Source organism: Pleurodeles waltl, chromosome 3_1, assembly GCF_031143425.1.
Source record: "Pleurodeles waltl isolate 20211129_DDA chromosome 3_1, aPleWal1.hap1.20221129, whole genome shotgun sequence".
In the NCBI taxonomy this organism is placed as follows: Eukaryota; Metazoa; Chordata; class Amphibia; order Caudata; family Salamandridae; genus Pleurodeles; species Pleurodeles waltl.
The window spans coordinates 1,507,574,506-1,507,646,594 of record NC_090440.1 but is presented as its reverse complement, the minus strand read 5'-3'; positions in this window follow the sequence as shown (position 1 = coordinate 1,507,646,594).

Below are 72,089 nucleotides of genomic sequence, written 5' to 3'. Positions count from 1 at the left end.
ATGGACAGTATAGTGGAAAACAAAGTGAAAGAATGTATTGAGTGTGCTATGAGTGATAAAACTAAGGGCCATATTTATACTTTTTGATGCACAACTGCGCCAACAAAAATTATACCGCCAGCTAACGCCAGTCCAACACGCCATGCGGAAGCCTTATTTAAGGAATGATGTTAGCCGGTGCTGCGGACTGGTCTGAGTAAAAAAAAATGAATCACACCAGGCAGCGCCGGCTTAGGGGAAAATGGGGGTTGTGCGTCCAAAAATGGTGCAAGTGAGGTCTGAGGCAAAAATCATGCCTTAAACTGGACTTGTGACATTTTTTGACGCACAAGCCCCATTGCAATGACTCCTTTCTTAGCAAAGACAGGAGTCATGCCCCCTTGCCCAATCGTCATGCCCAGGGGACTTCTGTCTCCTGTGCATGGACATTGGGCACAGTGGCATGTAGGGGGAGCAAATTAGCCCCCCCGTGGCACTTAAAAAAAAGAAAGATATACTTACCTTAACTTACCTGCACTTACATGGGATGGGTCCCCCCATCCATGGGTGTCCTCCAGGGGTGGGTGGGGGTGGCAGGGGGTGTCCCTGGGAGGGCCCCTCTGGACTCCTTCCAAGCCCACAGGTCCCTTAACGCCTGCCCTGACCCAGGCAGAAAAAAATGGCGCACATCAGGCTGTGTGCCGTTTTTTAAGGCCCACCCCCTCCTGTGCGTCAAAATGAAGCTGGGGTGTAAATAAGGTGCACAGGCCTTAAAGTCATTTTTTGGAAGGGAATGCCTACCTTGCATATCATTAACGCAAGGCAGTTTCCCGCATCCAAAAAATGATGGCACAGTGGAATTTTGAAGTCCGCGGGGTCGGGCATCAGAGTTGAAATATGGGGCAAGGTTTGCACCGAATGTACGTAAAAAGTTTTGACGTACATTCGGCGCAAACAGAGTATAAATATGCCCCTAAGTATACACACAACATCCCATTGTCTTCAGTGGAGGTACCACTCAAACTGTGGGACAAATTGGGGTTAGACATCCTAGGTCCTTCAAACCACTCTGCCTGGGAGGGGAAATACATGTTTGTATTAGCTGATTACCATTCCTACTGGGACCAAGTTAGTAAATCATGTGACCACACATGATCTTATTAAGTTTTTGTCAGACACCTTCATAACAGAAGGTGCTCCAAGCATTTTGGTAACAGATAATGGGGTGCAGTTCACTTCAGACACCATGAAGGACTACCTGTTGAAAATTGCTATCCAACATCATAGAACTGTCCTATATTGCCCCAGGGCCAATGATCTGGTGAAAAGGGCGAATAGGATGATTAAGGAATGTCTACAATTAGCCTCAATCTCTGAAAAGTCAGGAGATAAAGCTATTAAGAGTATGCTGTGATCATACTCTATGACTCCCAATGCAGTTGCATGTATTTCTCCTTTCCTGTCTTTGAAAGGGAGACTTCCTGGCACCAAAATAAACCCTTATTGGTTAGGGAGTGGGTGAATCCAGATGGGTACATAGAGACAAAGCATATGAGAAAGTACACCATTATCAAATGAAACACAAGAACAGGTATGATTAGAAACAGAGAACCGAGGGGCATATTTATGAGCTCCTTATGCCACTGGAGCATCTCTTTATGTGATGCTCCAGTGAAGCTAACCTATGCTCCATATTTACAAGGAGGTGTAATGCCACATTTCGTGGCATTACGCCTCCTTGTAAATATGGGCCCCCTCCGACTGAGTTATCTGCGTCTGAGGGGCATGCAGTGGGTGTTGTTGTGGGCGTGCCACAGCAACACCCATTGCATTTTGACGCTGTCTCAGATTTACAAGATTTGGTAAACCACTGGCAGTGCCAAAATCTAACACCTCCCCCGTTAGCAAGGTGTAATGAGGAGGAATACTTTTATTCCTCCTTGTTATTTGCTTTTTTGTATGCATGGGTGCATTCTGCAGCACAGATAGAAAGAGACAAAATGCCAGAAATGATTGCTTATGTGTGGAAAGGTGTCCCTTCCTACACATAAATAATCATTTGAAAATGATGCTTTGGCACTTCTGCAGCACACACAGAAGGGCAAAGCACCATTAGTGATTGTTTATGTGCAGAAAGAGACATCTTTCCTCACATAAACAATCACACTCCTCAGTGTAGACATTTCTCCTGAGTTGCCAGCTAAATTTAGGCCGATATTTATACATTTTTAGCGCTGCATTTGCGTCGTTTTTTTACACAAAATCGGTGCAAACTTACAAAATACAATTGTACAATTGTATTTTGTAAGTTTGCACCAATTTTGCGTCAAAAAATGATGCAAATGCGGCGCTAAAAAGTATAAATATGGGCCTTAGAGTCAGCGCAGGGGACAACACAGGGCTGCACGGTATTCACTTAAATATGCTGCATCCCTGCATTGTGAAAATGACAGAGCGTGGCGCTGCCAATTTTGGTGCTGCATTGCACTCCATCATTTTCCCATAAATATGGGCCCAAATGTCATCTGTGGAAGGTAAGTCAATGAGTTGTTGTTAAACGTCCTGGTTTACCTACAGATAAAAACAAAAGGATGATGGACGGAGTGCTGAACAATGCAAACACTCATCCCTAGTCACAGATCTGGGTTTAATCTATCCTTATGATCACCATGCCACCCCAGTTTGGACGCAGCCATATGCAAATCAGTCTTGGCCCTGTTCCTCATGGGAACAGTCCAGCCCGAACTGCCAAGCAGTTCCCATGGGGAACAGGGTCAAGACTGATTTGCATATGGCTGGGTCGAAACTGGAATGGCATGGGCAGCAAAAAAACTATGGATTTAGGCTCAGATTTCTGTACTGGGGGTGAATGTTTGACATTGTTCAGCATTCTGTCCATCACTTGTTCTTTTTTTTGCATTGGTCGCCCTAAGTAGGAAGGGTATGCCCAGACGTGGGTCCAGTGCTTCCCATGCCATTAGATTGAAGTTAGCTGGGCTGATGAAGGGTGAACCCCCAAAACTGGTCTCAGGATGCTTGTTTCCAGTCCAGGGAAGACCTGGCCTGACAGTTCGGACTGGACTGTTTCCATGGGGAACATGATCAAGACTGATTTGCTTATGGCTGGGTCTGAACTGGAATGGCATGGGCAGCAAAAAAACGATGGATTTAGGCCCAGATCTTTGTACTGGGGGTGACTGTTTGACATTATTCAGCATTCTGACCATCACTTGTTCTTTTTGCATTTGTTGCTGTAAGTGGGAAGGGTATGTCCAGATTTGGGTCCCGTGCTTCCCATGCTACTGGATTCAAGCTAGCCTGGTTGATGAGGGGTGAAACCCTGAAACTGGTCCCAGGATGCTTGTTTCTAGTCCAGGGAAGACCTGGACTGACAGTTCGGGCTGGACTGTTCCTAGGGGGAAGAGGGTCAAGACTGATTTGTATTTGGCTGGGTCCAAACTGGAATGGCATGGGCAGCAAAAAAACGAGGGATTTAGGCCCAAATTTCTGTATTGGGGTGAATGTTTGACATTGTTCAGCATTCCGTCCATTACTTGTTCTTTTTGCACTACATCAAGATAAAGGCAGTTGTTTTCCAAAGCATTAAAAATAGGAAAAGTTCATTGGAATGTGGTGAAGTTAAAAGATGGACGAGTAGGATTTCCAAATGTGAATCATTCACTTCACTTAAATCTAAAGTCTTACGTAAAGATCCATATGCCATAGTGGAGCAGGAAAAAGTTCCTCCTTCCATGAGGAACAAGGCAGGCCACCCTAGCACATCTTTCATTAATTGTGGATGGGAGATGTATTATAAATACTATATAATAAAACTACATAACAAACTGAGTAAAGAAGATATAATAAATGTGTAATTAATGTAATATATACAACCATCCACTAATCAGTTTCCTTAACCATTACAGGAACATATTATTGTCATAAATGGATAATGATATATCCCTCCATCCATTCTCCACTTTTCTCCCATCTCTCGACAATGGAATGTTCTGAAGCTAAAGTTAGAATGTTGGGGAGATTGCGTATGAAGATAGCAACCAAACAGCTGTGAGGTGGCTTTGAGGAGGCTCATTTTTGTACCAATAAAAGAGGTTAAACTTCCTTCCTTTTGAGTGATTTTTACAGAGTCCTTGTGTTTGAGTATGGGCAACAGTTTGGTGCGTGTGACTGCCGGTGGACGTGGCTGGTCCTTGTTAGACTTGGCACCCTTGGCATGGGCTCTGCTAACGTTTTGCCTCTGCTTCCCAGATTGTTGATGTGTGCTGGGCTCTGTTTTTGCTGTTTATGATGCTCTGGGCACTATACCACTGCTAACTAGTGCTAAAGTGTAAGTGCTACTGTGCTACATAGTGCTACTATGTAAAATGTATGTGTAAATTGGCTTATCCATGGTTGGCATATTTGATTTACTAGTAAGTCCCTAGTAAAGTACACTAGAGGTGACCAGGGCCTGTAAATCAAATGCTACTAGTAGGCCTGCAGCACTGGTTATGCCACCCACACTAGTAGCCCTGTAAACATGGCTTAGACCTGCCATTGCAGTGTCTATGTGTGCAGTTTTAAACTTCCAGTTCAACATGGCTGGTTTACCCACTTGCCAGGCCTAAACCTTCCCTTTTCATAGATTTAAGGCATCCCTAAGGTAGGCCCAAGGTAGCCCCATGGGCAGGGTACAGTGTTTGTTAAAGGTATACTGCTGTGTGTTACATGTCCTAACAGTGAACTATTGCTAAATTCATTCTTCACTGTTGCAAGGCCTATCTCTTCCATAGGTTAACATGGAGGCTGCCCATTGAAAGCAGATAGAAATATGGAATTTAGGGTCTCTGAACTCACAATTTAAAAATACATTTTTAGTGAAGTTGTTTTTTAGATTGTTATTTTAAAACTGCCACTTTTTGAAAGGAGGCATTTTCTTGCTTAAACAATTCTGTGACTTTGCCTGTTTGTGGATTCCCTGGTTTGTGTCAGGGGCCTGGCTTGGGCAAGGCAGCATCTTGGGAACAACAGAGACTTTCCTTTTAAGTAGGCCTACTTCAAAGGCAGGAAGGGGTTTAAGTATTGGACCCAAAACCCCTGAAAATTAGATTACTTCTGGAACCAAGAGGGACCTCTGCGAAGGAGAAGAGCTGAGGAGAAATGCTGCCCCTGCCTGTGACTGTGCTTTGTTGGACTATCCTGCAGTTGCTGCTTCTGTCTGTGAAAGGAGACAAAGACTGGACCTCATGGTATATTCCTGCTTGTAAAGAATCTCCAAGGACTTGAACTGAGCTTGCCTCCTGTTTTGAAGTATCAGGGCCATCAAAGACTTCCTCTGCTAACATCTGGACTCTCTGCTAGGACTTTTGCCCTGCCAAGTGGTGTCCTATCCAGTCCCTTGGCCCTTAAATTGTGAAGTTGGCAGACAGCTGAAAATCCCTGCACCGAACGCTGCGCTGGGACATTTTCAACACATCATCTGCAACGCGGCTTATAAACGACGTGCTGCCGGCTTCGCTGCTACAATCAAAGCTCCACCTGCATCGCGGCAGGGAGATCGATGCATCGCGGTTGGAGAAACGACGCGCAATACCCGCTTGAGCTGCTGATAACAACGCAAATCCCACACAAAGTGGTTTTCTGACACAGTGTGACAGGAATTTCCACGCATCTTCCCTGGGGGTCAAAGTCAACCTGACTGCGCGGATCTGAGGTGCCCCATCCGGAAATCAACGCATTGCTGTCTTGTGAGGTAGAGAAGCAACGTAATAATAAACTCGACAGAAGAAGAAACAAAACACAGGCTTTCTTGCGAGGCGAAATTAACGCATTGCTGTCTTTTCCAATGCTCGCTCGCCTGTGCTGCTTCATCTTTGACGCTAACCAGGTACTTTGTCCAAAATCATTGTTTCCATTGTTTTGTATGGAGTAAGACTCTTATGCTTTCAAAAATTCATTTTCTAACTTCTGTATGTTAGATTTTTGTCATTTTGGTCTTGTTTGATTTAGATAAATATTACCTATTTTTCTAAGCTGGTGTGGTGTCCCTTTTGTAGTGGTTTCACTACTTTACTGTGTGTGTTGGTACAAATACTTTACACATTGCTTCTGAGATAAGCCTGACTGCTTGTGCCAAGCTACCAAGGGGGCAAGCAGGGGTTATCTAAGTATGTTTCTCCATTACTGTGACTAGAGTGATGGTCTTTCCTTGGACAGGGGGCAACCTGACTGCCTACCAAATACCCCATTTCTAACAGTCCTGCTCCTGCAGACCCACCCTTGTCTGCACGCCGAGCCTTGCTGATGGCAGGCATTTCCAGTGTTGAGACACCGTGTGGGAATGTCCTCCAGGCCCCCGATGCCTCCTCCTTTCAAAGGTCTTTCCCATCTTCCTAAATGCCTTGTGCACTTCATGGATATGCATGTAATGAACCTCCCTTATCTGGTGTTGCTTCTTTTGGGCTGGGGTCATGTTCCCTGTGTAATCAAAAAGAAAACATGTCATATAAAGGTTAACTTGGTAAATGGTCATCACTCATGATACATAAATGCTATCTTCAAACATCACATGTTGCACTTTTCATATCCCAAATATATCTTCAAGGTCAAAGGTAAAAGTGATCATACACTTGCACAACATTTATCATCTCCAAAATTGCTATACTCAAAGTACCAAAGCTAAGCATATGTTGTATAATAGTAATGCACCATCTTGAAACGTCTAGGTATGACCATGTCAGCATTGAGTATGCTTAGGAACAATGCTGTTTTGCGACCATGGTATAGCACCCACTTCTTGTTGTATTGATCATCAGTGGCCCTTCTGCATCATGCAGTGCCCTTGATTTCATTATCATTAGCCAAACTAAGATGAGCAAGGACTGCACATTCATGTATTGTGTCACAACATTGGGGGCCTCATATGGCACGGACACATATGTGGACACCTTCCTACATGCTACATAGAAATTACATGTGCCAGGTATCATATTTGAGAATAGAGGGTGGATAGCTCCCTCATATCACACAGAGATGTATGAAATAACTCCTATATGAACTCCTGTTAGTACATGGTGGGCCGTGTCATGACTACCTACATACTTCCACTACTCCCACTTCCCATTGCCTGTACATATGTGTCAGATATTCAAGTCACCTTGCTGCACACCTGCACTCATTACAACCATTTGATGGGTGTGTGCATGCATGCCATACATCTCTTCTGCAAAGGGATCTTGGGATGGCAATGGCTAATGCAGTTCATAGTATGATCCTGTTTTGGGTACATTTTGGAGACCATTATGCCCATCACTGTCAGAAGATGGATTGGGTATTGGCATGTCATATGACTGTGCTGTACAGACATTCCTCTGGACCAACACACATAGCCATATCTGTGAAAATGATAGGGGATAGCAATGTTGATCCATCCAACACAGAGTATGGGGCACCACGAAACATGACTAGAGACTTCACATGCATTCTGAAGTGTTGAATATTGATATCTGTCCCGCTACACTTAGGACCTTATTCACAAGTCCCTCTGTCCCAGAATACCATAATTATTTGTGATGGTCCTGTGGCACACACAGTGGGAACATAATTTGAAAACTACATGATTTCACTCTGCTTGGCTTGTTGGGACCCCGTAATTCTGGCCTATAGCCTTACTATCATTACTGTGTTGCAAATCATCCCCTGCGTGGACTAGCCATAGACATCAGATATAGATTGCATTGTTGCACTGTAAGCAACAATAGCATATCTGTGCCTCTGAAATGAATTTTCTAGGTATACCATCTCCTGCCATGTTCACCTATGGATCCGCTACCACATATGTTCACAGATCCTGGCACGGTGGTCATTGCTCTATGGTCATAACAGCAAACATGTGGCCTCTCAGTGATAGCAATCAGATTCTCCTTGACATTAGTCAGAGACAACTGTATCCAGGACACAACCTCTACCTTCTTGTTCATATATATATATATATATATATATGTGTGTGTGTGTGTGTGTGTGTGTGTGTGTGTGTTTGCGTGCGAGTCTGTGTGTGTGTGCATATATATATATATTTATATATGTATATATATATATATATATGCACACACGCACACACACACACATATATATATATATATATATATATATATATATATATATATATATATATATATATATATATATATATATATATATGTTTCATGCCACCCTGTATGTTTAGTGGGTAGTACAAGGATTGTGTGTGATGATGAACAATGACAGTTTCAATGTGCATCTATTCCAAATCATATGGAGTTTGATTTGGAATAGATGCACATTGAAACTGTCATTGTTCAAAGCATTCAACTTCACACACAATCTTTGTACTACCCATTAAACATACAGGGTGGCTGTCACTGGTAGCATCAGTGTTACTGAAGCTCTCAACCTCTCCAGCGGTGTAAGGCTCTGGTCCATCTGCAAGGCATAACATGAGACATTGCACTGGGATTGTTGAACACAAACACTGTAGTCACATATTGAACATTACACATGAATAGCAACTGGCCATAGAACTCTTCTGATTGTAACAACTTAAATGGCTTATTTGTCATGTCTCAATGATATACATTGGTAGTGCAGGCTAACGTACACACACATATGATGAAAAATAAATACATCTGTTGGTCACTTTTCAAACAATTTCAAATGACTCACTACAACATTATTTCACAAAGATAGCAGAGGTTCTTGGCACTCTGTACTTAAATGGCTCACATACCACTATCAGCCAGGACTAGCAACACCTGTGCTTTACTCTTTTCTTCACTTGCACCTGACTATGCTGTATACATTGTAAGCTATCCATCCCTGTTCCCTCATCTAACTGATATTGGTATCTGTTAGTACTGAATAGTCATAGACATCGAACATCCATGTCTTGTGCATTCCCAAAGCTCAGTATCTGAAAAATTGACACACACTATATTACTGTGTGTGTTGGTACAAATACCTTACACATTGCTTCTGAGATAAACCTGACTGCTTGTGCCAAGCTACCAAGGGGGCAAGCAGGGGTTATCTAAGTGTGTTTCTCCATTACTGTGACTAGAGTGAGGGTCTTTACTTGGACAGGGGGCAACCTGACTGCCAACCAAAGACCGCATTTCTAACAGTCCTGCTCCTGCAGACCCACCCTTGTCTGCACCCCGAGCCTTGCTGATGGTAGGCATTTCCAGTGTTGAGACACCAGGTGGGAATGTCCTCCATGCCCCCGATGCCTCCTCCTTTTCAAAGGTCTTTCCCATCTTCCTAAATGTCTTGTGCACTTCATGGATATGCATGTAATTCAGTATTCTGAAGCCTTTGTGTCATACTTTGCCCATAAAATAAATGTTTTGTGAGTTGTGGCATTTGTGCGCTAATATATATGACTCACTGACACTATGGGCCTCAGTTACATGCCCTAGTGGCACACTGCGCCCCCAGAGCATCATTTCATAGATGTTTTAGTGGCACAGTGTGCCAGCCCATATTCACAAGGCTGGGAATGCATCAGATTCCTATGCCATCTCAGGGGTAGAATCACAGTGGCACAATGATTAGAAATTACATTATTTTCTCAATTTTCCTCTTCCTATGTGTGCTGCATTCTACAGCACACTTAGACAAAGGAAAATACCATTAATGATCGGACAGTGAAGGTGTCCCTTCCTGCACATAAGCAATCATACCTGCAAATCAGGCACCCTTGCACCATGGTGCAAGGGTGCCTGCATTTGCGTTCAGCAGCAATTTGTGCAACAGTGCAGGGGACAAGAACAGGAATGCACCATGTCTTATCAACACAGCTCATTCCTGGCCTTTTATTTAGATGGAGGGCAGTGCAGCAACAAGACTTGTGGCCCTGCTCTGCCCTAAGGCCACCAAACATCTATATGCAAGTGCGATCTAAAGATTAATTCACAAAGCATGTGCACTTACCAACGGTTCCACCAAGTTCTATTCTGAGGTAGTCCACAAGGTCACATTCCCTGCTGATCAACTCTGCCCAGTGATGCTTCAGTTTGTGGCTTGTCTGCTTCACCTTGAATAGCTACTGCACCTGGGAGTGGACCTTCACCCTCTGTAGGTTGCATGCCTTCATCTTGTACCCCTGTAGTTCTCACTTTCCCATAACCACCATTTGGACAGTTAGTGAATCAACAGTCAAAGGAACCCTCCAAACTGCTGGGCAGTCATGGTCTTTGTACTTCCCTTCCCTGATATGTCCTACCCCAAACACACTATGCACAACTTACAAAAAAAGCCCCAAACTACCCCCAGCTACCCCTTACACCTATAATACCCCAGACGTACACCCGACAAAAGGCAGTACAATGCAAAGCAAAATACAAATAGAAAGGAAATTTAAGATGTGAGAGACACAACAGGAACAGCAGGTAGCACAACAAACTCCAGCACCAGCACTCTTCTATCCAACAACACCATAACACAACCTCTCCCAAGCACAGACAAAAGGACTGTGAGTTGAAGAGCGAGTAAAATCAACTTCACAGTTCGTGGATGCAGCATGGCAGATCCATTAAATCACTTCCTAGGCAGATGCAGCACATTTTCAGCTGTTGTCTCGTTTTTTTTGATGCTTGAAACCAATGCGTATTTTTTTATACAAGCCTGACAAAGCACCATGTGAGGATTCAGATACCTTGGATAGGATGCGTTATTTTTGGCTGACACGATAGCTGAAAAAACACGTGTTGTGCTTATGTGTCTATTTTTTTACTCAAAGAGGAAAATATATGGTTTTATGTAAGGTGTGATGTGGAATGCATGTAAAAGTTACAGGGATTGTTGTGTTGCCTGTGTATTGTTGGGTATACTTAATTCCTTTCTTTCTATGTGGCCAATGTGATCGTTCGGAGTGTACATATGTGAAAGTGCATGCATTACTAGGATCAGACTATGCATAGGATACATCCCGTATGTTTGTGTAATGGTACACCTTTGACTAGTTTCCCAATGTGCCATCTATGTATTGGCACCTTATTACATTGCTTGAGATACCCGCAGGGATGCCTCATACTTGCCCTGGAATGGGGTCAGAACATCCACATCTAAGACAGCTCAGACATCTGCCAATCTGTGCCATGTCCCAAGGTGCAAACAGCAGGCTGTCAGGCCACTTGGGGGAGTTACAGTCTCCCATGCAGGCAAATGCTGGGATAGCCTTGATGCACATGTACAGGAACGTATGAATGGAGCCATTTGTCCTGATTTCCCCCTTCAGGGGATTCCCATCAGGGAATACACTGCCAGTTCACCTACGGAGATTGACTTTGCCTCTAGCCTCACATGCAGTGTACAGTACGAATCTGAGTAGGGTTCATGTTGGCCTGTCCCCACATATCCCTGCACAAGAGGGTGCACCCACTGTTGATGCCACAGCCAGTGTAAGTCTACCTACGCCACAGCTTTGTCATGAACTTCAGCACATACATGTGCAGCATCTTCAGGCATTTCCATGGACCCCAGGGAACCACAAATTGTGTGCAAAGGGCCATTGTGCACTGAAGGTGCCATTTCCAAATAAAGTAGCGTGTGAAGGTGCCCTCACTAGTGCATTTCACATAATTTAATCTGAACATAATTTTCACTCATGCTGATGATGCAGTGGTAGACCTCTGACACACTAAGAACAGCAAGTCAGTGTACATCACACCCTAACTACACTTTGCATCAAGGTGGTGTTATTTGTGCATAGCAGTGGATATACACATGCAATACCCATGTGGGTTGACACTGTGACAGGTAATGAGACTCACGTGGACCAGGCTTGGTCCCAAACGTGCCAGGCATCCCCAGTAGATCCTAAACAAAGATGTATCAATTGATGTGACCTTGGCCCATCTGCTTCCATGTGTTCTGCCTTCTGTTGCTCATATTGGTCATGTCGAACTGTGGCATGGATAGCTCATGTGCATGAAGGTGTTGAGTGAACTTTGATGCAAATTATCAGTGGATTGAGTGGATATTTTTGCCTTTTCTGCAGCCCTATGTTGGCATCCAAATGTTTACTTTGATCATCCAGATTATCCATGTTGGTTGTCCAGCACTAACGCATCAACAAGGTACCTGCAATACACTGAGTAATACTTGTGAGCTTTTTGGGGTGTGTTCAGTTACTCCATAGCTATGGGTCCGGGATGATCCACACAGCTGGACTTTGCATGGACTCATGGATATTATTGAGAGGCTTGTATCTCCAGGTGGGCCATGATGGGGGTGACACCATAGTCATCAGCCTGTAGTACCTAGGCTCATATCTGTATAACTAGTCATCGTAGGATGCCATGTGGTTGTAGTATACCCAATCAGGCAGTACCTGACCTTGTGTGTTGCAAACGCTCTACAATGTAATTGGCATGCAGTTGACAAAATGGCTCCCTACATATGCAATGTATGTGTGGTGGCATTATTGACCCATGGTGATGTGTGCAAACCAACGGTAACCTGTGAGCCTTCAGAAACCCACAACATAACATGTTGTACTAAACACACATCAACTGTGTGGACTTGTGTTCTGGAGGATATGTGTTGCACTTTCATATGACAACAGCTCCTTCTCTTTTCCCACAGGCTTACTCTTGAATTTGTGTATCACAAAGACAGCTTTTCTAGCCACAACTAGTCTGGCGTAGTCCAATCATCTATGTGTTTGCCATTTGCACCCATCACAGTATGTGTCTGGAATTTGTGATTACTTGAAGTTGGGTGATGGGTATGCATTCAGACGTGATGTTCACCTGTGAAGTGTCAGCCACATCCAAACAACATTTCTTGGGATGCATCAGTGCCTGGCAACTTGGGTCGATGTACCTTGCCATTTGTTGTTTGTAATGGGCAATTGTTTCATGATCAAATTCTTGGTGTTGTGTCTTCACATTTGCCCTAAGACTGTAATCATGGGAGTGCAGCCATCATTTGCACCTGAGTGCAACATGGCAACATGGTATGCTACATCCCAGCTTTTTCCACTGGCACAGTGGTCTAGCAGGGCAAATGTGGGCACACTGTTGCTGGGTAAACACTTTTGCACTAGGAAAGTTTAATTTTTAGCCTTTGTATGTGTGATATGACTTCTAATAAGTTTGATGGGTGGTTGCAGATTTGAGAGTTGCATAGTTAGACTGTAGGTGTTGGTCTGTGTTCCATTACACATACTATGTGGCTCACTTCTCAGTCATCATACAATGATTTGACTTTACTTTCCTCCACAAGTATGAGGCCATACAAACCATTAGCTGTACAAGAGACACGCAGTAATTTCACACTATCGAGATTGGCACACCAAGTTCATTGTGTCTGACAATGGTGCAGGGATTAGTAAAGGTTTTTGCCATGCATGTTATTCTAGTTGTACAAGATGTTTTACGGCCGTTTGTCACTCATAGCTACATTAGGTATCTGTGTGGCAAGTATGAGCAGATGTAATGCGAGTGTTACAATGTTAACTGTGACTATGCAGGTTACTTGCCTACACACTGTTTGTGCTTATAGATGTTGTTTTTTACATTGGTACACAAATTAATTTAGTCATAATCGTGTGACATTGTGAAAGTCATTCACACGTGCCAAACCAAATTTCTAGTAAATAGTACATCAGTCATATTTCTGCTAATGTTAGTACATTTTGGGCTTGCTCCTCTTCTTCCTCATCCTCATCATCCAGTTCTTCCTGCCTCTCATTGTCACCGTGCCATGGGACATTTGTCCATGCACAAATATTCTGCAATATGCAACACAATAGTATTAATTAGGTGGTGAGTAGAGTAACTGAGCCCAAAAAATATCCTGACTCGTGAAGTAGCACTTGGGTACTCTGAAAGTCCTGTCCATGATGTACCAGGTCCTCTTTAGAACATGAATGTACCGCTGCTAGGCTTCCGTAGGGGTGTGTTCATGATGGTTGCTCACCCCAGGTGCAGACTATGGATGTCATTACGACTCTGGCTGTGGGTGATAAAGTGGCGGTACTACCGCCAACAGGCTGGCGGTAAGTACTGCCAAATTATGACCATGGCGGTGATATTTCCGATAGTCAGCCAATGTATCACACTGACCGCCAGGGTGGAAACAACAATCACCACGGTGGTGACCACCTACAGCCAGGCGGAAGACAAAGTACTGCCCACCATTTTAAGACACATCACTCTGCCACATTTTACGGGGTGGTACCAATGCCATCAAAAGCCTGGCGGAAACACATCACAGAAGAGAAAGGACTCACCTTTGGAGACACAGGGAAGAACCACACCGCCATGAAACCCAAAATTCAAGTTTTCCCAATGATCTTCTACGTCATGCTTCACCTGGAACACCAAAGCCGGCAAAGACGACGACGGTGAGTACAGATGCCTCGCACACAAGGGAGGGTCGGAGTAAAACGAGAGTGACACACACACACACGCACAACACACAACCGACACTCACACACCATACACACAACCAGTTGCATTACAAAAACAATTTGACCACGAAAATCTGCAGAATAGTGCAAAGGCAACAGGAATTTAGGTAATTGATTGTAATCAGTCCAACAATAAGATAAACAATCAGATTTACACATTAAACAGATCTGTTCATGTGTATGAAAAAGGGACACTACCCAGTCCACAGTTCACAGGTCCCACATGGCCACAGTGAAAAGTCCAAGGGCCCACTCGAATCCTGCCCCATCCCAGAGAGGACACTGAAGGGGCATCAGTTGGCAAATAGGCAGGCACCTCGGGGGGGCACCTCTGCCGGATTTGGAAACAAGGCCACTGGTTCTGGAGGGGGCAACATGCACTGTGCTTGGTTCTGGGGAGTGCAAGGACACAGTCTCTGGAGTAGGTGACTTGCCTACTGGTTCTGGAGGGGAAACATGGCCTGTGATTGGTCCTGTGAAGTGCAAGGCCACAGTCTCAGGAGTGGGTGACTTGCCCACTGGTTCTGGAGGGGTTAGGCCTCACAGCAGCCCTTGGAGGCTGGACTATATGGCGTCCGCTGGCGGTGATGGCTGCACTGTGGTAGTGGTTGTAGGAGGCTCCTGTTGAGCCCCTGCACTCTCTGATGGCTGAACAACCACGGCTGGCGGTGGGGGCTCTGTGACAGCTGGTGGTGGTGGTGGTGTTTGGCTGACAGCTTCTGCTGGCGTAGATTGCCTCCTCTTCTCCTGCTCATGGGTTGGGGGTCCCCTACCCTTCCTGGCACTGGTGGATGGGCACTTCCCCCCTCTGTCTGCTGGTGCAGGCTCCTTCCCCTTCTTTGCAGCTGGTGCAGGCTCCTTCCCCTTCTTTGCAGCTGGTGTAGGCTCCTTCCCCTTCTTTGCAGCTGGTGCAGGCTCCTTCCCCTTATTTGCAGCTGGTGCAGGCTCCTTCCCCTTCAGTATTGTTGGCTTGAAATCCTTTCCACCACGAGTAGATGGTGCTACCACTGGGCCTGTGGAATGTTTGGCTGAGGTGCTTGGCTGGGTCCTTGTTACAGTGCCCATACGTGCAGGACGGAGGTGGAGAGGTAGAGAAGAGGTCAATCTGGGAAAGAAAAAGCTTTTTAGGGATGTTAGGGCGGGAAAAGGGAGGAGTAATTGGAGTGAAGGATGAGGGGATTGGTTGTTGGAGGTGTTTGTCTACTAGATTTGGGTGCAGGCGCATGGGCTGTATGCTGTAGTGAGGTGAATGGCTGTTGGGTGTCTGAGTGCTTGCGTTTGTGTACTTTAGGAGGGGGATAGACACGCTGGGAGAGGACACAGGGGATGTATGCATGGATGTTGTGGAGGTGTCTGCCAGTGAGATGTGTGTTCTGCTTGGTGTGGTGATGATGCTGGTAGTGAAATTGATGTAGTGCATGCAGGTGTGAGTGTGGACTTAACTGCATGGGAGGTGGAGGAGGAGGGGGAGACAATGGAGATAGTGGATGTTGTTGTGTTTGCAACCGAATGGTGTTTGTGTGAGTGCCTGTGGGATGAAGTATGGTGTTTGTGTTTGCCTATGACACTCTTGGGTGTTGTCTTGTGTGCATGCTTCTCTGGCTGTGTGCTTGGGACGGGCTGGGGTTGAGGAGAATGGGACTGGGAAGAGGAAGTTGGAGCGGGGACTTTTGAAACAGGGACAATGGCTGCCATCAGAGAGGGGGACAAAGCCTGAATCGATCTCTGTTGGGCCACCAATCCACCGTGAATGCCCTCCAGGAATGCATTAGATTGCTGCATCTGGGCTGCCAGCCCCTGGATGGCATTCACAATGGTTGTTTGCCCTACACAGATGGATCTCAGGAGGTCAATAGCCTCCTCACTCAAGGCACCAGGGCTAACTGGGGCCGTGCCTGAGGTGCCTGGGGCAAAGGAGATGCCCACCCTCCTGGGTGAGCAGGCACGGGCAACTCGCTGAGGGGCTACTGGGAGGGCGGTGCTGGTACGGAGGATGGCAGCTGTACCTGAAGCTGGGGTGGTCACAGAGGTGTCCTCCACCACCAGGGAGCTCCCATCAGAGGAGGTATTAGAGTCTGAATTGTCTCTGCCGTGGTGCTCCCCTCGCCCTATGTCCCACTAGTGGCCTCAGCGTCGGTTGGCTCTGCCTCCATGGTCATGTGGTATGCAGCTCCCTTTGTCGCTGATGCCTCTGCTCCTCAGCCAGATGATGCTAAAGCACATAAGGACAGGATGACAAAACAAGAAAGGGGGGAGAGAGACAAAGGATACACTGGGTCAATTACTGAGCCAACATCACCGTTGGCGTACACAGCACCCTCACACACAGGGAACAGGCCTACGCACTATGCATGGCACTACCTTGGAAATGGCTCCTCAATGAGGAATGAGGAGGGGTACACACTGCCAACTGCAGAACACCTGGGACCCACCCAGCCCTGAACAGTAGTGAATACTAACAAGCTATGTGAGCAGTATTTCAAAATCAAACCCTCAGCCACAAGGGACCTATCCTGCTATGTCTGGCCTGGCATAGGGGCACCCACTGACACACAACCACCACCCGGATACCACCCCTCTAGCCGTGAGTTTCAATGTTAGTCACTGTACTCACCCCCTTGTGGCTGCTGTGATGCCCTCAAGCGCCCATCCAGCTCGGGGTAAGCCACCACCAGTATGCGGGCCATCAGGAGGGTCAGGGCCCGACGGGCACTCCTTCCTCATTGGGAGGCCATCCCCAACTTGGCCTCTGCGGTCTTTTGTGCCCAGTGTCTCACGTCCTCCCACCGTTTGCCACATTGGGTGGTCCACCTGCCAGAGACCCCCAGGGTCCGCACATCCTTGGCGATGGCACGCCATATTCCCTTCTTTTGATGGGCGCGGGCCTGCAGAGGCAATACAGACAGGAGAATACCATTAGACAAACAGTCCAGCCATTCACACACAAACGGCCCACCATACCCATTTCCATCACCATTGGCACACACATAGCCCAGCACACAATGTGTACACCGCCAAGAGAACATCCACCCACCCCCCTTTCACGTGGCCATCACACACAACTCCATGCATACATGCCACAGGACCCTATCCACCAGTCACTCCAACTCCTCAGAGGTGAAGGCTGGGCCCTTTCCTCAGTCACACAGGCCATGGTAGGTTCGAGATACAGGTCACAGCAGTGTAGGTCCTCTCCTATGGAAGGTCAGGAAACAAGTGAGGAATCGGATACAAAATGGCAGTCATATCCACGGTGGTGCATGTCATCACCACCGGCATTGATCACCATTGGCCACTGTACCCCTTAGGTCTCAATTATAACCAATGAGGGATTGCACGGCGGTTCACTACCGCCTACAGCCACTGCAAACAACGTCAGCGGTATTACCTCACTTCCACCTGTCCCTCCACACAGGACAGGCGGACGCCATTTCTAGGGGGGGTGAACAGGCCTAAGGATTAATACTGCATCACAGGACAAATAGGCACATACTTCAGAAATTACACTGTCTCATAACATGTTTGCACATTGTGGACTGCTGTTGTGGCTCCATTGTTCAGTTTGTGGCAGCCTACTCACTCTTTTGTCCCTTAGATACCTACCTCTGCGGATGAATAGGAGATGGAGACATACCCCCATCTACAGACCCCTGGTGGACTTGGCTACACTGGATGGCAGGCACATAATACTCACCTATAGACTGTACAGGGCCACAATCACAGAGCTCTGTGCCCAGTTGGAGCCTGACCGGATATCTGCTATCCGTCACCCCACTGGGATCACCCCTCTTGCGCAAGTGCTATCAGTTCTGCATTTCCTGGCAAATGGTACTTTCCAAGTGACAGTGGTCTTGGCAGCAGGAATATCACAGCCAAATGTGCTAACAAGAGTAATGTCTGCCGTGATAAAACACATGCATTCCCACTGGTTGGAGATTTAGCCACTGTAATGGCTGGATTCTATGCAATGGGACATATCCCCAATATAATTGGTGCAATTGACAGAACACATATAGCATTTGTGCCCCGATGCCAGAATTAACAGGTGTTCAGGGTCAGTGCATGATGGCTTTGTCCTGAGGAATAGCAGCATCCCAAATGTGATGGCCCAACTACAGAGGAACAGGGTATGGCTAATAGGTAAGCCATGCTTCCTACCCAGTATATATTGGTCTATGCCTATGATGTGGGCCATATAGGATAGTGTGTGGCTAAATGTTGTCCCTCAATATTTGCAGATGACTCTGGTTGCCCAAACATATCATGGCTGCTGACCTCTGTGAGGAATGCCAAAGCAAGGGCAAAATGAGGCGCATGGGTGAACAAGAAGGATCATAGAAAGGACCTTTGGCCTCCTGAAGGCCGGGTTCTGGTGTCTCCATCTAACAGGTGGATCCCTGTGCTACTCACACAAGAAGGTCTGCTAGACAGTAGTGGCATGCTGCATGTTGCACAACTTGGCCCTCAGACGACATGTGCCTTTTCTGCAGGAGGAGGAGACTGGAGATGTCACGACCTACTCGTAATCTGTGTCTATGACCCACAGGAAGTGTGGCAGACTTCTTGTTCTTGTAAGTTCTGCTTTGGCCCAAAAAGGGGTGACCCTTTCTGGTAGCCACGGTGCTGCTGATGGAGGGAACACCAAAGGCAGTCCGTGACCTCTAGAAGGAGTCCCCGAGGGAAAAAACTCAAAAGGGAAAAAAACCTCAACAAGAGGGAACTCCTGAAGCAAAGAAGAGTAATAGAAAATCAAAACAAAAGGAAAGGAAAAATGACTGGAAAAAAGATGGAACAAAATCAGAGTTTCAATAGCAGATGCAGAGAAACAGGAGCGAAGATCACCACCAAACAGGAAGTGTTGCAGCGCAAAGAGAACAAGAATCACACACCTTATATACCCCAGGAACAGGAAGTAACCAACAGGAAGTGAAAAGGCGCCATCTTGAATTGGGATCCAGTGTTAGAATGCTATAGAAAAAATACCATAGTGAATAGGGAACCAGTGCATGCAGGGAAAAAAGGAAGCATGCTGGGAAAAGAGAAAGCAACATGGGAAAGATAGTAAGTATATAAGGAGCTTTAAACAAGGGCGACAGGAAAGAAAAGAAGAAAGAAAAGAGGTGAGTGGGGGGAGCAGGATCTACTGGGGAAGCACCGCACTGAAGAGAAAATCAGGCCCCATGCCCAATTTGGGGCCTTGACAAACATATGCAAGGCTCGGGGCGGGGCGCGTTCTGCTGCCGTGTGCCGCATCCTGAGTAGAACCTTCGGCTCGCGGAGCGGCACGCAACAGGAGATGCCCCTGTGACAGCATTGGACACCGTGGACAGAGAGGATGAGGAGGAAGAGGATGAGGATGTGGACAACAGAACATCTGTGATACATCAGTACTTCCAATGACACACAGGTGAGACAGTGCAACTTTACATTCCTATGACTTTGGTTGTATTCTGTGTGGCATTGGCATGCTGGCATTTCCCACTTCTTTGCCCACTTACAGTTACCTATGGATATTCATTTTGCAGATGGTGATTTGACAAATTATCCTGGTGTGATCACAACAGCCAGCTCCTGGTCATTAAATCTATGCTTATTCTATGTACAGTTCATTTGCAATGGTTGTAGCTGTTTCAATCAATACATATTTTACATGCATGCAATACTCGTAGACGATTTTTATCCAAGGGTGTTTATTGTAGTTCTAATATGTAGAGGGGAAAGTGTAATGGGATGGGGTGATGATGGAGGAAAGTCCAGTGTATTGTTCCAGTCTGTTTGTAGCACAGGTGCATTGTCCATTGGGGCATAGGAAGGGTAGCAATGGCAGTTCGAGGTGGACAGGGTGACTGAGTGGGACACAAGGGGGACAATCAGGAGAGTCTCATTTCCTGGCAGTGGTCTTTGCAAGTGTCTCTGGCTTCTCTCTGGTTTGCAGGTAACGTTTGCGGGGTGGTTCACCTTCTGCGGGGGAGGGATGCTGGTGGCCTGTCGGTCCCGTGGTGAGGCCTCCTGGCCACTAGAGGAGGCGGAAGTGGAGGGCTGTTCAGATGACTGGCTAGTGATAAGGTCCCGCTGGTGTGACACTGCCTCCCTCATAATGTTGCACATATATGCCAGCACCCCTGCTATGGAGATCAGGGTGTTGTTGATGGCCTGCAAGTCCTCCCTGATCGCTTGATACCATCCCTCCTACAGCAACCTGTTCTCTTGCACGTCATCTAGGATCTGGCCCATCATATCCTGGGAATTCTGGTAGGCTCCCAGGATCTTAGAGAGTGCCTCCTGGAGAGACTGTTCCCTGGTCCTGTCCTCCCCCTGACACACAGCACTCCTCCCAGTGTCCCTGTTGGCCTGTGCCTCTGTCCCCTGAACCGTGTGCCCACTGCCACTGACCCCAGATCCCTGATTGTCTTGTGTGTGAGATGTGGCCTGGGGTCCTTGTACAGGTGGGCACACTGCTGATTGACATGTCCTGGGGACAGAGGTTTGGGGATGCTGGGTGGGTGCTGTGGTGTTGGTTCCTGATGGGGGAGGCTCTGTGGTGGTCTGTGACTGGGCTTGGGTGACCGACTGTCAAGTGGTCCCTGATGGGCCAGGAAGATCATCCAGATCCTGAAGTCCAGAGTTACTGTCATCACTGTGGGCCTCTTCTGTTGGGGGACTGGATAGTGATGGCACCCCCTCTCCACTGACATTGGCTGGGGTACCTGTGGTGATGTAAAATATGTGTATGACATATGCACATCCCTGACTTACCCTCTATGGTTGGTGTTGCCCTGCCATGTTTTGCTTGTGTATGTTGGTGTATGGTGGGATTGTTAGTTTCCCTATGCTGTGCATGCTTTAGTAATGAGTGTCCATGCAGGCCTATGAGGGATGTCCATACATTGGTACAGCATGCAGGGTTTGGCATTGGGATTCGTGTGATGTGATGGTGGAGTGTATGGGATGGAGTGGAGTGATGGGAGTGAGGGTGAGGGTATGTGATGGCATGCAGGTATGGGGGCTGATAATTGTTGTAAGTTGACTTACCAGAGTCCAGTCCTCCTCCAACTCCAACCATGCCCTCAGGATGTAGTATTGCCAAGACTTGCTCCACCCCTGCTGTGAGTTGTGGGAAAGGAGGTGGGGGTCCACCGCCAGTCCTCTGTAGAGTGAGCTGGTGTCTTGCTGCTCTGGAACGTACCTTTCCCCGTAGGTCGTTCAACCTCTTCCTGATGTCGTCCCTTGTTCTGGGGTGCTGTCCCAGGGCGTTGACCCTGTCCACAATTCTCTGCCATAGCTCCATCTTCCTTGCTATTGATATCTGCTGCACCTATGCTCCAAATAGCTGTGGCTCTACCCTGGAAATTTCCTCAACCATGACCCTTAACTCATTGCAACGAGGGTGCTTTTGTGGTGCCATGGGTGTTATGTGATGTGTGTTGGTGAGGGTGTGTTGGGTAATATGTTAGGGTGTGTGATGTGGAGTATGTGAGGCGTGTATGGGAATGGTTTTGGAGTCAGTCTCATGCAAATGATTTGTAATCGTAAAGGGTTGTGGGTACTGTGGGTGTGTGTTTTATAGTGGTGGGGGTGTGGTGTGTGTATGGGTGTCAGGTGTGTGGAGTTTGAATTGTCCAATGTGGTGTTGTTTTGTCTGTGGGTGTCCATTCTGTGTGCGGCGGTATGTACCGCCAATGATTTACCGCCATTGAATGTCCGCCGTGGTGATTCGTGGGTCATATTGTGATGGGCGTTGTTCTGTTGGTGTAACGTTTGTGTTTTGAGACCGCCATTTTATCACTGAACTTTGGTCTGGTGGATTTGTGTATGTGGCTGTATTCTGTCAGATTGGTGTCTGTGTGTCATAATATGGTGAACGAATATCCACCATTGCGGCGGTAAGTTGGCGGCCGTCTGTTGGGTAGTAAGTGGGATGTGAGGGCCTATATCCTTAATCAGCTGCACAGTGAGTAGGGTTGGTTTTGTTAAATAGTCATGACAGCTGATGACCCCACATCTATATTCAAATTGTTCTTTATCTTGATTGACTCATTCACTTTGCCAACAGTACGAGACATGCTATGACTTTGTTCAGCATACATGCAAAATGATTACTGATTTTCATGACACTGGGCTCCACATACAGGTGCACTGTCTTCTGTGACACACTTACTATTTGTCATACATGTGAGTGCAAATGCCGTGGATGTGGTGAGTTGTCACCAGTAGGCAGAATCATTTGGCCATTGAGTAGTCACATATCTCACACTAATCTATTGTCTCAGTTTATGACTACTATTTTCCTACATAAGCATCGAGTTTGGGCCTAATGCATCACGTAGAGTTCAGATCTGTCTGTTTTTCTTTTTTTACCAACACATTCGTTGGCTGATATGTGTGTTTTCAGTATAGCATGATTGTTCGACAGGCAAGGCAAACATTATAAACCAAAGTTTTCAGATATCACTGCATTGTGCCCGGTACTTTGAGGATGATGATAGTTTTCACACTTGATTGACGACTGTTGTGGCCTACTTGTGGTTTCCTGGATATGGGTGAGTTGTTTTAGTGGAACAATGACATAAATTCCAAGGCATATGTACATTTTATCATGTATTTTCATGCAGAAGTGCTATCATACATTCAGACATTAACTTATGTGAAGAAAGTCTACACAATGTACGTGCGTCTGCATGCACCTGTAGCTGTACTTTGGATGTTGAGATCATGAGCTGGATTTTTCTCCTCCGCCTCTCTTGGGTCATCCGGTTGTTCATCTCCATCCCAGGGGACATTTGTGCACTCTCATATGTTGTGCAGTCTGGCACAGATCACAATAATTTTGCAGACTGGGAAGGGGAATATAACAGTCTAACCCAAGACACACCCAGGCAGCAGAACCAGGCCTTGATCAGACAAAAGGTCCGCTCTACAACATTGCGTGTCCGGATGTGGGCATAGTTGTATGCCTTCTCCGACTCTATCCATGGGTTTGTATATGGGCTCATTATCCACTGCTGTATCCCATATCCTTGGTCAACTAAAATGTAAAAACAAAAAAGACAGAGTCAATGTGAAGGATAACTGTATTGGTTAGAGTCCTGCTCACTGTAGTGCTATTGTCATGCACTTCTCCCATTTTAGATCACATGATGATGGCTATTTTTGACGCACGGCGCGGCACGCTTTCTATTCGGTTTTTGGAATAGCGGCGTGCCAAGTGCTCACCTGGTCCCACGGGGTGTTGCTGCCTGCCGTGAGGTTTGGGTCTGTAAGAGCCCACCTCCTTAGCGGCTTTAGCAGCAGACATTCCGTGTTGGTACTAGATTCGGAGGTCAGCACTCTAGTTGTCTGCTGACGTGTACTGTTACCAGGGTCTCTGGGGGACATTCGGCATAAATGCTGCGAGGAAAGCGGACGCGCAGCGGATCGAATGTGTGAGAATTGGTGTTTTACTCTTTTTAAACTGTTTTTTAATTCTGCTGCACTGCTCTAGGGTTTTTTAGAATTTTAAGCCTTTTATTTATCTTCTGGGGGCTATTTTTGATGCACGGCGCGGCACGCTTTCTATTCGGTTTTTGGAATAGTAGCGTGCCAAGTGCTCACCTGGTCCCACGGGGTGTTGCTGCCTGCTGTGAGGTTTGGGTCTCTGAGAGCCCACCTCCTTAGCGGCTTTAGCAGCAGACATTCCGTGTTGGTACTAGATTCGGAGGTCAGCACTCTAGTTGTCTGCTGACGTGTACTGTTACCGGGGTCTCTGGGGGACATTCTGCATAAATGCTGCGAGGAAAGCGGACGCGTGCAGCGGGCGCGCCGAAGCCTAAGGCAAGCCCGTCTGCGCCCGTCCGCGCCTGGACAGGGCCGGGGGCCGATCACTATGGACCAAAAAAGCTGATTAAATATTCTAACTGTGACTTGCGCAACTTCAATAAAACTCCCAGGGATTTTAATTGTAGACGCACTAACCCAGCAGAGGTCTTAAGTCAGAATTGCGAACACTGTCTCTGGAAAGCCGCTACTCATTTAGAAGAGGTAGTTAGCTGTGACGCACGGAGGAATGTTAAGTCCCCTAAGCACAGCATGGTATGGGGGCTGATTAATGCCCGTTCCCTGGTGAAACATGGGCTGGAAATCAGTGAATTAATTAAGACTGACAATTTGGATTGCTTGTTTGTTACTGAGACATGGGCCTGTGAAGACTCTAATCCAGATTTCCTTACTGCCACCCCTCCTGGTTTTTCCTATGTAAGACAAGATAGAGTAGGAAAAAGAGGGGGAGGGCTCGCTATTATTTTTAAAGAGGAACTGTGCTGCACATTAGAGGAACAGAAGGGCCATAACCAGAACTGTGAAAGCTCTTATTTTAAAATTAAAACCCAGAACAGCCAGGACTTTGAAGGCTTGCTGTTGTATAGACCTCCAGGCCCCAAAAATAGCTTTCTGGCAGCATGGCCATCCATGGTGGAACCACTGCTGTTAGTTAAGAATGCCCTGGTTCTGGGTGATTTCAATCTCCATTTTGATGACCTTGAGGACCCCAGCATGGTAGATTTTATGAACTTCATGCAGAGCCTGGACTGGCTATCTGGAGATAATATACCGTCCCATCGAGCAGGCCATAGGCTTGATGCCATTTTTTCTAGGCCAGGCATGATCTCTAGGAGGGAATGGAGGGAAGTAAATTGGTCGGACCATTTTTTGCTATCTGTTACGCTAGATCGGCCTCCCCCTCCAGCTAGACCCCTTGTCAATATGTCCCCAAAAAGACCATGGTTTAAGATTAATAAAAACAATTTTCCTCAGGCCTTGAAAACAGGTTGGGACATGGCTGAGCTATTAGGTGGGTCTAAACTGGAGAGTTTTGAACACGGCCTGGAAAGGGCCATTGATGAGCTTGCCCCCAAGACTACATCTAATTTTAATGGCCATCGGACTTATTCTGCCCCCTGGTTCTCTGATGGACTGAAAATCTTACAAAGAAATTACCGTCAGCAAGAGAGAAAATGTCTTTTGAATAAAGCCCCTCTGGAAAATGGTTTTCTGAGGGAATCCCTGAAGAAATATAAATCAGCCATAAAGCTAGCTAAAATGACTTTTTTTTCTCAAAAAGATTAGAGGGGCCTTGAATGCCCTGAGGGAACTCTTTAAGACAGTGCGTATGTTAACCACTCCTTCGGTAGCAGCTACCCCCTTGGAGAATTCACAGCAATTGCCAGTCAGTGGCAAACTTTTTCCATCACAAAATCATGAATTTCCTAAATAATTTTAGTACCTCTCTCCCTGTTGGGACAGAGGATGCGATTATAGGTTCCGTAGGTACGGTTAAACCTCGGAACACGTTGGATATTTTTCAGCCACTCTCCGTCAATACTATCAGAGATTCTCTTCTGACTCTGAAATCAGGGGCACCCACAGATATCTGTCCTCCCCGGGTTCTTAAGCTAGCACCCCAGATGATGGCTAAGACTTTGGAACCGGTGTATGCCGAGATTCTCCAAGAAGGAATCTTTCCGGATACCTGGAAGCAGGCAACCGTTATTCCCCTCATTAAAAAAGCAGGGAAAGATGTGGCAGATTTGTATAATCTCCGCCCCATTTCGTTACTTCCTGGGATTTCTAAAATTTTTGAAAAACATCTTAATCGGGAGCTGTCTGCTTTCCTACAGGAGAATGGTGGATTAGACCCCTCACAGCATGGTTTTTGGGGTGATCATAACACGGAAACGGCACTGATTTCCACCTCAGACATGATCCGCAGAAGAGGAGATGGGGGTGAGGGTTCGATTTTGGTTCTATTAGATCTTTCAGCAGCTTTTGACACCATCTCTCTCTCTGTTCTATGTAATAGGCTTGCCCAAGCTGGAATAAGAGGGAAGGCCTTGCAGATCCTTAGTTCCTTTTTGTCTGATCGAACCACTACGGTAGTATGCGGGGATTATAAGGCCTCTCCTTTCCATCTACCCTGTGGTGTCCCGTAGGGCTCTTCCCTCAGTCCGACACATTTTAATCTTTATATGTCTCCATTAGCTAACCTGGTGCGCTCATTTGGGGCTCAGATCGTCTCGTACGCAGATGATACTCAGCTGATTGTGCCCATCTCGCATAATGTGAAGGATACAAAGGAAAACTTTCACTGCTGTATGTGAGCTATTAATAAACGGATGACCTGCAATTGGTTGAAACTTAATGGGGACAAAACTGTGATTAAGTACTTGGGGGGCAAAGTGTCCCCTTGGGATAATAATTGGTGGCCTCCCGGGTGTGGGTGTTGCCCCTCACCAGTTTCAGCTGCCAAAAATGTGGGTATTATGTTTGACGATTTATTATCTTTTAAATCAAAGATCAATTAGTTTGTTAAGGTTTGCTTTTGGACCCTAAAAACCCTCAAGAAAATTCTCCATCTACTAGAGGAAGACCTTAGACACGCGGTGGTATTGACGTTGGTCACCTCTAGGCTTGACTACTGTAAGTCTCTACTGCTTAACGCGAATAAGTCCTCGCTGGATAAATTACAGTCTATCCAGAATGCGGCGGCCGGCTTAATTTTTTAAATATGCCCAATTCTGCCTCTGCTTCTAGGTGCGTGGCATCCCTCCACTGGCTCCCAATTCGGAAGGGAATAATGTTTAAGACACTTTGCCTCACGCATAAAGCACTTCAGTCATCAGGTTGTGACTATTTAAAATCTATTTTCTCGTGTTATCAACACTCGAGTATTCTGAGATCAGCTTCCAGATTCTTGATCAAAGTCCCAGGCTGCAAAAAAGCGAGATGGGGAGAACGCGCTTTTTCGGTGCAAGCATCCAGACTCTGGAATGACTTGCCGCTTCCATTGCAACAAATATGGAATCATTTGACCTTCAGGAAGGGCCTGAAAACCTGGCTCTTCGCAAACTAATTAATAGTATCCTTCTGTATTCACTTTTTTGCATTTAGGTCTGCATAGCGCTTCGATGCTTCCGCCGGAATGCGCTCTATAAAACAATTCAATTCAATTCAATTCAATTCAATTCAATTCAATCATGCCGGGGTCATGACGTTTATAGAGGCCTGTTCAATCAATCTATGTGATGTAACATCCAGTGCATGAGCAGATACATCATACAATTCAACATACTGACTTTCATATTTCTGCAGCAGATTTTTATGGTGGCTATTTCCCAACGCTCTAGTCCGCTCAATGTTTTATGTTCACTCTACATGTGTGGAGAGACAGAATGTTGATGGGATGATTTTTTTGTCAGTCCTCTCTAGGTAGGTGGTAACATACCAGACATGACTGACACAAACACATGCAGGAGTCCATGGATGTCCCCAGATATTGTTGTTGGACTACATTACATTGGCACAGTCATCTTGAGTGTACAATATTATCTAGGGCCGTTGACATAATGACATCCACACAGTACACACTCACACATACCAACTGAGGGGCATGGTGTCACAACTTTCATTTCCCGATCCATGGTTGCATGCCACAATGGAGGAATATTGTGTCCATGTGTGACAGCATTGTGCCCAACTTGTGCACACAACACATGGATCGTGAAGATTAGGTAGTGGTCCTCTGCAGTCCAGCTACACAATGTCCTGCTCTGTACAACTTCACAGAGAAAGGGAATTGTTACACAATATTTTGCGCCTCCTGCACTTTATGGTTTCTTCCAAATAGACTTGCACACAAATTGTCTAGCACGTACACATTGACACTTGCATCAGGGGCTGTTGGGGTTTTTCATTGCTTTCAGGATTGTATTTCTGTGTGCATGTGCTCCTTCCAGCCAACGCTGCTGCCTCAGAGACATGAGTGAGTGATGAATTTGTGTAGTATTACACTTCACGTGACATGGGAGTTATTTTGCTGATTATTATTAATTTGTACATTTATATTTCACCTGCCCATGAGCTGTGGTTTGTAACCTTGCATCTAGTTCCTGGTGTGGGAGCCATGACACAGCTAATTGACCATGTGTGTTGCATGGGATCATCCCCCAGTGGGCATGGTACACCTCCCTTTCACACAGTGATGTTGGCCAGAATTTCTGCTTGCCATGCATTGCTGTGTGCCTTTACATCATGTAACCTCTGAAAATCTGGCTTACAATATATTCACATGTATGGCAGGGTGATTTGCATAGCATATGTAACATGAAGCATGTTGCATGTATGTGTAACAGCCCTCATACTGAAGTCCCTATCTGTGTAGGCAGACAGTGAGCTGTGTATTGTGTCCTCCATTTCTATTTGTTATTGTGTCTGTTAGGTGTAGAAGGCTGGCCTGGCTTATAGTGGGTACATGATGGTACTGACACCTTGTGCCAGGTCCAGTTATCATCATCAGCTTTATTCGATCAATGACCATAAAAAGCACATAAAAACAAGATAATAAGTAATTCTTAAGTAAATAAATAAATACACATCTATAAATTGGTGTAAAAACATTAAAACAATAACTTGAATTACACATATGACTCTAAAACTTATCTATAAAAGAAATGAGACCTTAAATTACTTTTTGAAGATGGCATCGTATGCGCCAAGCTCTTACTAAATACTTGCTTATTATGTCGGCTGAATTATGGCTTTTTAGAACCCGTAGAGCCAAAGAGCAGTTCTTAAATCCCATAGCCCTGCAAATATTGCGAATCCATTTTAATCGCGGAATCGCATAGGCTGGGCAGAAGTACATGAAGAGCTCAATGGTTTCAAAAGTACTGCCACAGGCAGGGCATATATCGGGAAGATTAATCGACCCCCACCTATGGATCAATGACATCAAGGGCAAAGAGCCAAAACGAAACCTTGCATATAAGCTCTTGCCATGCAAATCCGGTATAATATCCAGATAGGATTCAAACTTTGGGGACCATTTAATATCAATGAAGGAATTAATTAAGCGACCATGGGATTTGTGGGTTATGTAGTTATCCTTAACATAAGACCAATAGGTTAACTTTAAAACGTTTTTATGCCGTCTCTCTAGTTTATGGGGATTTTCCCAATAATCACCCAGGCCCAATAGCCGAAGCCAATGGGCCACATGGCGAATCCAGGGAAGAGTAATAGCGTTTTGGCATTTCAATAGATCGAGTAATGAGGTCTTATATATATCTAGTTTGGGGGTTATCCATAACCTGATCCAATAAAGGAGAGGTCTTAGAGTAGCTAGATCTGCTACTCGGCTTAACCCCAGATCTAGAAATAATGGAAGCAGAGGTGTGGTGCGTGGACATGCAGTTAAAGCCCTTGCAAAATTGTTTTCCCCCACACTGATCTTGTTACAGTTAGCGTAACCCCATACCTCCGCTCCGTACAGGGCTGCACTTTGAGCCTTAGCTGTATACATTTTTATTGCTGTGGAAACAACTTTTGTAGAGTTGCTTTGATAGAAACGCAATATAGATGAGGCTCTGTGTTGTAGGAGCCCTGCACTTTTTGTAATCTGCTCTTCCCATAATAGTTTACTAGTTAGCCTAACTCCCAGGTAATCTATAGAGCTTACTTCCTTCAAAGGTACTCCCTCAATATGAATGGAACATTTTTTCCTAGGTCCCTTGGATAACACCATCAGTTTTGTTTTGTTAATATTAACCTCCAACCCATGATAGCCACAAAATTGGTTAAACCGGTCAACAAGGGTTTGCAACCCCATTGGTGTCTTAGAAATGATAAGCGAATCATCGGCAAAGAGCAGGATGGGGATTTTTTTGTGTATTCAGGGAGGGGGCATCATTCTGGCCTCTGGACACAGCCTTTACTACTTCATTGATAAATATGGTAAACAGTAGGGGGGCTAGCACACAACCTTGGCGAACTCCCCTTCTAATTGGGATCTGTTCTGTCAGTTCGCCTTGTTGACCCCACCTCACTTGGGCATAAGTGTTCTCATGTAGTCGTTTTAACAGGAGTAATAGATCCTCTGGGACTCCCAATCTACCCAGCACTTCCCACAGTTTGGCTTTTGGGACCAAATCAAAAGCCGATCGCAGGTCTATAAATACTACATACAGGCACTGCTTGGCAACAAGAACATATTTCCAATGCAATATGGCCAGTCGAAAGACCTGGTCTATCGTGCTAGTTTTTGCACAAAACCCTGCCTGTAAATGGGAAAGGATTTGGTACTCCTCAACCCAATTGATTAGTGTTAGAAATGGGGTCCTTGGTTGACAGTCAGGTTACCCCCTGTTCAAGCAAAGACCCTCACTCTAGTCAGGGTAAAAGAGAATCACCCTCAGCTAACCCCTGCTTACCCCCTTGGTAGCTTGGCAGAGCAGTAGGCTTAACCTCAGAGTGCTAGGCGTAAAGTATTTGTACCAACACACACAGTAACTCAATGAAAACACTACAAAATGACACAACACAGGTTTAGAAAAATAGGAAATATTTATCTAAACAAAACAAGACCAAAACGACAAAAATCCACCATACACAAGTCAAGTTATTAATGAAAAATCAAAAAGAGTCTTTAAGTAGTTTTAAAAACACACTAGCGCTGCTAGAGTGAAAATGTACCTGGTGTGCGTCAAAAATAACCCCGCACGGGCAGGCGTGCGTCGAAAATAACTCGGCACGGCGGTACTCGAGTCACAAATCCAGCCGCACGATGAGTTGACGATCCAGCCGCGCAGGTTGCGATCTCCCAGCCTCCGTCAGCGATGCTGCGCGTCGTTTCTCCTGCTCCGTGCGTCGATTCTTCGGTCGCGTTTCCTGCGAGCGTCGTTTCTCAGCCCCGGAGCTGGCGGCGCGTCGTTTTTCAGCCACCGATCGGATTCGCGTCGATCTTTTCCCCGCACGGCGCTCTGTGCGTGGATTTTCTTGTCTTTAGGCTGCCAGCTTCTCCTTTCAGGGTCCCAGGAACTGGATGGGCACCACAGGGCAGAGTAGGAGTCTCTCCAGAGGCTCCAGGTGCTGGCAGAGAGAAGTCTTTGCTGTCCCTGAGACTTCAAACAACAGGAGGCAAGCTCTAGATCAAGCCCTTGGAGATTTCTTCTCAAGATGGAAGGCACACAAAGTCCAGTCTTTGCCCTCTTACTCTGGCAGAAGCAGCACTGCAGGAAAGCTCCACAAAGCACAGTCACAGGCAGGGCAGCACTTCCTCCTCAGCTAACAGCTCTTCTCCAGGCAGAGGTTCCTCTTGATTCCAGAAGTGTTTCTAAAGTCTGTAGATTTGGGTGCCCTTCTTATACCCATTTTAGTCTTTGAAGTCACCTTTCTTCAAAGGGGACTCACACCTACTTGTGAAATCCTGCCTGGCCCAGGCAAGGCCTCAGACACACACCAGGGGGTTGGAGCCGGCATTGTTAGAGGCAGGCACAGTCCTTTCAGATGAGAGTGACCACTCCACCCCTCCCTCCTAGCAGAGATGGCTAATCAGGAAATGCAGGTTACACCCCAGCTCCCTTTGTGTCACTGTCTGGTGTGAGGTGAAAAACAACCCAACTGTCAACTGACCCAGACAGGGAATCCACAAACAAGGCAGAGTCACAGAATGGTTTAAGCAAGAAAATGCTCACTTTCTAAAAGTGGCATTTTCAAACGCACAATCTTAAAATCAACTTTACTAAAAGATGTATTTTTAAATTGTGAGCTCAGGGACCCCAAACTCCACATGTCCATCTACTCTCTAGGGGAATCTACGCTTTAATCATATTTAAAGGTAGCCCCCATATTATCCTATGAGAGAGACAGTCCTTGCAACAGTGAAAAACAAATTTAGCAGTATTTCACTGTCAGGACATATAAACCACATTACTATATGTCCTACATTATCGATACACTGCACCCTGCCCTTGGGGCTACCTAGGGCCTACCTTAGGGGTGCCTTACATGTAAGAAAAGGGAAGGTTTAGGCCTGGCAAGTGGGTACACTTGCCAAGTCGAATTTACAGTGTAAAAATACACACACAGACACTGCAGTGGCAGGTCTGAGACATGATTACAGAGCTACTTATGTGGGTGGCACAACCAGTGCTGCAGGCCCACTAGTAGCATTTGATTTACAGGCCCTGGCACCTCTAGTGCACCTTACTAGGGACTTACTAGTAAATCAAATATGCCAATCATGGATAAACCAATCACATACAATTTCACACAGAGAGCATATGCACTTTAGCACTGGTTAGCAGTGGGAAAGTGCTCAGAGTTCAAAAGCCAACAGCGACAGGTCAGAAAAAAATAGGAGGCAGGAGGCAAAAAGACTGGGGATGACCCTGCATAAGCAAAAGTCCAACACGACCCCCTACAAGCCTAAAGCCAGGGGAGAACAATCAATACCTTGATGTACTTCCCTGATTGGGGCGATAGAACAAGGACCCAGGCCCACAACAGCAGGGGCATGTTCCAGTTCTACGCCTTCCTGACTCCAGTTGGATCTCTCTGTCCATACTCTCAGGGCCCACTAAGCTAACCCATGGGGAACCCTTCTCCACATCTACAGACACCATCTGTGCAACACCTAACTTTACTTTTCTCACAGATGAATTGCAATGGGCAGATAGTACCACCAGGGCCAACACAGTGGTGTTGCCCACTCCACCCCCGGGGTGTGACTCTCGTCCCCCCCAGGGGCAACTCTGTCCACCAGGACAGCAAGCCACGGTGGCCCCGGACAACTGTCAGGGATGAGAGCCTGACCTCAGGCCTCTCCAACCACTGTGACTGCGGAGAGTGGGGGGCGGTAGCCCCAGGTGCCTGGCACCCTTTGACCACTCTCTCTTCCACCAGGTCAGGGATGACAACCTGACCCTGGTCCTCCCCTCTGGGGCTCTGTACCCTCCCTGCCGAAGCAGCACCCCCAGAGTCAAAAACTGTCAGGGTGCTTGTAGAAGCAGTCCTGCACAATTCCTCCACCAGTGCAGGGCTGTTAACCTGCAACTGGTCTGCCAACCTGGGGTCTGTACCTTCAGGTTGGACCAGGGCCAGGGGTGAGGCTCTTTCTCCCCTGTCCCTACTCTCAGGGTTCTGCACCCCCCCCCTCACGGAGAGTACCCCTTGAAATCACACCAGGGGGGGTGATTGGGCAAACCGCCCACCCCTTCAAGTCAGGGTTTACCCCCTGCACCTGATCCTCCAGTCCAGGGTCTGTACCCACAGACTGGACCACTGCCTGGCAACCCAGGACTTCCTGGGGGGCATACCTACCCCCCACCAGGTCAGAGTTTACCCTCTGAACCTGGTCATCCAACCCAGGGTCACCACCCTGCGGTTGAACCACTGCCTGGCACACCAGGACTTCCATGGGGGCACACTTACCCCCCTCAAGGGACACACTGTCCCCAAGGGCCACACAAGAGTCTGGCTGGTGCAGGTCTCCTGACCTCTGCCCATCTGACAGAGTCTGGATTCCCCCCAACCCAGAAATGGTCTTACCAAGGTCATTCCTGGGGGGCTCTGCTCTCAGAGCTGACCCCTTACCCTCCAGGTTCTCCACTGGGGTCCGCAACCCCCTCTCAACCCTCTGTCTGGACTTCTGCACCCCCTCACTAGGAGTGGTACTGCCAGACCCCAGAACTGGTGGGACGCTGGCTACAGCCGCCCCCCCAAGTTCTCCTGACACTGTGGGGTCTCCCTCAACAGATGGCCCCATGGTACAGGCTAGGCTCCCCTCCTGGTGTTCCCTCATGGAACCCTCCAGGACCTGGGACCGGATCTCGGGCACCTTGGACCTCAGCCCATCCCCATTCCCTCTCCCCAGAGACTGGACATGGGGTCCCTCACCCATCCCACTACACTGGGACCTACCTGGGACACTACAATCCTTCCCTACCTCACCTGGTTGGGAAATAACTAGACCACTCCTCTCAGGAGCACCCCCAAATGCCTCTTCAGACTCTCTGGTACTCACCAAGAGGTCTGCCTCCATTGTAAGCTCCCTGGGGTCAGAGAACTCACACTCCACCTGGTGTTGGCATAGCTCTGGAAAATAAGGACTAGACATATGCTCTCCAGCAATTACATCACTCAGCCCCTCACATGAATTAACCAAGGTACCCTTCACCCAACCATCCAGTGACTCTGCTTTGAAAAAGCACCCCACATCACCCTCCTGAGACTGGTGAGACAGTACCTGACTGTCCCTGACACTCAACCCACACTCTTCTGGGATGTCTTCACACTCCATAACCAGGACTTCTACCTGGGGGAACCCCTCTCCCTGTCACTCTCACCTAGAGTCAGTAGAGTGTCCTTCCCACCAGTAGGAATATGACTCCCCATGCCAGTTCCCCAATCCACCTCAGGGACCCTGTGCATCACTGGAGCTACCTCATACCCCTGAACCTCCTGGTGTGTGTTAACTCCCTCCTTCAAGTAGGGCACCACATCTCTGGGCATGTGCATTTCTTCAGCAGCACTAGATATAAAATTGTTGCTGCCACCATTCCAGCTGGATTCAGCCCTCATGACTTCCAGCGGTTTCAATTTAAGCTTGTAAGCATAAATCATCCTTTGTATCTCGAAGTCCCTTTCCCAATTGTCATACTCCCTTTGCATCCTCAACTTTTCTGCCTCCAACCGGCGAACCCTTTCTGCCTGTCTGTCCTGCACATCTTTAGGAGTCAGACCCTTAGACGACACCCTGATACCCCTCCTGGGGACCCTCCCCCCAGGCGTAACAGGTACCTCCACTACACCACTGTGTATCCTCTGCACTTCCCCACCCACATTCTCCTCCTCTGTGTGCCCTCCAGCCTTCTTGATTGTCACCCCGGCCCTCTGTGCCTTTTGCAGCTCCCCCTCCCTGGTGGAGCTCTTAGTGGGACAGTCAAGATCTTTAAGGAACTGTTTCAATTGAGCAACTGAGTACTCCTTCAGTTTCTCCATTTCAAACACAGCTCCAGCTGTTGCATCTCCAGATTGAGACATGATGGTCACAAGTGCAAAGTTCCAAAGGCAGAAAATAAGTTCCCAATGAAGTAAAAAGAATCAGTCAAGGGATCAGCAAAATCATGGAAGTAGAACAAAAAGGAGTCCTTAAGAGAAAAAGCAAAAGATCACCAAACAAGTAGTATGTGGTCACGTAGTGGTCTGAGATCAAAACAGTAGTGTACACTTAATCACTGTATGTCAAGTACAAATACAAGTCCAAATCCCGACCACTGATCACCAATGTTAGAAATGGGGTCCTTGGTTGACAGTCAGGTTACCCCCTGTTCAAGCAAAGACCCTCACTCTAGTCAGGGTAAAAGAGAATCACCCTCAGCTAACCCCTGCTTACCCCCTTGGTAGCTTGGCAGAGCAGTAGGCTTAACCTCAGAGTGCTAGGCGTAAAGTATTTGTACCAACACACACAGTAACTCAATGAAAACACTACAAAATGACACAACACAGGTTTAGAAAAATAGGAAATATTTATCTAAACAAAACAAGACCAAAACGACAAAAATCCACCATACACAAGTCAAGTTATTAATTAAAAATCAAAAAGAGTCTTTAAGTAGTTTTAAAAACACACTAGCGCTGCTAGAGTGAAAATGTACCTGGTGTGCGTCAAAAATAACCCCGCACGGGCGGGCGTGCGTCGAAAATAACTCCGCACGGCGGTACTCGAGTCACAAATCCAGCCGCACGATGAGTTGACGATCCAGCCGCGCAGGTTGCGATCTCCCAGCCTCCGTCAGCGATGCTGCGCGTCGTTTCTCCTTCTCCGTGCGTCGATTCTTCGGTCGCGTTTCCTGCGAGCGTCGTTTCTCAGCCGCAGAGCTGGCGGCGCGTCGTTTTTCAGCTGCCGATCGGATTCGCGTCGATCTTTTCCCCGCACGGCGCTCTGTGCGTGGATTTTCTTGTCTTTAGGCTGCCAGCTTCTCCTTTCAGGGTACCAGGAACTGGATGGCCACCACAGGGCAGAGTAGGAGTCTCTCCAGAGGCTCCAGGTGCTGGCAGAGAGAAGTCTTTGCTTTCCCTGAGACTTCAAACAACAGGAGGCAAGCTCTAGATCAAGCCCTTGGAGATTTCTTCTCAAGATGGAAGGCACACAAAGTCCAGTCTTTGCCCTCTTACTCTGGCAGAAGCAGCACTGCAGGAAAGCTCCACAAAGCACAGTCACAGGCAGGGCAGCACTTCCTCCTCAGCTAACAGCTCTTCTCCAGGCAGAGGTTCCTCTTGATTCCAGAAGTGTTTCTAAAGTCTGTAGATTTGGGTGCCCTTCTTATACCCATTTTAGTCTTTGAAGTCACCTTTCTTCAAAGGGGACTCACACCTACTTGTGAAATCCTGCCTGGCCCAGGCAAGGCCTCAGACACACACCAGGGGGTTGGAGCCGGCATTGTTAGAGGCAGGCACAGTCCTTTCAGATGAGAGTGACCACTCCACCCCTCCCTCCTAGCAGAGATGGCAAATCAGGAAATGCAGGTTACACCCCAGCTCCCTTTCTCTCACTGTCTGGTGTGAGGTGAAAAACAACCCAACTGTCAACTGACCCAGACAGGGAATCCACAAACAAGGCAGAGTCACAGAATGGTTTAAGCAAGAAAATGCTCACTTTCTAAAAGTGGCATTTTCAAACGCACAATCTTAAAATCAACTTTACTAAAAGATGTATTTTTAAATTGTGAGCTCAGGGACCCCAAACTCCACATGTCCATCTACTCTCTAGGGGAATCTACGCTTTAATCATATTTAAAGGTAGCCCCCATATTATCCTATGAGAGAGACAGTCCTTGCAACAGTGAAAAACGAATTTAGCAGTATTTCACTGTCAGGACATATAAACCACATTACTATATGTCCTACCTTATCCATACACTGCACCCTGCCCTTGGGGCTACCTAGGGCCTACCTTAGGGGTGCCTTACATGTAAAAAAAGGGAAGGTTTAGGCCTGGCAAGTGGGTACACTTGCCAAGTCGAATTTACAGTGTAAAAATACACACACAGACACTGCAGTGGCAGGTCTGAGACATGATTACAGAGCTACTTATGTGGGTGGCACTACCAGTGCTGCAGGCCCACTAGTAGCATTTGATTTACAGGCCCTGGCACCTCTAGTGCACCTTACTAGGGACTTACTAGTAAATCAAATATGCCAATCATGGATAAACCAATCACATACAATTTCACACAGAGAGCATATGCACTTTAGCACTGGTTAGCAGTGGGAAAGTGCTCAGAGTTCAAAAGCCAACAGCGACAGGTCAGAAAAAAATAGGAGGCAGGAGGCAAAAAGACTGGGGATGACCCTGCATAAGCAAAAGTCCAACAATTAGCCTCTGCAAAATTTGTTTAGCAAAGATCTTTTGTAAGTTGTCTATAAGGCTAATTGGCCTATAGTTAGCTGGAAGATTAGCATTTCCTTTTTTATAGATGGGTATGATCTCTGCCCCCTTCCATGTACCTGGAATTTGCCCCCCTGCAGCTATGCTATTTGAGATGGCATTAATATACCAGGACCAGATATATGGTTCCGATCTATAAAGATCTCCAGGAAGCTTGTCCGGTCCAGGTGCTTTGCCAGGTTTCAGGCTATTTATAGCCTCAAGGGTCTCTTCTACTTTAAAGATGAGGCAACCCTCAGGGACACACTGGGCCTCCACTTGGAGGGCCATGCTGGAATTTGATTCCAACAGTTTTGTTGGAGAGTGGACCACATTGGTGTCCATTGGGCCCTCTGGTAGGGCATAAAGAGTAGTAAAATGCTCTACCCAGCTTTCTGGTTGAATATGGTTGCTGGGACAACTCCTACCTCCATTTTATCTTTTAGACAGAAGTTCCCAAAAACGCTTGTTATTCTTCTCTCTGGAAGCATCTAATAATTCCTGCCACAGGGAATCTTCCCACCGCTTTTTTGCATTAGACAAAGTTACTTTGTATAAGGACTTAGCTTGTTTAATTTCCCCCTGGGAACCAGACATTACTGCTACTCTTAACCCAGACTTAGCCTTTGAGCACCTCTCATCGAACCATCCCTTACGTGCCCCTTTCCCTTCATGTGGCTTTGACCGCCTTGTTTTGTAAAAGAACCCCCGTAGCTGAGTAGTCATGCTGTCATGTATTTTGAGAATCGGAATATTCCCCACAGCCTGATCTTCGTACTCAGCCAAACTATTTAAGAACATTTGATATATTGCTCTAATATGGTGAGGGTTGGACATCACTTTTGGCCAAGTAATCTTAGTAAATTTGTTGTTCCAGCAAGGTGGCGGAATTATTGTAGCATAGTTTTTAAGTGTTCTCCTGAACATTGCTCCAGAAAGGGTAAGGAGCAAGGGGAAATGGTCACTATCACATCTCACTTCTACTTTCATATCTACCAAATGGGGCCACAACCTAACATCGACCAAGAAGTAATCAATAGTGCTTATAGACATGCCCCTTTTGAAAGTTGGTGCGCTGTTCATATCAGATGGAGTTCTACCATTACAGGCCCTAAGGCCATGGTTTAAACATAATGTGGCTAATTGCATGGCCACCCGAGATTGTTTGCAAGGCCGGGTAGTGGATAATTGTGGGATCCCCCACTGCTCATCCTCTTCATCAGTTAAACCACTTATGAGAATAGAAGGCTCGAAGGTACAGTTAAAATCTCCAGCTATGATTAGGATAGTTGAGGGGTGGAGGCTTCCTACAAATTCGGACAGAATGGCCAGGGTATGGGACTCAGAGCCATATGGGACCGATCGTATATAAGCATTAACAATAACAATTGATAATCTTCTGTTGAACGTAATACACATTGCTTTTAGATCTACAGAATCAATTTCCAAAAGCTTATAGTCACACTGCAGATTCTTGTTAACAAGTAATAAAAGCCCACCTTTCGCCCGGCCCCTCCCCTTCTCTGGAGGTATAGCAGGTGCACTAAATGAGAGAAATCCATCTATATTAGTAGCATCCTCCGCCCAAGTTTCCTGAAACAGACATATGTCTATTTTTTTAATAAAAGAGGCCCATTCACCATCATCTAATTTCTTTGCCAGGCCGGCAGCGTTCCATGACATAAGTTCTAACGTACATTTATCTTGGTTTATCACCACGGTTGTGCATCCAGCATCTACCGCGCTCGGGTCATTACTACAAATGTCTAATGATGGTGCTTTATCATCCCCCGTCAAATGTAAGGCCTTGGAGCGGGCCGTCACATTAGTTACTAATTCAGTAGTCAGTCATACAGGATTAGGCAGCGGCCTGAGATTAGTAGCTTCCTTTCGTACAGCACCTCCACGGGAATTAATTAAACCATTGAATCCTGCTGGTCCCATGGCTGGTCCAGAATTATGTGGGTGTAGCATGAGTCTTATTCCCCCCCTGGTTGTTGCATTATCCAAGTGGGTACGAGAATCAAAATCCATTAATTGTGTCACCATAGACTTGTCTTCAAAATAGATAGTTATTGTGTCAAAATTGGTTCCTGTGATGCTGCTTCTCTTGGCCGATATTATGTCAGAACGAATAACAGAGAGACAACTTTGTCGGGAGCGTATCCAGTGTATGACTTTGTTAATCAAGGAAGCTTGGTTCTCAGCTGACCCTGACGATAGTTTTGGAACATTAGTCAAATAGATTTTGTTTGTTCCCTGACTTGTAGGCAGGTCCTGTTCTTTAATAACTGTACTCTCAATATTGTAGCGGGAGAGAGTGATGTTATTATAGGGGATCATGTGTAACCTGTTAGGGGTTTGTGTAAAACTGGACTCTTGGACAGTTTCCGTGGGTCAGGTCTGCTGGTCCTACCTCTAGCTCTATCACTGGTTAAATTACTTGACCAGTTACCTTGACGATCTCCGTGTCTAGGTACATTTGTAGACCTCCTTCTGGGCCTCATATTATCTTTGTTGGGATCACAGCGGTAATCTTCCCTCCTTTGAAGAGCTGTCCCCCCTCTAATGGGGAGACAAGAATGATCCCTTAACTCCGTCCCCTTTGTTGGGGCAGATGATGGGAAAGCTTCTTCCCCCCTGGCATCCCCACAAACTTTACAAATCCCTGCACAAGCATAGTTGTTTCCATGCTGGTGCGCACGGTTGCTCTTCATAAGATCTATTAATACTAAAACCAATCCCTTAACTTCATCGACTCTCTGAAGGACTGTAGCCAGGTTATCTCTACTAGCTGCAGATTCTTTGCCTTCCGACTCGAACTGGGAGATCGGTGGGATAACACTAGGGTTGGGTGTTCCAACTACTGGCTTGCACTTGGGCACACTCGTGGGCACGGGCGAATCCTCTATTGCTAATAGAGGTTCAAAGCGATTAGTACATAATAAGCTAGGGACCACCTTGATCACCGGGGTCAGTGGTAGGAGAGTTGGTGTGTGTGGTACATGTGGGAGATCCCACTGGGATACTGGAGGACTCGCTATGTTATGAGTGGGTTTTGGGAAGGGGCCCCTACAGTTATGCGGGCCCCCATCTCCATCAACCCCTGTTATAGTATCTATAGAATCCCTTGTCCCCTTCTTTTTAAATATCTCTGGGATTTTCCTATCCTTAGGGGGGCCTCTCTTTGGATTATTTGCCCCTATAGTTGTTTGTGTACCTAACATAGACTCAACTTCTTTAACTAGGAGGTCTATTTCATCCAATGGGTTAGACCCATTGGGTGTACCCAGATTCAAAGGTCTACTTGGGCGTTTTTTTGCGATTTTAGTACCCTTGGATTGCGCTGGTAAATCTATAGCCTTTCTTTTCCCCATGTTAAGAAGATGCCCGTAAGATAAAATAAATACAAAATACAGTGGTAAAAGAAAAGAAAAGGAAAGACAGCTCCCTTTCTTATGAGTTGAGTGTCCTGTCACTGGAGTAACTGGCCCTGCCTAACAACCCTCTTCCGGGGATAGCAGCGTCTCACTCGTTAGCTGGGTGCTTGTTTTGGATTTGTTTGGGAACAGCCCTCTGGGTGATATCCTCCGGATGCCAGTAGAAGCTTATGGAAGAGGCCTACTGTTGTTGTAATACGGATGAAAGAGGGGGGGCCCATCCCAGCCTCCTCCGGTCTCAGACGGGCACAGGATGGGCCTGCCCTTGGCCCGGGCTTCGCCCAGGCACGCCCCCGCGCGTCCCACGAGGCGGGAGCGCTTCCAAGCTTTTAAAGGGCTCCTGCCCCTTGTGTCAATGCCGCCTCCTCCTCCACCCCCAGGTGCCGGTGATGGCGTTCCCCGCGAGGCGGGAGCGCTTACAAGTTTTTAAAGGGCTCCTGCCCCTTGTGTCAATGCCGCCTCCTCCTCCGCCCCCAGGTGCCGGTGATCGCGTTCCCCTGAGGCGGGAGCGCTTCCAAGTTTTTAAAGGGCTCCTGCCCCTTGTGTCAATGCCGACTCCTCCTCCGCCCCCAGGTGCCGGTGATCGCGTTCCCCGCGAGGCGGGAGCGCTTCCAAGTTTTTAAGGGCTCCTGCCCCTTGTGTCAATGCCGCCTCCTCCTCCGCCCCCAGGTGCCGGTGATCGCGTTCCCCGCGAGGCGGGAGCGCTTCCAAGTTTTTAAAGGGCTCCTGCCCCTTGTGTCAATGCCGCCTCCTCCTCCGCCCCCAGGTGCCGGTGATCGCGTTCCCCGCGAGGCGGGGGCGCTTCCAAGTATTTAAAGGGCTCCTGCCCCTTGTGTCAATGCCACCTCCTCCTCCGCCCCCAGGTGCCGGTGATCGCGTTCCCGTACCCCTTATTAGTAGATTAGTAGTGTTCTAGCAGCTTAGGCTGATAGAGGTAGCTATAGCAGAGCAGTTTAGGCTGAACTAGGAGACATGCAAAGCTCCTACAATACCACTTATATCATATAGAACTATATCATAAGAATCACAATACTCATAGTTACTAAAAAATAAAGGTACTTTATTTTAATGACAATGTGTCAGAAATATCTCAGAGGATATACTCCCTTAGGAGGTAAGTAAAATACACAAAATATACACATAAACCAAAGTCAGGTAAGTGAACAGTTAAAAAAGTAGTGCAAACACTGTAGAATACAAGAGGATGCAATAGGCCTAGGAGCAACACAAACCATATACTAAGAAAGTGGAATGCAAACCACTTAGGGACCCCAGGCCTAGTGTAGTGTATAGAGGGTCACTGGGAGTGTAAGAAACCATTAAGGGTGTCCAAGATACCCCACCCCAAGACCCTGAAAAGTAGAAGTAAAGTTACCCTACTTCCCCAGAAACACACTAAAGTCGTGATAGGAGATTCTGGAAGGACAACAACTGACTGCAAAGCACTGAAGACGGATTCCTGGACCTGAGAACCTGCAAAGAAAGGGGACCAAGTCCAAGAGTCATAAAAGTGTCCGGGGGGGCGGGAGCCCACTAAACCCCGGATGGTGGTGCAAAGGGGCTGCCTCTGGGTGGTAGACGCTGATGATTCTGCAACAAGGGAAGATGCCAGGAACTTCTCCATTGCACAGAAGATGTCCCACGGCGTGCTGGAGGATGCAGAGTTATTTTCACGCAGAAAGACCGCAAACAAGCCTTGCTAACTGCAAAGTTTACTGTTAAAGAAAATGGGTGCAGCCCAGGCCCAGGAAGGACCAGGAGGTCTCCCCTTGGAGGAGGAGGAGACAGAGGGGGCACTCAGCAACACAGAGAGGCCACTCAGAAGCAGGCAGCATCCACAAAAGCACTTGAACAGGCATTCAAGATATCTGAGCACAGTGGTCATCTCAACACTACAAAGGAGGGTCCCACGAAGCCGGAGTTGAGCAATGCAGGACAGAGTGCTGGGGACCTGGGCTATGCTGTGCATGAAGGATTCCTTGCAAAAGTGCACAGAAGCCCTAGCAGCTGCAGATCATGCAGTACACAGGATTACTGTCTGGCGTGGGAAGGCAAGGACTTACCTCCACCAAATTTGGACAGAAGGATCACTGGACTGTCGTGGTCACTTGGATCCAGCTCCTGTGTTCCAGCGACCAAGCTTGTCAAGCTGAGAGGAGACCCAGAGGACCAGTGATGCAGAAGTTTGGTGCCTGCGTTAGCAGGGGGAAGATTCCGTCGACCCACAGGAGATGTCTTCTTGGCTTCCAGTGCAGGGTGAAGGCAGACAGCCCTCAGAGCATGCACCACCAGGAAACAGTCAAGAAAGCCGGCAGGATTAGGCGCTACAATGTTGCTGGTAGTCGTCTTTCTACTTTGTTGCGGTTTTGCAGGCATCCTGGAGCAGTCAGCGATTGATCCTTGGCAGAAGTCAAAGAGGGAGATGCAGAGGAACTCTGGTGAGCTCTTGCATTCGTTATCTGAAGAGAACCCCACAGGAGAGACCCTAAATAGCCCTCAGAGGAGGACTGGCCACCTAACCAGGTAAGCACCTATCAGGAGGGGTCTCTGACGTCACCGGCTGGCACTGGCCGCTCAGAGGCCTCCACTGTGCCCCCACACCTCTGCATTCAAGATGGAAGAGGTCTGGGACACACTGGAGGAGCTCTGGGCACCACCCCTGGGGTGGTGATGGACAGGGGAGTGGTCACTCCCCTTTCCTTTGTCCAGTTTCGCGCCAGAGCAGGAGCTGGGGGATCCCTGAACCTGTGTAGCTGGATTATGCAAGGAGGGCACCATCTGTGCCCTTCAAAGCATTTCCAGAGGCTGGGGGAGGCCACTCCTCCCCAGCCCTTAACACCTATTTTCAAAGGGAGAGTATGTAACACCCTCTCTCAGTGGAAATCCTTTGTTCTGCCTTCCTGGGTCTGGGCTGCCCAGACCTCAGGAGGGCAGAAGCCTGTCTGTGGGTTGGCAGCAGCGGTAGCTGCAGTGAAAACCCCAGAGAGATAGTTTGGCAGTACCCGGGATCCATGCTGGAGCCCCGGGGATGCAAGGGAATGCCACCCCAATACCAGATTTGGCATGGGGGGACAATTCCATGATCTTAGACATGTTACATGGCCACATTCGGAGTTACCATTGTGAAGCTACATATAGGTATTGACCTGAGGCCAGCATGTGAAGCACAGCAATTAACTTTGTCTGTGGTGGAATGTTGGTAACCCTGTCCACTGTTGCCTGTAGTCTTGGCACAATCAGCTGTAGCAGGTGTATGACGGACTCCCTCCTCAGATGGTATTGGATGATTACCTCTTCCTGGGTTCAGTTAGTGAGGTGCGCTGCTGATAAATGCTCTCCCTTCTCCTGCACTGCCCCTGTGGTGCAAATGGTGGTGAGTGTGGTGGTGATGGTGGAAGTGGTGGTGGTTGTGGTTGTCTTCTTGGTGCTCCAGTCTACTGTAGGAGTAGGTCCATAGTGTCCTAGGGCTTTCCACAGTGATTTGGGTGTGTTCTCCTTATGTACCTGTGCCAATGCATAATTTTGAAACCTGGTCTGACCAGGTGTTATTTTTGTTGGCATGTTGGAACCTCTTCACGATTTTTGCTAGGGGAGCGTAATTTTCCAAAAAACTTGTAAATATCACTGCATCAGCCGTGCTTGATTTTTAAAGAGGGAATGCCTACCTTGCATATCTTTGCTGGTATCTGATGCAGCCGGATCCAACGCTAAGAGAAAATGCCGCACAAGGGGGAAAGTGATGATAGAGACCTCTGCTGTCATTTTATAAATATGGAGTGAATATTGCACTGCCGCTACGTCAAAAGAATGTTGCAGCGGCAGAGCAAGCTCTCTATAAATGTGGCCCTCAGTGTTGTTTCAGTGCTCTTCCATGATGCGCATGAGAAAGCATGCACTGTGGAGATCTAGTAAGCTCAGCAAAATTCTCAATAGCATCACTTTCAAAACCTTTGCCATTTACCAGATGGAAGAATGTAAGCTAGAGGAACACATTATTGTTAGAACTAAAATTAGGCTGGTTCTCCAGCTTTATGGTCCTGATGAGGATACTTATTTTTAGTAAACTGCAGCAGCTATAGCAAGGATTTCTGATATTTTTAAGTAGCCATTGGTTAACTTGGAGGGTATTGAAGAGACAAACTTCTTGAAAAATGACAGCAGGGTCTTGTGTTTATAGTGTCCACTGATCGCAAATGTTGGTTACTTTTATTACAATGGGTATGGTTTTCCTTTGATTGAGTGTCAAAACAGTGTACTTTCTAAGAATGCATTTATTTCTTGAACTCTTGCCACAGGTTTTGGGTATGCGAGTAAAATGAATCACACGAAACTCCTAAAAAGGTGTTCTATGTAAATTTCCCCTCAGTGGTTCAGGGCGACTCCTGACGAATGGAAGTGTATTTTGAATGGATTTTCTAACCCATTCTTTTAATAAATTAAAAGCGAAAATTTGATAAATCAATTCACAGACTTTAAAATAGTACCTAAATTAATGCTCTTTGCATTACCGTCTGTTATATAGAGTAGTTTTGCTGCAAACGTTGTGGGGCTCTATTTCAAAAGGATTTTAATGGCGTCAGTCAGACTTGCACCTAAAAAAGGTCTGACTTAAAAGTAGATTTCACAGATCTGCTATCATGTACGCTTATGCATATATCTGTGAAACATTGGTGCGTAAGTTCCACTCTTGTATGTGATTTAATATGTGCCCAGTAGTCTTTCAGATTATTTGGCAAGAATATCATGTGGTAAGCATTCACTTTTATTTTTAAAAGTGTAAGCGAAATAAATTTTCCACATTTTCTGCACATGTATGTTAGGAAGGAAAGAGCCAGACATAAGTGAAGTTGGCACCTTGAATAAAAAAACACAACAGTTCCCATAAGTTAGATATAGGATGCCACATACAAAAAAAGGACTCCTGGTCTGAAATCCAATTTATGCTTCTTTCTTTCACCACCATACCTCTTTCGTCTCGTTTCTTACAAGTTCTTTTTCACAGTTGTTTTCTTTCTTGGGCACACGTTTTTCTATCTTTTTTCCCCGGATCTCTCTCTGTCTCTGTCTCACTCTCTCTCTCTCACTTGCATTACCTGTCTCTCTCTCTAGATATATTTTACTCTCTGTCGAGGCCTGTTGATGAAAAATAGGATTCAGCCCTGAAGTATGAGTCTCAATGCCCACCATCTGCAATCTCCCGCCCAAATTAATACCAGCATACCTGGTAAGGTGTCATGCTTGACGAATATCAATGCAACGATACACTGCTTTACCAGATCATAAGTAAAGGCACACACTTTGCTGCCTTTTCAGCATTAACTTAATTTATCATTGAGCTCAAATATAATATACACATTTATAATGTAGTGTGTTTTCCACCACAGCATAACTGTAGAATAACTGAGTTTCGTACCATGATACTGGTATTCTTTTCTGTCTCAATATAAACAACAAGTAAAAGACTAACACACATGTTCCAAAACACGTGGAGTCCAGGGGGCCATCGCGTTAATTGTTTTAAAGAACTTATAAGTTACTGAAACAGAACGCCTTTTACTGTGCGTGGATTTTAATCCACAAAGGAGTACATGTGAGCTCATTTTTCAGAATCAAAGGTGAATCAGGAATTATTGGCATGTAAAAGCACAAGGCAGCCAGACTGCTATGGTATCCCTTCCATGTGGCAAAGCAAGTGGCAACTGCAGAGGTCCCAAAACAACTTGCCCGAGAATCGTGCCAAAAAGCCAGATGCTGTTATTGGAAGAAATGTTCCCATCTCCAGACATCTTGGTTCAGAAATACTGACTCAAAGAAACAGAAGGGGGGTATATTGCGCCCGATAGTGTATATATTTAATCATCTACAAAACAGTTTTATTATATATATAAGGATAAGAGTTTCAGGTTAGGAAAATGCACACAAACCAAACACGGATTTCATCATTGATTTGGACACATAAAGCATACTTTTTTACCCTTCTTTATTTGTGCATATTGTTCAGTGGTAGCAAGGCCTTAGATTAGACAGCTTGTACAATTCGGTGCATTTACCTTACTGCAGTGGATGTTTATGATCTACTTGAATGTTTCAGGTACAAGTACATTCACAAGGAAATGTTTACATGTTTATAGGGTTTCTGAGTTGGGTATTAGCTGGATTTATTTTTATCAGAATCACAAATCCATGGGATTGAATGGAGCGAGAAATGTTAAAACAGATCACAATTTAACACTGCTTTATATACATTCATAAATATGTGAATAAGACATGCCTTAAGTATCATAACAATCTATAGATATGCAAGTTGAGCGTATGTATTAAAAGATATAGTATAAAATACAAAATATTAACCCCCAAGTTGTACTTTATACATGGCTAAAGGACCACCACAGCTTTTATATGGATGTTGCAGATCAATGAGGAGTAAGATGACATTATGAAGCTATGCAATTGTAGAATACGTGTTTTTTTTCAACAGGTTGGAACGAGGTCGTGTGTTACAGTCTATGCTCTTAATGTACAATTGGGTGTAATCTTTTATTTCTTTTGGTGAGTAGGACCTTTTGAACCCTCAGTTATGTGGGTGTGTGGAACCTGCAGCATAGGTAGAGAGGCATTGACTTATGATGAGTATAGAGTCTGGTTGCTCAGAAACAATGGAGAAATTGCTTCCTCCTACCTTACATAGCACAGGCGATAACGGAGCATCAAAGCACCTGCAAAACCCCTGCAGTGAGCAGTGCTGGCTTTAGCGTGGTAGGACTGCGGCAGCAGTTTGGTGTGCCGAGCTTTTGGCGAACCTGCATTTTCAAACACCTTACAAGCTTAAACGTACCAGCTGCAGGGGTCCTTGTGTGGCCAGCAATTTTAGGCGACAATAAAAATGTCAAGATAACTCTGGTGATCAATGTATTTGCTGGAAAGATCTGAGTTTGGTCTTGGTTTAGTTTCGATTGTCATAAACACAGACGGTTAATGAGCACGCTGCAAAGCAAAACGTGCAACATGATAACAGATCTGTACTTTATGCAGTACAAAGTGTACAACTGGTTTTGTCACAGTGATCCTTTTCTCACTTGAAGTTCATAAGTTGCAATTCTTCCAATATTGCACAGTGGGTTATGAACTGGTATAAGGTGCTGAATGAAAACTGCAAGGCATAGTTTTTGAGCCTTATTGTTTGTCAATCTTTCGTTACCATAATTTGACTAAAAATGGTTCCTTTGAGTAGTGATACATTCTTGTTAGTGCAACCACTGTTCTGAATTTTAAAAACTGCATTTATGTTTCTCCAGGACTAGGACTCTGAGGCCCATATTTATATTTTTTGATGCAAACCTGCGTTAGCACAGGTTTGCGTCAAAAAGTATAGCGCCGGCTAGAGCCATTCCAAGACGCCGGCCAGGCACCATATTTATGGAATGGCGCTAGCCGGCATTAAGGCCCTGCTAGCGTCGTTGGAAAGGACACTAACAGGGCTCGGGAGGCATAGGGGGAACCAGGGCTTGTACGCCAAAATATGGTGCAACACGGTTTAGAGGCAAAAAAATTGCCTCTAAGCAGTGTAGTGCCATTTTCTGGCACACAAGCAAGCCCCACGGACATGGCTCCTGTCTTAGTAAAGACAGGAGCCATGCCCACCAGCCCAATGGCAATGCCCAGGGGACAAATATCCCCTGGGCATAGCCATTGGGGCCAGCACTGTGCAGGGGGCCCCAAGTCAGGGCCCCCGAGCGGTGTTGGGGAAAAACAAAAATACTCACCTGGACTTACTTGGAATGGGTCCGCCATCCTTAGGTGACCTCCTGGTGTGGGTGGGGTGCGCCTACCTTGCATCTTATTGACACAAGGTAGGTTTTCCCCTCTAGAAAACGACATAAACTCTGAACTTTGGCACTAGACATGTCTAGTGGCAACATATAAATATGGAGTTAGGTTTGTGGTGAATTAGCGTAAAAAAAATGACACTAATTCAGTGCAAATCGAGTATAAATATGGGCCTGAATATGCAATGCCTGCCAGTATGGACGGCATGCGATTCCTAACCCTTATAGCCCTTTATTGCATAATGTAGCTTTTTCTATCACTTAATTTACACTCTTGTAAAATGAATGGTCTTTGTATGTATGGGAGAGATTTAAATCCCTCATTCACTCTACACTGAAACGAGTAGTGCTATAAACATTTAAATAATTGTAACAGTTAGGGTATAAAGAGACATGGGTCACTGTTGGAGGGTGGCACTGAGGACATTTGTGGAGAAAGAGGTGATTGTGGGTGGGTCAGTGCTAAGTTAAAGCTGGCCCTGGCAGGGAGATCTCCTCTTTTCCAAACAATATTTTATCTGGATCATGTTCTAGCTCAGAGGGCAAGGGAGTGACAAAAGTTTCACTTTCGAGCCCACGTTCCAACTTTCAGAGTTTTGTTTGTTCTTTGAAATGAAAATCCAAAAGACTTTGCTGGCATCTTACAATCACTCTGTTTAAAAGTGGCGAGGCCATGTTTGACCTCCGGAAACAGTTTGCATCACATTAGAGATTTTAGCATACCCAGTGCTGACAGCTCCTAAACATTAAGAACTGGCACCATCCTGCTTCTATTCAGCAGGAATGATGTTGTTCAATAAGACATATGGGGCATGAATACGCACAGTACACATTTAGAGTGTACCTACGATCCCATCCCTAGGCAGTTAACCTGAATGAAGATATTAGCTCTCAATAATGTCTGTAGCTTGACTTCAACTTGCGCCAGGGGAGAAAATAAACATATCCTCCAACATTTTATATTACATAATGGGTAGGTGCTGTCCTGGTTATATAAACTGCCAAACGTACTGAGACCTATGGGTGCCAATAGAGAAAAAGTGAAGAAGCACCTAGGGTTTGACCTCGAGGACTGAGGTGTAAGGATGCTAGGACTGCTTTGAACATATCAACATTCCAAGAAATGGAAAAGCACTAATGGGGTCATTCTGACCCCCGCGGGCGGCGGAATCCGCCCGCCTGGCGGGAACCGCCAGAAGACCGTACCGCGGTCAAATGACCGCGGCGGTCATTCTGACTTTCCCGCTGGGCCGGCGGGCGACCGCCAGAAGGCCGCCCGCCGGCCCAGCGGGAAAGCCCCTTCAACAAGGAAGCCGGCTCCGAATGGAGCCGGCGGAGTTGAAGGGGTGCGACGGGTGCAGTGGCACCCGTCGCGATTTTCAGTGTCTGCTTTGCAGACACTGAAAATCCGTATGGGGCCCTGTTAGGGGGCCCCTGCACTGCCCATGCCAGTGGCATGGGCAGTGCAGGGGCCCCCAGGGGCCCCACGACACCGGTTCCCGCCATCCTGTTCCTGGCGGTAAGAACCGCCAGGAACAGGATGGAGGGAAGGGGGTCGGAATCCCCATGGCAGCGCTGAGATTCCCTTGGGCAGGGGTAAACCGGCGGGAAACCGCCGGTTGCCCTTTTCTGACCGCGGCTTTACCGCCGCGGTCAGAATTGCCCATGAAGCACCGCCAGCCTGTTGGCGGTGCTTCCGCGGCCCTCTGACCTGGCGGTTTCAAACCGCCATGGTCAGAATGAGGGCCTAAGTGTTCCTCTGCATAGTGTATAATACATGTCAAGGTACATTGACTTTTAAATATTTACCATCATCTCCCTGCTGCTTATGCACACAGTGCATTTCTGCATGCGTCTCATTATACTGTTAGTATACCCTTTAATCTCAGATGGTATCACAACATAAAGTAAAGTTGGCCATGTCCATCTTTCCTGGGTAGATCGAGTCGAATTTTGTTTAGTAAAAGACATACAGACACTATGGACCTGATTCACAAAGTTGTTTTTATTGTTTGTAAAGTAGTACTACAGTAATATTACTACAAAATGCAGTTCCAAAACTTGTGGAAACGTGTGGAAATCACCTCTCCTTTCTCTTCTATGGGAAGACCTCCACACATGTAATACTACCAATTATTAGTAAATGTAGATAGGACTAGGTGTGTGGCTGAAAACTGGTAACTAATTACTACAAATAGGAGGGATTTAGGGCCATATGTACGAACACATTTTCCCATAGACACAGAATGGGCAAAACTGCTTGCTACATCAGGCCCTAAGGAGGGGCAAGCTAATACAAAACCAAACCTGCAAAAGAGTAATACCATTGCTATTCACATATATACTTGTAAAGATACTACAGCACAAAAAACCACTAAACAGTTGTAAATGTATGTAGATGAAAACAAGAGTAGTCACAAGATAACTTGGAGTGCTGTTGAGGAAAACAATGTGCCTGATTTAAGAAAAATGCTAAGCAACTGTGCTAGTGCAGTGGTGCGTCACAGTAATTACTGCCGACTAACGCCATTGTTTAGCGCTATCCGTGCACCATATTTAAAAAATGACGCACCATGGCGCTAAGGAAAGATTAGTGTGAAAAAATTATGATAAACATTGGGACATGCCAGAAATAAAAATTACGTTAATGTGGCAAAAGTGGAGTTAGAACATTTAGCGTTTTTTTATGCAAATCATGCTAGTGCCATATTTAACAGCATTTGCATGAAAAAAAATGCACAAGCAAGAAAAAAATAGGGAGACAAGATGAAGAATGCAGGCCAGGAAAGACCACTGAGAGAGCCTTATGAGCACAGTACGAGCCAGGAGGGACCAGAAAAGTACCAGGAAAAGGAGAAAAGGAAGCAAAAGTGTCTCTTTAGTGAGGAAGAGAAGGACATCTTGGTCACAGAAGTGATGGAGCACCAACGCCACCTCTTCATCACCTCCAAATTGCTAATAGGTAGAATAGAGGCCATATGGCAGGCAATAGTAGATAACATCAACAGCATGGAAGAGGAGAAGAGGACTGTCACTGATTGTAAGAAGTGTAGGCATGATTGTGGGTGCAGAATTAAAGAGAAACTGTCCAGGAACTGAAAGGCAACACTGCCGACTGGAGGTGAATATCCCGCACCAGGAGAGGATCTGGATGAGCTGGTCACTAGATTTGCAGGACAGGGTAGTGCAGACTACCAAGACCTGCCACAAATACACTGTAAGTTGCAGTGGGGGACTGTCTGGAAATTTAAAAATGACAGAAGGGGGAGGCACATAGCACACACTGAGTGCATGCAAAAGGGTTGCATCGGGACACATAGGTGGTCATTACAACCCTGGCGGACGGTGTTAAAGGTGCGGTAATACCGCAAACAGGCCGGCGGACAAAAAAAGGGAATTATGACCCTGGCGGAAACCGCCAACAAAGACAGCCACTTTAACACACCGCCCGCCATGGCGGTACAGACAAGCAGTGCGGCGGTCACGCCAACAGACAGCCGGAAGACAATGTACCGCCCACAGTATTACAACAGGCCAATCCGCCACCTTTTCCGGGGCGGATTCACCGTGGATAAAAACACGGCAGAAACAGTTACTGCAATGGGAAAACACTCACCTGAACACATCCCGTGAGGAACGAGGACTCCATGGACCCCGAATTACACATTCTACCGGCCCTCGTATTCCTACTCATCTACGAAGACCAACACCGGCGCGGCCGAAGACAACAGTGAGTACTGCACCTACGACATGGGGAGGGGGAGGCAAAAGTTAGGGGGACACACACGAAACACCCCCGCCCTCGCATATTACAACATACACACCAATGCATCCACAAAAATCACAGTAACAACCCACAATCCCCCTGGAAGAATGCAAAGACAAAGCGAAATCAGTTCAAACATTGTAATGTATCAATATACATGTCTGTCAAAAATATACAGATATGTAATAAAATCAGCCAGAAATATATACATTACGAGAAGTAGTGCAGATATGCACATATCAATGTCCGTGCACCACTAGTCCAAAAATGCACGGGCGAGGCCTACAGTAGATACCTGTCCACAATCGGAGAGAACACTGCTGGGGCATCAGATAGAAATACTACAGGCACCTCAGGGGGAAAGGAAGGGGGGGCACCTCAGCTGTATGAGTGCAAAGCCAGATCCACGACGGGGCTCCATGCCCATTGATGTATCCTGGGGAGTGCAAAGCCATACAGTGGGTGGCTTGCCCACTGTTCCATCCTGGGGAGTGCAAAGCCACAGTCTCTCAAGTCTCTACAGTGGGTGAGTTGCCCACTGTTCCATCCTGGGGAGTGCAAAGCCACAGTCTCTCAAGTCTCTACAGTGGGTGGCTTGCCCACTGTTCCATCCTGGGGAGTGCAAAGCCACAGTCTCTCAAGTCTCTACAGTGGGTTGGTTGTCCACTGTTCCATCCTGGGGAGTGCAAAGCCACAGTCTCTCAAGTCTCTACAGTGGGTGGGTTGCCCACTGTTGAGTCCTGGGGAGTGCAAAGCCACAGTCTCACAAGTCTCTACAGTGGGTGGTTTGCCCACTGTCCAATCCTGGGGAGTGCAAAGCCACAATCTCTCAAGTCTCTACAGTGGGTGGGTTGCCCACTGTTCCATCCTGGGGAATGCAAAGCCACAGTCTCTAAAGTCTCTACAGTGGGTGGGTTGCCCACTGTTCCATCCTGGGAAGTGCAAAGCCACAGTCTCTCAAGTCTCTACAGTGGGTGGCTTGCCCACTGTTCCATCCTGGGGAGTGCAAAGCCACAGTCTCTCAAGTCTCTACAGTGGGTGGCTTGCCCACTGTTCCATTCCTGGGGAGTGCACAGCCACAATTTTGCAAGTAGATAACAGCCGCCACTGGCTCTGGAGGGGGACTGGTGCCCAGAATGGTTTAGTCTCCCCGTGAAAGTTCCTGTCCCGTCACTGTCCCAGCTGCACATGGGATAACGATGCTTGATGTGGCGGTCTTTTCATTCTTACCCGGTGCATGCCCTGTTCAGCGGTGCATTGCCATGGCGGTCTCTGGACTGTTCAGCGGTGCTTTGCCATGGCGGTCCCTGGACTCTTCAGCGGTGCTTTGCCACAGCGGTCTCTGGACTGTTCAGCGGTGCTTTGCCATGGCGGTCTCTGGACTGTTCAGCGGTGCTTTGCCATGGCGGTCTCTGGACTGTTCAGCGGTGCTTTGCCATGGCGGTCCCTGGACTGTTCAGCGGTTCTTTGCCATGGCGGTTCTCGACTGTTTAGCGGTGCTTTGCCATGGCGGTCTCTGGACTGTTCAGCGGTGCTTTGCCATGGCGGTCTCTGGACTATTGAGCTGTGCTTTGCCATGGCGGTTCTCGACTGTTCAGCGGTGCTTTGCCATGGCGGTTCTGGACTGTTCAGCGGTGCTTTGCCATGGCGGTCTCTGGACTGTGCATTGGTGTGTGGCATTACGTTGCCTGGACTGGGCATTGGTGTGTGGCATGACGTTCCCTCATAGCCCACCTGGGCTGTGGAAGCTGGGGTCCTCCTGGGCAATGACTCCGGCGGTGGCGGTCGTCTCCTGACCAGTGACGATACTTGGGCCCTCCTGGGCACTACCTCTGGCGGTGGTCTCCTGACCAGTGACGATACTTGTGCCCTCCTGGGCACTGACTCCGGCGGTGGCGGTGGTCTCCTGACCAGTGACAATAAGTGGGCCCTCCTGAGCAATGACTCTGGCGGTGGTCTCCTGACCAGTGACGATACTTGGGCCCTCCTGGGCACTGACTCTGGTGGTGGCGGTGGTCTCCTGACCAGTGACGATACTTGGGCCCTCCTGGGCAATGACTCTGGCGGTGGCGGTGGTCTCCGGGCCAGTGACGATACTTGGGCCCTCCTGGGCAATGACTTCGGCGGTGGCGGTGGTCTACTGACCAGTGACGATGGTGCTGGTGGTGGCGTCTCGACCACCGTGAATGATGCCGCCCTTCTCCGCCGTGATACTCACAACAGGCTGGGCAGACTTCCTCTGGCCCTTCCCCACCTTTGGTGGAGTCACAGCTGACTATCCAATCCCCTTGGGACCCCTGTGAGTTGTTTTCCTCCAGGAGTCTTTACCACGGTCCCGTCATCCACTTTCCAATTTCAGAGCCTTTACAGGGGGTGCCAGTGACTTGGCTTCGGGTCATACTGCCTGCCCTAGTGGCCGGTGCACTCCACACACCTTGAACAGGCACCACTGGTATTGGAGGCTTTTTGGCTGAAGCGCTACAACGGGACTGATGAATTGGAGGGGGGGGCAAAAAGGTCAACTTTATAGAGGGACAGTTTCTGACAAACACAGGGATGGGTAGTTGGAGGGGGCCTGGGAGTGGAGGAAGAGGAGGTGGTTGTAGGAGGTGTCACTTTAGGTGTTTTGGGTGCAGGTGCAGGTACTGGAGGCTGTCGTGAGGTGGATGGATGTTGGGTGTGTGGGTGCCCACGTTTGTGTACTTTGGGAGGGGGTGTCACAGACACACTGGGAGAGGACACAGGGGAAGTGTAAATGGCAGTGGAGGTGGTGAGTGCAGGTGAGCCGGAAGTGGTGCTGGGTGTTCTGTCGCGACTCCTGGTGCCTGTAGATGTAGTGCATGCAGGTGTGTGTGTAGACGAGACTGGGAGGGAGGAGGGAGAAGAGGAGGATGGGGACACAGTGGAGGCAGTTGATGTTGCTGTGTCTGTATGTGGATGAGGCTTGCATGAGTGTCTGTGGGTTGTGTGGTGCCTATGTTTGCTTGAGATACTTATGTGTGTTGACTTGTGTGCATGCTGGTCTGTAGGTGTGCTTGGGATGGGCTGGGGTACAGGGGATTGGGTCTGGGTGGAGGAGGTTGGAGGGGGGAGGCTAGACAAAGGGACAATGGCTGCCATCAGTGCTGAGGCCAGAGATTGCAGGGTTCGCTGAAGGACAGCCTGACCAGAATGAATGCCCTCCAGGAATGCATTACCGTGTTTCAACTCTCTTTCTACACCCTGGATGGCATTCACAATGGTAGACTGCCCAACAGTGAGTGACCTGAGGAGGTCAATGGCCTCCTCACTGAGGGCAGCAGGGGTGACTGGGGCAGGGCCTGAGGTGCCTGGGGCGAAGGTGATGCCCACCCTCCTGGGTGAGCGGGCACAGGGCGAACGCTGAGGGGCTGCTGGGAGGACGGTGCTGGTAGGGGAGGTGGCGGCTGTACCTGTAGAAGTGGGGCGCACAGATGGTGCCACCACCACAAGGGAGCTCCCATCGGCGGAAGAGTCTGTGTCGCTGGTTGGTGATCCGGTGGCCGACATGAATCTCCCCTCGCCCTCCGTCCCACTGGTGCATTCTGAGTCCGTGGTGTGGCCCTCCATGGCCATGTGGGATGCAGCTCCCTCGTGCTCCGGTGCCACTGTACCTCCGCCTGATGATGCTGATGCACAAAAGAACAGGGAGAGCACAAAAAGTGGGGGGGGACAGAAGAAGAACAGGTTGAGTGTATGGCATACCGCTACCGTTGGCGGACAAGACAGACACAGCAGCCCCCTGCACTACGCCGTGCTCCTGGCCTCTGCATATGCAATTCCTGGGATATGGCCTACATGGCTATGGTGGACATCTGCACACATGGATGCCACAGGGGCATATATACCTGTACTTGTCACTCTACTGCGGTGGTGTAGAGTGCCACATGGGCTGCATTACAGAGGGGCCTAGTCTACGTATTTCTGGCTGGCCTAGGTACACCCACAGGCCTCCTCCCCCATCCAGACCCCTCTACTGCGCGCAAAGTCCGCAGAATGAGGTTGTACTCACCCCCTTGTGTCTGCTGTGATGCCCTCAAGCGCCCATCCAACTCAGGGTAGGCCACCGCCAGGATCCGGAACATCAGGGGGGTCATGGTGCGACGGGCACCCCTCCCACGTTGGGAGGCCATCCCCAGCTGAGCCTCCGCCGTCTTCTTGCTGCAGCGGCGAATGTCCTCCCATCTCTTCCGGCAGTGGGGGCCCGTCTCTGGTGGGCCCCCAGGGTCCGGACATCCTTGGCGATGGCACGCCAAATGTCCCTCATCTGGTGGGTGCTGACCTACATGACATGCACAAGGGAAGACGAAAAGTCATTACCAACTGCACTGTCAATGTGAGTGGCCCCCTCCCTACTCTAGCCATGTGGCCCATTCATTCACATGCATTAATGTTCCCTGAACTCTGCCCCCTTCCCTCTTCCAACCAGCCTTCTCCACCCAGGCCTAGCCCATACAACATGCTCCCTGTGTTCTAACCTGTTGGTGTGGAGGACCGTAGAGTAGCGTGTACTGGGGAGGACCCCGTCTACCAGTTTCTCCAACTCCTGAGCAGTGAAGGCAGGGGCCCTTTCCCCAGACGCAGCAGCCATTGTCGCTTCCAGACTGAGGTCACAGCAGCACTTGCAGTGTAGGTCCTCTCCTGTCGAAGGTCAGGTATCTAGTGATTGAAAAGATAGAAAATGGCGGTGACGTCCGCGGCGGTGACGTCCGCGGCAGTGCGTATCATCACCGCCGGCGCACCTGTTCATTGGCTCCTGGGACCCATAGGGTCATATGTTAACCAATGCAGCATTGCGCTGCGGTCTACGACCTCCTACCGCAACGGTGTGCAACGCCAGCGCAGTTACCCCACAATCCCATTGTCCCAGTTTAGAGGTCAGGCAGCCGCCATTTCAGGGGCCCACATGGCTTCATTTACTTCTGCGTCACACATAGCTAGGCCTACACTCAACACACATACAGGAAGGGTTTTGTGTTTGGTGTAGTCTTCTGTGTAACTGTGGGTACATACCTGGAGGAAAATTGACTTTATCGTCGCTGTTGTCCTTCGTAGGCGCCGTCAGCTGGGACATGTGAGAAGATGGCGGAATCCTCCGGTGTACCGACCGATGGTGGACCTGTTGACAATGGAAGAGCGACATGTAATCGTTACCTACAGGTTTGACCGTGCCACAATCCAGGAACTAGGTACCCAATTGGAGCCAGACCTGATGTCACCAATCCGCCATCCCACTGGAATCCCCCCTGACGTGCAGGTGCTGTCAGTGCTCCATTTCCTTGCTAGTGGGTCTTTTCAGACAACAGTGGCCATGGCATCAGGGATGTCCCAGCCTATGTTTTCCAACATCTTGTCCAGAGTGTTGTCTGCCCTGCTGAAACACGTAAGGAGATACATCATTTTCCCTGAGGTGGAAGATTTGCCTACAGTTAAAGGTGACTTCTATGCCCTTGGACATATCCCCAACGTCATAGGTGCCATTGATGGCACCCATGTAGCTCTGGTCCCCCCCCCACAGGAGTGAACAGGTGTACAGGAACATGAAGAGTTATCATTCCATGGATGTACAGATGGTCTGTTTGGCAGACCAGTACATCTCCCAGGTTAATGCTATGTTCCCTGGCTCAGTGCATGACGCCTACATCCTGCGGAATAGCAGCATCCCTGATATGATGGGTCAACTCCAGAGGCACCGTGTATGGCTATTAGGGGACTCTGGTTACCCTAACCTGTCCTGGCTATTGACCCCAGTGAGGAATCCTAGGACCAGGGCAGAGGAACGCTACACTGAGGCCCATGAGCAGACTAGGAGGGTGATCGAACGCACCTTCGGCCTCCTTAAAGCCAGGTTCAGGTGCCTCCATATGACAGGTGGTTCCCTATTCTACTTACCGAAGAAGGTGTGCCAGATCATCATCGCCTGCTCGATGCTTCATAATTTGGCTTTGCGACGCCAGGTGCCTTTTCTGCAGGAGGATGGTCCAGATGACGGTGTTGTGGCAGCTGTGGAGCCTGTGGAGCCTGTGGACAGTGATGAGGAGGAAGCTGAGGAAGAAGACAACGACAACAGGGAGTCAGTCATACAGCAATATTTCCAGTGACACACAGGTGTGAACATTTTCATTTTTACCATTATATTCACTGTCACTTGTCTTCCTCTATCCTGTGTGTAATTTATTGGGATTATTTGGTAATTGAGTTGTTTCCATTACGGTTTCACAGGTGTGGTTACCAACGTGTGTCATCTACTTGCATCCTTCAAGGACTTTTGATGTGTGACATTGGTATGTTGCCTTTACATCTCACAACGCATTTTGACACTCTCATAGATATTACATTTTAACAAATCATAGACTGACTCCAGATTGTTTTGTGTTTCAAGGGTGTTTATTGAAGTGCTCAGAAATGGGAGGTGGTTGTAAAATGATGATGGGTGATGGCGGAGGAATGTCCATGGCAGAGTCCAGTCTATTAGTCTCACAGGTGCACAGGTGCACTGCCCATATGGGCATAGGAAGTGGAGCTGGGGCAGTTCAAGTATGGACAGGGTAACAAAGTGGGACAGTGGGGGGACAATCAGGGTGGTCTCATTTCCTGGCGAGGGTCTTGCCATCTTGCTCTGTCCTGTTCCTGGCTCTCAGGGACAGCTTGCGAGGTGGTTGTCGGTCTGCAGGGGGTGGGGTGCTGGTGTGGTGGTCATGTGGCAGTGCGTCCTGTCCACTAGCGCCGGCGGAGGTGGTGAGTAGTTCATCGTCCTGGCTAGTGTCAGGGGCCCCTTGGAGTGCCACGGTGTCCCTCAGGGTCTGCTGTATGTCCTTTAGCACCCCTACGATGGTGCCCAAGGAGGAGCTGATGGTCCTGAGCTCCTCCCTGAACCCCAAATACTGGTCCTCCTGCAGGCGCTGGGTCTCCTGAAACTTGACCAGGACCGTCGCCATCGTCTCCTGGGAGTGGTGGTATGCTCCCATGATGGAGGTGAGGGCCTCGTAGAGAGTGGGTTCCCTCCCAGTTCCCCTGTGTTCCTGGGCCTCCGTCCCCTGGACCGTGTGCCCACTACCACTACCCCCAGGTCCCTATTGTTGTTGGGGTGGTGGGTTCTCCTGGGTTCCCTGTAGTGGTGGACACACCGCTGATTGACGTGTCCTGGGTACGGAGGGTTGGGCCCGCTGGGTGGGTGCTGTGCTGGTGTTACCAGAGGGTGGAAGGTCAGTGTTGGGCTGTGCCTGTGCAAGGGGAACTGACTGTCCCGAGGCCCACGATGGTCCGGGCTGGTCATCAGGCTCCAGTAGGGCAGAGCTGCTATTGTCACTGTGGGCCTCTTCTGGGGGTGGAGTGGTATTGTCTGGACCCTCTGGTGTGGTGACGGTCCTTCGTGTTCCTGCAGGGGCATAAGAGCATGATTATTGCATGTGTGTGTGTGATGGTGTGCAATGGGTGGCTCACCGTGTACCCCAGTGCAAGCATTCCTGTGTGGGGGCTTGTGTGATGATGGTTAGGGGGTTGTTTTGGGTATGTGCAGTGTGCATGCTTAGGTGATAGGTGTCCATGCATAGTTGTGTCATGCAGGGCTTGGTGTTGGGATGTGTAGTTTGTGTTATGAATACATTAGTGTGGATTTGGGGTGATAGGGGAGGGTGTGAGGGTGGGGGTGTGTGAAAGCATGCAGGTAGGGTGGGGGATATGATAGTTAAGATTTGACTTACCAGTGTCCCATCCTCCACCGACTCCTCCGAGTCCCTCTGGATGCATGATGGTCAAGACTTGCTCCTCCCATGTTGTTAGTTGTTGGGGCAGGAGGTGGGGATCTGCTGCCAGTCTGCTGAACCGCGATGTTGTGCCTGGAGACCGTTGAATGCACCTTCCCCCGTAGGTCGTTCCACCTCTTCCTGATGTCCTCACGATTTCTTGGGTGCTGTCCCACAGCGTTGACCCTGTCCACTATTCTTCGCCATAGCTCCATCTTCCTATCTATGGAGGTGTGCTGCACCTGTGATCCGAATAGCTGTGGCTCTACCCAGACAATTTTCTCCACCATGACCATGAGCTCCTCCTCAAAGAACCTGGGGTGTCCTTGCCGTGCCATGGAGTGGTGTGGGGCGGTGTGAGTGTTAATGTGTGTGGTGATGTGTAGTGGTGTGTGGTGTTTTGTGCGTGGATGTTGTGTGGGTGATGGTGTTGTGTGCCTCTGTATGGTGGGGTTGTCTTTGCTGTGCTGTCTCTCTGGCCTTCGTCCGTGACTTGTGGTCGTAGGGGTTTGTGGGTGATGTGGGTGTGTGTTTTATATTGATTTGGGTGTGTGGGTGTGGTGTGTGTATGTGTATCAGGTGTGTGTATTTTGAATTGTCCAATGTGGCAGTGTTTTGGAGATGTGTGTGTATTTTGAGCGCGTGGATTCGTGGGTCGTAATACCATGGGCGTGTTTCTGTTGGTGTGGAGGTGGAGGATTTGTTTTTGCCAGTTTATCACTGACCTTTGGTGTGGCGGGCTTGTGTGGATGTCTGAATTTCGGCGGATTCTGAGATGTGTGTCATAATAGCTGTGGTGGAATTCCGCCGCCGCCGCGGTGTATTGGCGGTCTTCTGCATGGCGGTAAGCGCCTTTTACCGCTAATGTTGTAATGACCCCCATAGTGCCAGATTCAAAAGGCCCTATAGCCATGGATCCTCACTTTTAGTGACGCTCTAGTGGCGTTACACATGCCTCATTATTCATAATGTGGTGTAAAGCCACTTTTTGTGGCTTAACACCACCTTGTAAATATGGCCCCTTCACCTGCAGCACTTTGCCTGGAAGGTGTGTGCAATCAGTGTTGCTGTGGCTGTACCACAACAACACCCATTGTTTATTGTTGTTGCCCCATATTTAAGACTTTATGTAAACCTGAGACTGAGACTAAAGCCAGCACCATCCCAGGGGTGGTGTTAAAATGGCACAACAAGGGGAAATGCTTTCCTTCCTCCTCTTGTTCTAGCTCTTCCTATGTGTGCTGCATCCTGCCGCACACATAAAAAGTGCCAATGCCCAGAAAATATTGTATCTTCTGCAGGAAGGTGTCCCTTCCTGTCCAAAAACAATCTCCCCTGCAGTGTAGCCATCATTGCTCCATGGTGCAAGTTTGTGTGCATGGGCACTTGCCAGCAAATATATGATACAGATGCCAACACAGGGCTGCGCCATATAACCTGGGCAATAATGGCCAAACACTTCAAATGCACAGGCACCTTCCCCTATATGCACCAAACATTTCTCAACCATCCCAGCAATCGCTTCACTGTTGCCACTGATCCACCTGCCCAGGTGTAACACTCTGTGTGCAACATGCCCTATGCTAGTTGCACAGGGTGGCCCAACAACAACTGTCACACACATCAACGCACCATTTGGGAACGGCACAAATCTTAACATTTATAATATATGGGGCATGTCTGTGATCATCATTTGTGCTGCGTACTAGTAGCTCCCATTTCTCCATGTAACAAGGTTACCTGTGTTGTGGGAATGGTTGGTATTGTACACAAAGGGACACAGTCATGTGTTAGAGCAGCCACAACTGGCATTAATGTCACACTACGGCCCCAATGTTACAAGCCCATAATGCAACATTAGCATCATACAAATTGTTTCCAATGTGGATCCAAGCTGACTATTCCACTTGTGCCACATTAGCAATGTCAGACAATGTATGTATTGATCCACTTTGTACACCCTTACAACACTATGGCCCTCATTACAACCCTGGCGGTTGGTATCAAAGCGGCAGTAACACCGCTACCAGGCCGGTGGTAAAAAAAATGGGATTACGACCACAGCGGAAACCGCCAACATAGCCAATTTAACACTCCGACCGCCAACACGGTAGCAACAAACACCGCGGTGTTTACCGCCAACAGACATGCGGAAGACAATGTACTGCCCACCCTATTATGACAGGCCAATCCTTCACCTTTTCCAAGGCGGTACCAATGACATCAAAAGCATGGCAGAAACAGTACACTGAAGGGGAACCACTCACCTTCCGACACTCCACGAAGAACCAGGGTGCCATGGAGCCCGAACTGCAGGTTCTCTCCATGTTGGTGTATTTACTAATACACCAGGAAGTAGAAAGAAGGCGGCGAATACAACAATAGTGAGTACTGCACCTAGCACACAGGAAAGGGGGGGGAAAGAGAGTGACACACACACGCAACATGCAACACCCCTACCCCCACCCTCACCCACAACACCATACACACTAACACATCCAACAACATTACAGATACACCCCGTCAACCCCTGGAAGAACACAAGGTCAAAAGGAAATGAGTTTAACCAGTGATGTTTTGGAACATTCATATATAGCAATTTTTTTTTTTTTTTAAAACAATATATACGAATATTTACACAGAAGGCCGTCCACTGTCCCTTGTAAATGTCCGTGGACCAGTGGTCCAAAAAATCATGGGCGAAGCCCCCACATGACACCTGCCTCAATACGGAGAGAACACTGCATGGGCATCAGGTTGAAAAAACACAGGCACCACAGGGGGAAGGGGAGGGGGGCACCTCAGCAGGTGGATGGTACAACGCCACTGCCCCTCGAGGGGGCTCCATGCCCACTGCTTGGTCCTAGGGAGTACAGAGCCACAGTCTCTCAAGTGGGTGGTCTGCCCACTGCTTGGTCCTGCTGAGTACAAAGCCACAGTCCCTCAAGTGGGTGGTCAGCCCACTGCTTGGTCCTGGGGAGTACAAAGCCACAGTCTCTCAAGTGGGTGGTTTGACCACTGCTTGGTTCTGGGGAGTACAAAGCCACAGCCTCTCAAGTGGCTGGTTTGCTCACTGCTTGGTCCTGGGGAGTACAAGGCCAAAGTCTCTCAAGTGGTTGGTCTGCCCACTGCTTGGTCCTGGGGAGAACAAAGCCAGTCTCTCAAGTGGATGCTTTCTTCCACTGGTTCTGGAGGGGGCTTTGCGCCCTGTGTGCTTCCTCCTGCCAAGGATTGGGGGATTGGATGCCTTCTTCCACTGGTTCTGGAGGGGGCACTGTGCCCAGTGTGCTCCATTCTGCCAAGGTGGTGCTGAGTGGATGCATCTCTCCACTGGTTCTGGAGTAGGCTTTGTGCCCAGTGATGCTGCATCTGGGGTGTGGCAGTTCCCATTCCCCCACCTGGGTGTCTGAGCCACGAGATGTGCAAGGAACAGGTAGCATGATACTCCATGGAGTCAGAGCCACACTCCATCCTGCGGCGATTTAGGCTGCAAAATGCTGGTAGTGCCAGTGCTGGTGGTGGTGCCTCATGTGGTGTGTGCAGGGTCCAGGACGGGTGCCTCATGTGGTGTGTGCAGGGTCCTCAGACGGCTGCCCACTGGGGATGCTGCTGATGTCCGATGTAGTGACACCGGCTTGGCACGTGGCAGTGTAGATGGTGGTGCAGGTGGCAGTGGCTGCGGCAATTGCTGCAGCGGTGGCTGTGTCGGAGATGTTGCCAGTGCTGCCTGTGGTGCAGGTGTCTGTAGTTTTGGAGGGAGACACCAGACCGTCTCTGGCAGCCTTGGACGGCTGATCACTGTGGAGCATGCTGGTCACTGTCGTTGTGGCGTCGACGGTGCAGGGGATGTTGGAGATGGCGGGCATGGAGGTGGTGCATGTGGCGGTGCAGGTGGCGGTCGTTACAGCGGTGCTGACCGTGGTACAGGTTGGTGGCCTGTCTGGGGAAATGGTGCTCACCAGCCCCTCACGAGGAGGCTTCGTGTCCTGAGGTGACTTGCCCCTGCTTTTGTGTCCCTTCCCCCACCTTGGTAGTTGCTGCTGGGACCTTGGCACTGTCCTCTTTGGGTTTGGATCATTCCTTTCTGGGTGGGTGGTGTGACTTTTCCCTGCTGCATGCCGGCCCCTTCTTGGCCTTGGCAGGTGGTGGAATCTGGTGGTCCTTAACATCTGTAGGTGGCACACTGGCAGCCCTGACGGGTGCCCCCTTCGATCCTCCCAGACTTGCAGAGACCACAGCGAACACTGATTTGGTGGCTGAGGTGCTGGCCTGGGATCTAGACATCCTGGCCCTAGGGGAAGGCTGGTGGGGTGTAGGGAAGAGGTAAATGTTAGCTAGGAAAAGTCTTTTTGACACACTCGAATGGGAAGATGGAGGGGGTGTGGGAGTGGAAGAAGAGGTAGTGGTGGTAGGTGGTGTACGTCTGCTGAGTTTGGGTGAAGGTGCATGGGCTGGAAGCTGTTTTGAGGTGGATGGCTGTTGAGTGGGTGTGTACCTGTATTTGTGTACTTTGGGATGAGGGCTCACAGACACACTGGGAGAGGACACAGGGGATGTGTGAATGGTTGTGGGGGTGGTGATTGCTCCTGAGGGTTGTGTTGTGATGGGTGGGCTGGTGATGAAGGCAGTGGCTGATGATGTAGTGCATGCAAGTGTGAGTGGAGACAATATTGGGAGGGAGGTGGAGGAAGAGGATGAGGGAGACACAGTGGAGGAAGTGGATGTTTGTATGTGTGCATGGGGATGGTTTGTGAGATTGCCTGTGTGATGATGTGTGGTGCTTATGTTTTCCTGAGCCACTTTTGTGTGTTGATGTGTGTGCATGCTGGTCTGAAGGTGTGCTTGGGAAAGGCTGAGGTAGAGGGGATTGGATCTGGGTAGTGGAAGTTGGAGGGGGGAGGCTGGACACAGGGACAATGGCTGCCATCAGTGCTGAGGCCAGAGCCTGAAACGCTCCAAGTTCGGCCGCCACGCCAGAAGGAAGGCCCTCCAGGTATGCATTTATTTGTTGCAAATGCCTTCCTAGATGGCATTCAGAATGGTTGACTGCCCAACAGTGAGGGATCTCAGGAGGTCAATAGCCTCCTCACTGAGGGCAGCACAGCTGACTGGGGCAGGGCCTGAGGTGCCTGGGGCGAAGGAGATGCCCACCTTCCTGGGGGAGCGGGCACGGGAAACACGCAGAGGGTCTGCTGGGAGGGTGGTGCTGGCAGGGGCGGTGGTGGCTGTACCTGTTGTTGGTGTGGGCATAGAGGTGTCTGCCACCGCCAGGGAGCTTTCATCAGAGGAGAAGTCGCTGTCACTGGTCTCCTCTTCTGTCCCCGTCGTGGCGCTCCCCTCGCCCTCCGTCCCACTGGTGGCTTCACCCTCCATGGATTCACCCTCAGGGGTCATGTGGGATGCAGCTCCCTCTGTCGCCGGTGCCTCTGCTATTCCGCCAGATGATGCTAATGCATACAAGGACAGGGTGACAAAACAAGAAAGCGGTGATAGACAGAGGACACACATGGTCAATCCTAGCAAAACCTACCGTTGGCGTACACAACACACACTGAGCTGCCCTATGCACTAGGCCATGCCCAACCACTCACTAAGGTAGTCACCAGACCATGGGGTACTATGCCTAATGCCAGCTCCTGCACACCTGACACCCACAGGACCCTGCACAGTAGTTGTTGGCCACTTGTCCCATTGGGATAGGGGTGCTACAGAGCCTGCAAACAAGGGACCTACCCTGGCATGATCGCCCTGTCCTAGGTGCACCCACAGCCCACATCCCCCACCCAGCTAGCTCCTAAAGCGCGCAAAGTCAGGATTCAGAATCTGTACTCATCCCTTTGTGGCTGCTGTGATGCCCTCAAGCGCCCATCCAACTCCGGATAGGCCGCCGTCAGGATGCGGCACATCAGGGGGGTCATGGTGCGACGGGCACCCATTCCACGATGGGAGGCCAGCCCCAGCTGGGCCTCCGCCGTCTTCTTGGTCCAGCGTGTACAGGTCCTCCCATCTCTTGTGGCAGTGGGTACTCTGCCTGTGATAGACCACCAGGGTCCGCACCTCCTTGGCGATGGCATGCCAAATACCCTTCTTCTGGTGGGCGCTGACCTAGAGGGTAAAGACAGCGGAAAATGTAATTACTCACCCATCCCGACCATCATACTCATTGCCCACCAATTCCCACCCATGCCCTGATGCACAAACACTGACCACCTCTCATGCAGCAGTCAGGCCAGTATCCTTTAGCACCCCCCAACATGTGTCTTACATCCACACCACTCCAAACAGGCATTGCCCACACATCATGCTCACAGTGTACTCACCTCTTTGTCTGGAGGACCGTAAAGTAGCGTGTACTGGGGTAGGACCACATCCACTATTTTCTCCAACTCCTCCGCAGTGAAGACAGGGGCCCTATCCCCAGACACATGAGCCATTGTCACTTCCAGACACAGGTCACAGCAGCACTTGCAGTGTAGGTCCTCTTCTGTTGAAGATCAGATATCAAGTGAGTGAATGGGTAGAAAATGTCAGTGATGTCCACAGCGGTGGGTACCGTCACCTCCGGCGTGCATCACCATTGGCTCCGGGAACCCATAGGGCCCAATGATAACCAATGCGGAGTTCCACAGTGGTCTTCGACCGCCTTCCGCGACGCTGCACAACGCCAGCCCAGTTACCTCATTTCCCCTTCTCCCTCCTCACAGGTCAAGCAGCCACCCTTTCAGGGGGTCACATGGCATGGCACATAACTGGGTCACAGCACATATTAGCACATATACTGACTCTTGATTTCACACACTGCTTCTATAACATTAATTCAGACACAGTTGTGCTATCTATGTGGTAAATGACCTTCTGCTCACTGTTCTCCACCATAGGCTACAACTGCTGAGGCAGATGATGATATGGTGGCATTCTCCGGTGTACAGACCCCTGGTGGACATGTCAACAATGGAGGACAGACACATTATAATCACATACAGACTTGATCGTGCCACAATGCAAGAACTGTGTGCCCAATTGGAGCCAGACCTGATGTCAGCTATCCGCCAGCCCTCAGGTATCCCCCCTCTGGTGCAGGTCCTGTCAGTGCTCCATTTCCTGGCAAGTGACTCGTTCCAAACTACAGTGGCCATGGCATCAGGGATGTCTCAGCCAATGTTCTCAAACGTGTCGTGCAGGGTGTTGTCTACCCTGCTGAAACATATGCACAGCTACATCGTGTTCCCCCAGGTGGAGGATTTGGCCACAGTGAAAGCTGACTTCTATGCCCTGGGACAAATCCCCAACATCACTGGTGCCATAGATGGTACACATTTGGCATTTGTCCCCCCCGCAGAAATGAACAGGTCTACATGAAGAGAAAAAGCTATCATTCGATGAATGTGCAAATGGCGTGTTTGGCGGACCAGTACATCTCCCATGTGAAAGCCAAATATCCTGGCTCTGTGCATGACGCCTATATCTTGCAAAATAGCAGCATCCCTTATGTGATGGGCCAACTCCAGAGGCACCTGGTGTGGCTAATAGGTGAGCCCATGGTCCCCACACAGTATGAGTAGGTGTCTGGGTATGTGGTTGTCCCTAAGGGTTAGTGTGTGTCTCACAATTGTCCCTCGATATTTGCAGGTGACTCTGGTTACCCCAACCTGTCATGGCTACTGACCCCAGTGAGGAATCCCAGGACAAGGGCAGAGGAACGTTACAATGAGGCACTTGGGTGAACTAGGAGGATTATTGAGAGGACATTCGGCCTCCTGAAGGCCAGATTCTGGTGCCTCCATCTGACAGGTGGCTCCCTGTACTACTCACCAAAGAAGGTGTGCCAGATCATCGTGGCATGCTGTATGTTGCACAACCTAGCATTGAGACGTCAGGTGCCTTTTCTGCTGGAGGATGGGCCTGATGATGGACTTGTGGCAGTGGTGGAGCCTGTGGGCAGTGATGAAGAGGAAGCAGAGGAAGAAGATGTTGACAATAGAACACACATTATCCTGTATTACTTCCAGTGACACACAGGTAAGGGACTGTGACTCCTCTTCACATTTCAGTTTACTTTAGGACATTGTACATGGCAGCCTCTTACCCTCTGTCAATGGACACTGACCCGATTCAGGCTTCTGCTATGTGTACTGCTGCCCAACAACTGTCATACATTTGTATGAGTTAATGAACATATACCTTGCAATGCTTTGCTAATGTTGTACTAATACATTTGTGAACCATCAGACTGACTCCAGATTGTTATTTGTTTCAAGTGTGTTTATTTAGGTGCTAATAAGTAAAGGGGTATGTGCAAGGGGGTGGGATGATGGTGGAGGAAGGTCCATGGTAGAGTCCAGTTTCATGGCATTACAGGTGCATTGTCAAAGGGGGCAAGGGGAAACGTGTAGCACAATGGTTAGAGTGGCAGACCCTGATGCAGAGATCTGGCCTGGGACCAGGGTTCAATTCCCACTTCGGCGGGTCTTTGGCTCAATTCCCTTGGACCAGATAATTCTTGCCTTGGTGCCTAATCTAATTAATGGGTCACACTCTTTAACTCTGGGCAATAGCTTGCTTGCTTAATCTCCACAACAGGCCCTCACAGTTCTTGGATGCCTGGCTTCACCCTGTGGCTGTCCAGGAGTGGGTGCCTCACAGGGAAAAGCCAGGAGGGGTTCCACAGCGGTATGCGTACAGTACCTTGAGACCCTAACAGGTGAGTAGTGCGCTATACAAGTGGAAGTGCAAAGTTTGCATAGTAAGGGGAGCAATAGCAGTTTAAGGTGAACAGGGTAACAGAGTGGGACAGCAGGGTGACAATCAGGTTGGTCCTATTTCCTGGCGGGGCTCTTGGCAATGTCTTCTGCCTGGATCGCAGGGACCGTTTGCAGGGTGGTTCTCCTTCTGCAGGGGGAGGGGTGCTGGTGGCCTGTTGGCCCTGTGGCGGGGCCTCCTGTCCACTGGCGGAGGTGGAAGGCTTTTCCTCGGTTTGACTAGTGTCAGGGTCCCTTTGTTGTGCCACTGCCTCCCTCATGGCCTTGCCCATATCAGCCAGCACCCCTGCTATGGTGACCAGGATGGTGTAGATTTTTGTGAGGTTCATCCCTGATCCCCATGGACTGTACCTCCTACAGCCACTGGATCTCCTAAAACTTGGCAGGAACTGTGCCCATGGTCTCCTGGGAATGGTGGTATGCTCTCATGACGTTGCGAGTGCCTCGGGGAGGGTCGGTTCCCCGGGCCTGTCCTCCCCCTGTCGCACAGCAGTCCTCTCAGCTTCCCTGTTTTCCTGTGCCTCTGTCCCCTGAATCGTGTGCCCACTGACCACAGGTCCCTGATCATCCTGGGTTAGTGGGTTTGCCTGGGGTCCCTGTAGTGGTGGACACACTGCTGTTTGACGTGTCCTGGGAACAGTGGCATGGGCCCGCTGGGTGGCTGCTGTCCTGGTGTTTCCTGAGGGGGAGCTCTGTGGTGGTTTGGTACTGTGGCAGTGTAACCGACTGTCCAAAGGTCCCAGATGGGCCAGGTTGGTCATATTGATCCAGGTGTGCAGAGCTGCTGTCATCACTGTGGACCTCTTCTGGGGGGGGTGGGCTGGATGTAGCTGGCACCTCCTGTCCAGTGACTGGAGGGGTTCCACAGCGGTATGCGTACAGTGCCTTGAGACCCTAACGGGTGAGTAGTGAGCTTTACAAGTGCAAAGTTTATAGTTTATAATACCCGTGGCGGATTACCGGCGCGGTCATGGTATCTTGGCGGACGACGGCATGGCGGCAGGTGGCATTTACCACCAGGGTTGTAATGAGGGCCTATATGCCTGTCACAGATATGCTATATGCAAGGAAATTTCCCTTATGCAGAGAGGGAAGAACTAATGGGGCTGACAATCCATAAAGGTTGCACTGTACAATCTAATTACCTCACATGTGATGCCTGCTAAAGGCAAATGACAAAAGAACACAAGCATTGTAATCAATTGACTTGACTTTGCTTTGCTGAACTAGTGCCTTTATTAATGGTGCCAATGCAGTAAAGCACCAAAATAGTGACAAAAGTAATTAGAATACTGTGGGAATGTCCACCATGGTGAACAGGAATGTAAATGACATGCTTTCGTGGTGTCAGTGGCTGGGGCAAGGGGCGTGCATGAAAATGGTGATGTGGGATCAATGCACCAAATACCTTGAAGAGTTGCCCTATGTGTGATGCACAATACAACACATAATAAACAACTAGAACCTGTAGAGTTACAAACTTGTCACATACCCACTTGACCACCCTGACTTCTTGGACTATACTAAACCTAATCCACATATGCTGACCTTTTCAAATGCATCAGAATCTGGATAGGTCACACATGTGTTGCACAGGAAGATCGTAAATATACACATGGAATGCCTATTACAGTATGCCAGGTGCTTTACCTTGGCCTGTTAAGATTGACCTATCACTATCCACCACTCAAGTACAAGACAGAAATTTTAGATGCTTGGTTATAGTACTATGAAATTTGTGTCTGGATATGCTGGCACATATCTACCCACTTATGGAGAAACAGCCAGTGCAACAGCTCTTCTTGCTCCGCTGTGCGGCATCAATTCAAATGTCCAGGGATGTGTGCTTGTCCCAGAGAGTCAATGCGTCCCTATACAAACCTTGGTAAGTCCCAAAAATGTGAGGAACCTCACCAACATTGCCACACAACCTACATGGTGTAGGGGCGTCCCTCTTGTCTGTCCTAATGCACATTTGCAGGAAGGAACACATTCTGCTAAATCTACTAACGGGAATGCTGTCTGCCACTTACAATGTTTGACGATGATTGCAACACACACTGAATGTAGTCCACAATAGGATTACTACAATGTCTGTTCTCAGTACCACAACTAAAATGCCACCCTTGATGTGGTGTCCCAACAAGATTCATCCACACATCAAGAAGCCTCAAAATGTCTCAGGTCTGCCTCCCACCACACGTGTGTTCAAAGAGTGATGGAAGTGGGTGGTGTTTCCACATACACCCTCCTTGTAACTTAGGCCCATATTAATGACAACTTGGTGCATCACGCTGCTGCACAAAAAATAGCAGTGCTGCACCACTTTTGATATGCAGAGATATGCCTTATTTACAGGAATACAGCTCCCTTCGGTTCCCCCTATACTGGCGATGAAGTAAGCTGCATGCACCAACACAGGCATCCTTGCACCATAGTGCAAGGGTGTCTGTTTAAGGAGACTGATTGTTTATGTACAGGAAGGGACACCTTTCTGTATAAGAACAAACATCCATGGCATCGTGCCTCTCTCGTGTGTGCTGCAGGATGCTGCACACATGGAAAAAGCAAACAACAAGGATGAATAAAAAGATAACTCCTAATTTTGCCATGTGAAAGCCAGACTTGGGTTGGTCTCAGTAATTGCCGCTGCCACACATTTTTGATTTCTTGTAAATCTGGGGCAGCATGATAAATAATGGAGGTTGTGGTGGAACGACCACTTGCAACATCCATTGTACACCTCTCTGATGCAGAAAACTGCGTTGGAGGGGTCAATTTTTACAAGGATGTGTAATGCCACAAACAGTGGCAATACACCTCCTTGTTAGAATGGAGCACTGAAAAGTACCACCGGAGCGCTGCTAC